The sequence below is a fragment of the Bradysia coprophila genome, unplaced genomic scaffold (genome assembly GCF_014529535.1).
Source record: "Bradysia coprophila strain Holo2 unplaced genomic scaffold, BU_Bcop_v1 contig_93, whole genome shotgun sequence".
Classification (NCBI taxonomy): domain Eukaryota; kingdom Metazoa; phylum Arthropoda; class Insecta; order Diptera; family Sciaridae; genus Bradysia; species Bradysia coprophila.
In genome coordinates this window covers 992,676-1,064,764 of record NW_023504021.1, presented here as the reverse complement: position 1 = coordinate 1,064,764, position 72,089 = coordinate 992,676, and the positions used below count along the sequence as shown (strand labels likewise).

The 72,089-nt window shown below is 38.0% G+C and overlaps 2 protein-coding genes and 1 long non-coding RNA gene across 3 annotated transcripts in view; 2 read left to right on the top strand and 1 right to left on the bottom strand.

The window, feature by feature from the left end:
• Positions 1-38,063: 38,063 nt before the first annotated feature.
• On the bottom strand, positions 38,064-39,723 carry LOC119084734 (membrane-bound alkaline phosphatase-like). The gene is made up of 2 exons (XM_037194806.1): positions 39,325-39,723; positions 38,064-39,257 (listed from the first exon to the last, which is right to left on the bottom strand). Exons 1-2 carry the CDS (start codon positions 39,679-39,681, stop codon positions 38,130-38,132), a joined length of 1,485 nt encoding a protein of 494 aa, XP_037050701.1. The 5' UTR covers positions 39,682-39,723; the 3' UTR covers positions 38,064-38,129.
• A 378-nt stretch (positions 39,724-40,101) lies between these two features.
• LOC119084735 (alkaline phosphatase-like) lies at positions 40,102-42,035 on the top strand. The gene is made up of 4 exons (XM_037194808.1): positions 40,102-40,258; positions 40,326-40,651; positions 40,771-41,616; positions 41,673-42,035. Exons 1-4 carry the CDS (start codon positions 40,183-40,185, stop codon positions 42,030-42,032), a joined length of 1,608 nt encoding a protein of 535 aa, XP_037050703.1. The 5' UTR covers positions 40,102-40,182; the 3' UTR covers positions 42,033-42,035.
• Positions 42,036-71,819: 29,784 nt separating this feature from the next.
• LOC119084754 overlaps positions 71,820-72,089 on the top strand; it is a 1,332-nt gene continuing 1,062 nt past the window's right edge. Inside the window, exons 1-2 of the long non-coding RNA XR_005089135.1 lie at positions 71,820-71,976; positions 72,051-72,089. The exon at positions 72,051-72,089 is cut by the window's right edge and continues 49 nt beyond it. This is a non-coding gene — a long non-coding RNA (uncharacterized LOC119084754). The remainder of the gene's footprint in view (positions 71,977-72,050) is intronic.

Genomic DNA, 72,089 nt, shown 5'->3' with positions numbered 1-72,089 from the left:
CAAATTCAACAAATAAATCGGCAGAGAATATTCACCTTTTACTAAATGAACCGAAAAATCGCTAATAACAAAAACCAAGCAATATTCCCGTTTACAAAATGTAGAAAGAATTTTCAAATTTTTATTTTTAACTAAGCCATCAAATTTTCTTTTTACAAAATAAGCCGGAAATCGCTAATTGAGAATGGAAAAATTGCATTTTCCCTCAATATGTTACTTTCGTCAATGCAAATCTGATAGCCGGAGGCCCGGGGGTGTGGGGTGGAACCCCACTCACTTCGTCACTGAAATTTCTAATTTTTTTTCTATAGAAGAAATTGACAAGATTTTTAATGTAGTGATCACATAGAATTATTGGTTTTACGAAATGATGCGAAAAATCGCTAATTTAGCAAAGGCAAAGAATATTCCATTTTACAAAATATTGTGAGAATTTATAATTTACCAAAATCATGCAATTATTGCTTATACAAAACGTGATGAGAATGTCTAATGGAACGACCACAATGAATTTTCCCTTTTACAAAATGAGCTCAAAAACCGGTAATTCCACAAATTCATTGAATTTTCCCGTCTACAAAATGTTGGTAGAATTTCCAATTTTCCCTTTTACGAAACGAACCGAAAAGTCACTAATTTAGCAAAGCTAAAGAATATTCCATTTTACAGAATGTGGGGAGAATTTCCAATTGTTCCTTTTACGAAATGAACAGGAAAATGATTGAATTTTCCCTTCTACAATATGTGGGGAGAATTTCGAATTTTTCCTTTTACTAAATGAACCGAAAAATCGCTAATTTAACAAATTTATAGAATTCTCCCTTCTACTAAATATTGAGAGAATTTCCAATTTTCCCTTTTACGAATCGAATCAAAAATCGCTAATTCAACAAATTTATTAAATTTTCCCTTATACAAAATGGGGGTAGAATTTCCAATTTTTCCTTTTACAAAAAAAAATGAGCAAAATGTCTAATGTATCGTTCGCATTGAATTTTCCGTTTTACAAAATCAACAAATAAATCGGCAGAAAATATTTTACTAAATGAACCGAAAATTCGCTAATAACCAAAAACCAAGCAATATTCCCTTTTACAAGATGTAGAGATAATTTTCAAATTTTTATTTTTAGAAAATGTGAGCAAAATTTCTAATTGAACGAAGAAATCAAATTTTTCCTTTTACAAAATGAGACCCAGAACCAAGCAATATTCCCTTTTACGAAATGTAGAGAGAATTTTCAAATTTTTATTTTTAGAAAATGTGAGCAAAATTTCTAATTGAACGAAGAAATCAAATTTTTCCTTTTACAAAATGAGCCGGAAATCGCTAATATAAGAAGTTCATTTCATTTTCCCTTTTACAAAATGCGGGGAGAATGTCAAATGGACAGATCACAACAAATTGTTCCTTTTACAAAATTAGCCGAACAAAGAGTTTTTCCGTTTTTATATTGAACTAAAAATAATTAATGAAAGGGCCCGTTAGGATTTTCCTTTATACAACATTTTTTAACTCCTTTTTTCCAAAAAAAAGAACGGAACGCAACACTCAACTATGAAGCCCAACTCCCCCACGGACAGCAACTAGGATCAGTTTTTTAAGGCAGCTTTGCTGCCTTCAGCGCCGTTCCCAACTGTGCTTCGATCATTCTGTTTGCATATTTTACTGTGGATGGATATCGTCTATGTATTGTACTAATCATGAATCGTCTCATTTTCAATCCTATCTCATTATCAATCATATCTCATCATAGCACATATGCCATCATAGCACAGATCCCATCGTAGCACATATCCCATCATAGCACATATCCCATCATAGATCATATCCCATCATAGATCATATCCCATCGTAGATTATATCCCATCATCAATCATATATCATCATATATCATCATCATATATCATCATCATATATCATCATCATATATCATCATCATCATCATCATCATCATCATCATCATCATCATCATCATCATAATCAATCGTATCTGTTCGTCAGCATAAACGCCAAAAGAGAGGCTAGTTATCTTTCTTAATAGGTGTTTGAGGTATCCTCTAATGTGCGATGGCCGAAGGCCAGAGCACATTCCCCGGGGTAACTGTGCACCTGGGGGTGTTTGTTGGGGGGGCGAGATGAGATTTATACTAAATTTGGGTCGATATTTTTTTCGCGAAATTTTTTTCCATTTTTTTAACTATGTCTCATAATGTCGGGCGGGAACCGCCCGACATGATAGTGGCGAAAAAAATTTGAAAAAAATCATTTTTTACGATTTTTGAGGGAAAATGAATGAAATACAGCTTACATTGGGAATTTTGGTAGGGGTATGATGGGTGCGTCGGCACCCGCAGGTGCCATGGATCGACGCAGATTTTCATGACCGACACGTAGATACCAAACATCGACCCATTCGGGTTTGTCTTCGAGGAGATATTACTCAAAAACTGAAAATGGTCATTTTACGTTAGTGAAAAATTTTTTGCTCAAAAATGACTCCATACTTTTTCTTCATATTTTCACCTTAGCCTCGACTGGAACGGCCCGATCGATACATATATGACTCAATAAATCCATAAGGGACATTTTTGAGAAAAGTGAAAAAAATTTTTTTTTGACTTTTGGCGGACTTTTGGTTTTTGACCATTTGCAGCCAGTGCATCGCTCGGTGCACGGTGTGTGTGGGCTCAAAATGACGGCACGTTCAAGACCTATCCAACGATACCAATCACGTTGTGGTACAGTTTGAATTTTGGGAGAAAACACTTTGGAAGTGAGATGGAAACTTAGGGTCGGGAACACTTTCGCACTTGCTGTGCGGATCAGGTGGACTGTGGTAACGGGATTCTTCCTCTATTCGATAGAGCAGGTCCTGAGCTTTCATTAGACACCTCACACGCCGTGGTGGTTATGTTTTCCGCCGCACAAGCACTCTTCAAATGGGTCACTTCGAAGCTACTCCAAAGCACAGTGAAGCAAAAATGTTTTTGATTGCCGTTTGGCCATTTGGGATGGCATTTTTTTGATATATGGCTCATATTGACGGGTGAGTCAAGCCCGTTCAAACGCATATAAATTTTTGGTGGTGGACGCTCCACTGCCGACACAGCGGTCGAAAATGCATATTTTTGCCTTTTTGATATTTTGAGTGCGAGGAATCGATTTTTTCGCTCTGTTTCGATGGAATAACTCTTTTTAAGCTGATTAGCGTTTATTGAGTGCATTTCGCACGAATATCGACTGTGGGAACAATGGAAAATTGTCGGTGTGGTTACATTTAATGAAATTTTTCTGCGCTCATGGACTGTAAAATGGTCGTTTCTTTTTTACTGGGTTGCCACTGTCAACAGCTGTGTAACGGCAGTACGTTTCGCATTTTCCGACAAACATTTATGAAACTGAAAAATATCGCTTATATCCAATAACACATATAGAGTAATGGATCGATCGGATCGAATTTTGCCTATTAGAAAATGTATCGGAAATTCGCTATTGAAAACGATCAATACGTTACTTTTGTCATTTTCTAAGCTGAAATTTCTATTTTTTTTCTCTACAAAAAGTGGACAAGATCTCTAATGTATTGATCACATAGAATTATTGGTTTTACGAAATGAAACGAAAAATCGCTAATTTAGCGAACCCAAAGAATATTCCATTTTACAAAATATTGTGAGAATTGCTATTTCAACAAAATCATTGAATTTTCCCTTTTACAATATGTGGGAAGAATTTCGAATTTTTCCTTTTACGAATTGAACCGAAAAGTCGTTAATTCAACAAATTGATGAAAGTTTCCCTTTTACAAACAGTTGGGAGAATTTCCAATTTTACCTTTTACGAATCGAACCGAAAATCGCTAATTTGGCAAAGCCAAAGAATATTCCATTTTAGAAAATATGGGGAGAATTTCTAATTGACCAAAATCACAACGCGTGATGAGAATTTCTATTGGAACGACCACAACGAATTTTCCCTATTACAAAATGAGCTCAAAAATCGCTAATTCCACAAATTCATTGAATTTTCCCTTCAACAATATGTGGAGAGAATTTCCAATTTTTCCTTTTACAAAAAAATGAGCAAAATGTCCAATGAATCGATCGCATCGATTTTTCCGTTTCACAAATTCAACAAATAAATCGGCAGAGAATATTCACCTTTTACTAAATGAACCGAAAAATCGCTAATAACAAAAACCAAGCAATATTCCCGTTTACAAAATGTAGAAAGAATTTTCAAATTTTTATTTTTAACGAAGCCATCAAATTTTCTTTTTACAAAATAAGCCGGAAATCGCTAATTGAGAATGGAAAAATTGCATTTTCCCTCAATACGTTACTTTCGTCAATGCAAATCTGATAGCCGGAGGCCCGGGGGTGTGGGGGTGGAACCCCCACTCACTTCGTCACTGAAATTTCTAATTTTTTTTCTATAGAAGAAATTGACAAGATTTTTAATGTAGTGATCACATAGAATTATTGGTTTTACGAAGTGAAAAATCGCTAATTTAGCGAAGCCAAAAGATATTCCATTTTACAAAATATTGTGAGAATTTCCAATTTTTTCCGATTTTTGAATTGAACAGGAAAATCGCTAATTCAACAAATTGATGTAAGTTTCCCTTCTACAAAATGTTGGGAGAATTTCCAATTTTCCCTTTTACGAATTGAACCGAAAAGTCGCTAATTTAGTAAAGCCAAAGAATATTCCATTTTAGAAAATATGGAAAAGAATTTCTAATTGACCAAAATCATGGAATAATTCCTTATACAAAACGTGATGAGAATGTTTCTAATGGAACGACCACAACGAATTTTCCCTTTTACAAAATGAACCGAAAAATCGCTAACTCAACAAATTGATGTAAGTTTCCCTTCTACAAAATGTTGGGAGAATTTCGAATTTTTCCTTTTACAAAATGAACCGAAAAAGCGCTAATTGAGCAAAGCCAGAGAATATTACATTTTAGAAAATATGGGGAGAATTTCTAATTGACCAAAACCAAGCAATATTAATTTTTACAAAATGTAGAAAGAATTTTCAAATTTTTATTTTTAACGAAGCCATCCAATTTTTCCTTTTACAAAATGAGCTCAAAAATCGCTAATTCCACAAATTCATTGAATTTTCCCTTCTACAATATGTGGGGAGCAATGACATAAAAGTATAGTAGACCGGTATTTCATAAATCAAAAAGTGAAGCAAAAGTTCTGTGTAAAATTTAAGGTACTTTTAAGGTACTCGGCTGATATCTTCGAAAAAAGAAGGATTTTTTTCGAATTGAATAATGTACATTTCGGGTGTTTGAACCTATTATAGGTGGTTCTATACAATTCATACATCTGATCTCTGCTAAATTACTCAAAGAAGTTGATGTTACTTTAGCTTCAATTTTCGTAAAAAGTGTTCTACGAAGGGCCGGTCTATCCTCTATTATGTCATTGGTGGGGAGAATTTCGAATTTTTCCTTTTACAAAATGAACCGAAAAATCGCTAATTTAGCAAAGCCAGAGAATATTCCATTTTAGAAAGTATGGGGAGAATTTCTAATTGACCAAAATCATGGAATAATTCCTGATACAAAACGTGATGAGAATGTTTCTAATGGAACGACCACAACGAAATTTCCCTTTTACAAAATGAGCTCGAAAATCGCTAATTCAACACATTTATGGAAGTTTCCATTCTACAATATGTGGGGAGAATTTCGAATTTTTGCTTTTACTAAATGAACCGAATAATCGCTAATAACCAAAAACCAAGCAATATTCCCTTTTACGAAATGTAGAGAGAATTTTCAAATTTTTATTTTTAGAAAATGTGAGCAAAATTTCTAATTGAACGAAGAAATCAAATTTTTCCTTTTACAATATGAGCCGGAAATCGCTAATATAACAAATTCATTTAATTTTCCCTTTTACAAAATGCGGGGAGAATGTCAAATGGACAGATCTCAACAAATTGTTCCTTTTACAAAATTAGCCGAACAAAGAGTTTTTCCGTTTTTATATTGAACTAAAAATAATTAATGAAACGGCCCGTTAGGATTTTCCTTTATACAACATTTTTTAACTCCTTTTTTCCAAAAAAAAAGAACGGAACGCAACACTCAACTATTATGAAGCCCAACTCCCCCCCGGACAGCAACTAGGATCAGTTTTTTAAGGCAGCTTTGCTGCCTTCAGCGCCGTCTCCAACTGTGCTTCGATCATTCTGTTTGCATATTTTACTGTGGATGGATATCGTCTATGTATTGTATTAATCATGAATCGTCTCATTTTCAATCCTATCTCATTATCAATCATATCTCATCATAGCACATATGCCATCATAGCACAGATCCCATCGTAGCACATATCCCATCATAGCACATATCCCATCATAGATCATATCCCATCGTACATTATATCCCATCATCAATCATATATCATCATATATCATCATCATATATCATCATCATATATCATCATCATCATCATCATCATCATCATCATCATAATCAATCGTATCTGATCGTCATCATCATCACCCGCATCGCTAATAGAAAAGGCTAGTTATCTTTCTTAATGGGTGTTTGAGGTATCCTCTAATGTGCGATGGCCGAAGGCCAGAGCACATTCCCCGGGGTAGCTGTGCCCCTGGGAGTGTTTGTTGGGGGGGCGAGATGAGATTTATACTAAATTTGGGTCGATATTTTTTTCGCGAAATTTTTTTCCATTTTTTTAACCATGTCTTAAAATGTCGGGCGGGAACCGCCCGATATGATAGTGGCGAAAAAAATTTGAAAAAAATCATTTTTTACGATTTTTGACTGTTTTTTGATAGAATACACTTACATTGCGAATTTTGGTAGGGGTATGATGGGTGCGTCGGCACTTGGAGGTGCCATGGATCGACGCAGATTTTCATGACCGACACGTAGATACCAAACATCGACCCATTTGACTTTGTCTTCGAGGAGATATTACTCAAAAACTGAAAATGGTCATTTTACGTTAGTGAAAAATTTTTTGCTCAAAAATGGCTCCATACTTTTTCTTCATATTTTCACCTTAGCCTCGACTGGAACGGCCCGATCGATACATATATGACTCAATAAATCAACATGTCACATTTTTGAGAAAAGTGAAAAAAATTTTTTTTTTACTTTTGATGGACTTTTGATTTTTGACCATTTGCAGCCAGTGCATCGCTCGGTGTACGGTATGTGTGGGCTCAAAATGACGGAACGTTCAAGACCTATCCAACGATACCAAACACGTTGTGGTACAGTTTGAATTTTGGGAGAAAACACTTTGGAAGTGAGATGGAAACTTAGGGTCGGGAACACTTTCGCACTTGCTGTGCGGATCAGGTGGACTGTGGTATCAATTTTTTTTCTCTATTCGATAGAGCAGGTCCTGAGCTTTCATCAGACACCTCACACGCCGTAGTCGTGATGTTTTCCGCCGCACAAACACTCTTCAAATGGGTCACTTCGAAGCTACTCCAAAGCACAGTGAAGCAAAAATGTTTTTGATTGCCGTTTGGCCATTTGGGATGGCATTTTTTTGATATATGGCTCATATTGACGGGTGAGTCAAGCCCGTTCGAACGCATATAAATTTTTGGTGGTGGACACTCCGCCGCCGGCACAGCGGTCGAAAATGCAATTTTTTGCCTTTTTGATATTTTGAGTGCGGGGAATCGATTTTTTTGGTCAGTTTCGACGGATTAACGCGTTTTAAGCTGATTAGCGTTTATCAAGGGCATTTCGCACGAATATCGACTGTGGGAACGATGGAAAATTGTCGGTGTTGTTACTTTTAATGAAATTTTTGTGCGTTCATGGACTGTGAAATGGGCGTTTCTATTTTATTGTGTTGCCACTGTCAACAGCTATGTAACGGCAGTACGTTTCACATTATCCGGCCAGCATTTATGGAACTGAAAAATATCGCTTATATCCAAGAACACATATAGAGTAATGGATCGAATTTTTCCTATTAGAAAATGAATCGGAAATTCGCTAATTGAAAAGGGAAAAAAAACTTTCCCTCAATACGTTACTTTCGTCAATGCAAATCTGATAGCCGGAGGCCCGGGGGTGTGGGGGTGGAACCCCCACTCACTACGTCATTTTCCACATTGAAATTTCTAAACTTTTTTCGCTACAAAAAGTGGACAACTTTTCTAATGTATTGAATTATTGGTTTTACGAAATGAAGCGAAAAATCGCTAATTTAGCGAAGCCAAAGAATATTCCATTTTACAAAATATTGTGAGATTTTCCAATTTTTTCCGATTTTTGAATTTAACAGGAAAATCAACAAAATCGTTGAATTTTCCCTTTTACAATATGTGGAAAGAATTTCGAATTTTTCCTTTTACGAATTGAACCAAAAAACGCTAATTTAGCAAAGCCAAAGAATATTCCACTTTAGAACATATGGGGAGAATTTCCAATTTTTCCTTTTACAAAAAAATGAACAAAATGTCCAATGAATCGATCGCATCGATTTTTCCGTTTCACAAATTCAACAAATAAATCGGCAGATAATATTCACCTTTTACTAAATGAACCGACAAATCGCTAATAACAAAAACCAAGCAATATTCCTGTTAACAAAATGTAGAAAGAATTTTCAAATTTTTATTTTAAACGAAGCCATTAAATTTTCTTTTTACAAAATGAGCCGGAAATCGCTAATTGAGAATGGAAAAGTTGCATTTTCCCTCAATACGTTACTTTCGTCAATGTAAATCTGATAGCCGGAGGCCCAGGGGTGTGGGGGTGGAACCCCCACTCACTTCGTCACTGAAATTTCTATTTTTTTTTTCTATAGAAAAAATTGACAAGATTTTTAATGTAGTGATCACATAGAATTGTTGGTTTTACGAAATGAAGCGAAAAATCGCTAATTTATCGAAGCCAAAAGATATTCCATTTTACAAAATATTGTGAGAATTTCCAATTTTTCGGATTTTTGAATTGAACAGGAAAATCGCTAATTCAACAAATTGATGTAAGTTTCCCTTCTACAAAATGTTGGGAGAATTTCCAATTTTCCCTTTTACGAATTGAACCGAAAAGTCGCTAATTTAGTAAAGCCAAAGAATATTCCATTTTAGAAAATATGAAGAGAATTTCTAATTGACCAAAATCATGGAATAATTCCTTATACAAAACGTGATGAGAATTTCCAATGGATCCACCTCAACGAATTTTCCCTTTTACAAAATGAGCTCAAAAACCGGTAATTACACAAATTCATTGTATTTTCCCTTCTACAAAATGTTGGTAGAATTTCCAATTTTCCATTTTACGAAACGAACCGAAAAGTCACTAATTTAGCAAAGCTAAAGAATTTTCCCTTCTACAATATGTGTGGAGAATTTCGAATTTTTCCTTTTACTAAATGAACCGAAAAGTCGCTAATAACCCAAAACCAAGCAATATTCACTTTAACAAAATGTAGAGACAATTTTCAAATTTTTACAAAATGTGAGTAAAATTTCTTTCTTTTTACAAAATGAGCACAAAAATCGCAAATCGAACCATTTACACAATGTTGGAAAAATTTCTAATTGAACGAAGAAATCAAATTTTTCCTTTTACAAAATAAACCGGAAATCGCTAATATAACAAATTCATTTAATTTTCCCTTTTACAAAATGCGGGGAGAATGTCAAATGGACAGATCACAACAAATTGTTCCTTTTACAAAATTAGCCGAACAAAGCCAAAGAGTTTTTCCTTTTTTTATATTGAACTAAAAATAATTAATAAAAGGGCCCGTTGGGATTTTCCCTTATACAACATTTTTTAACTCCTTTTTTCCAAAAAAAAGAACGGAACGCAACACTCAACTATGAAGCCCAACTCCCCCCCGGACAGCAACTAGGATCAGTTTTTTAAGGCAGCTTTGCTGCCTTCAGCGCCGTCTCCAACTGTGCTTCGATCATTCTGTTTGCATATTTTACTGTGGACGGATATCGTCTATGTATTGTACTAATCATGAATCCACTCATTTTCAATCCTATCTCATTATCAATCATATCTCATCATAGCACATATGCCATCATAGCACAGATCCCATCGTAGCACATATCCCTTCATAGCACATATCCCATCATAGATCATATCCCATCATAGATCATATCCCATCGTAGATTATATCCCATCATCAATCATATATCATCATATATCATCATCATATATCATCATCATATATCATCATCATATATCATCATCATCATCATCATCATAATCAATCGTATCTGTTCGTCAGCATAAACGCCAAAAGAGAGGCTAGTTTTTCTTATAATTCGCTAATGTGACATGTCCCGTTACTGCATTTAACTATCCATAATCGAGTTCAAAGCCTTCAAGTACGGATAGAGTGGGTCGGTCTTAAACTTTAATCTAATTTACCGTTAGATAAGAAACCAAAACTTTTGGGTGAATTATTTGACCCTCCTTGAAATGAATTAATCTTTTTTTTACCTGTTAGACGTCAATCTGTGCGAGAGTTTAAAACTTAAAAGGATACATCTTGTTATCTTTCTTAATGGGTGTTTGATGGTTCCTCTCTTGCACGACGGCCGCAGGCCGGAGTGCATTCTACACGTTTTCTATATAGCTGGGAGTGATCACTGCCCGCGCGAGATGAGTTTTATACTAAAATTTGGGCGAAATTTTTTCGACCGATTTTTTTTTCATTTTTTTAACCATGTCTTAAAATGTCGGGCGGGAACCGCCCGACATGATTATGGCGAAAAAATTTTGAAAAAAATCATTTTTTACGATTTTTGAGTGAAAATGAATGAAATACAGCTTACATTGCGAATTTTGATAGGGGTATGATAGGTGCGTCGGCACCCGGAGGTGCCATGGATCGACGCAGATTTTCATGAGCGACACGTAGCTACCAAACATCGACCCATTTGGCTTTGTCTTCGAGGAGATATTACTCAAAAACTAAATTTGGTCATTTTACGTTAGTGAAAAATTTTTTGCTCAAAAATGGGTCCATACTTTTTCTTCATATTTTCACTTTAGCCTCGACTGGAACGGCCCGATCGATACATATATGACTCAATAAATCAACATGTCACATTTTTGAGAAAAGTGAAAAAAAAATTTTTTTGACTTTTGATGGGCTTTTGGTTTTTGACCATTTGCAGCCAGTGCATCGCTCGGTGTACGGTGAGTGTGGGCTCAAAATGACGGCACGTTCAAGACCTATCCAACGATACCAAACACGTTGTGGTACAGTTTCAATTTTGGGTGAAAACACTTTCGAAGTGAAATTGAAACTTAGGGTCGGGAACACTTTCGCACTTGCTGTGCGGATCAGGGGGACTGTGGCAACAATTTTTTTTCTCTATTCGATAGAGCAGTTCCTGAGCTTTCATTTGACACCTCACACGCCGTGTTGGTTATGTTTTCCGTCGCACAAACACTCTTCAAATGGGTCACTTCGAAGCTACTCCAAAGCACAGTGAAGCAAAAATGTTTTTGCATGCGGTTTGGCCATTTGGGATGGCATTTTTTTGATATATGGCTCATATTGATGGGTGAGTCAAGCCCGTTCGAACGCATATAAATTTTTGGTGGTGGACGCTCCACTGCCGGCACAGCGGTCGCAAATGCATTTTTTTACCTTTTTGATATTTTGAGTGCGAGGAATGGATTTTTTCGCTCTGTTTCGATGGAATAACGCGTTTTAAGCTGATTAGCGTTTATTAAGTGGATTTCGCACAAATATCGAATGTGGGAACAATGGAAAATTGTCGGTGTGGTTACATTTAATGAAATTTTTGTGCGCTCATGGACTGTAAAATGGTTGTTTCTTTTTTACTGGGTTGCCACTGTCAACAGCTGTGTAACGGCAGTACGTTTCGCATTTTCCGACAAACATTTATGAAACTGAAAAATATCGCTTATATCCAATAACACATATAGAGTAATGGATCGATCGGATCGAATTTTGCCTATTAGAAAATGTATCGGAAATTCGCTAATTGAAAACGATCCATACGTTACTTTCGTCATTTTCTACGCTGAAATTTCTATTTTTTTTCTCTACAAAAAGTGGACAAGATCTCTAATGTATTGATCACATAGAATTATTGGTTTTACGAAATGAAGCGAAAAATCGCTAATTTAGCGAACCCAAAGAATATTCCATTTTAGAAAATATTGTGAGAATTTCCAATTTTTTCCGATTTTTTACTTAAACAGGAAAATCGCTATTTCAACAAAATCATTGAATTTTCCCTTTTACAATATGTGGGAAGAATTTCGAATTTTTCCTTTTACTAATTGAACCGAAAAGTCGTTAATTCAACAAATTGATGAAAGTTTCCCTTTTACAAACAGTTGGGAGAATTTCTAATTTTACCTTTTACAAAAAAATGAGCAAAATGACCAATGAATCGATCGCATCGATTTTTCCGTTTCACAAATTCAACAAATAAATCGGCAGAGAATATTCACCTTTTACTAAATGAACTGAAAAATCGCTAATAATAAAAACCAAGCAATATTCCCGTTTACAAAATGTAGAAAGAATTTCCAAATTTTTATTTCTAACGAAGCCATCAAATTTTCTTTTTACAAAATGAGCCGGAAATCGCTAATTGAGAATCGAAAAATTGCATTTTCCCTCAATACGTTACTTTCGTCAATGCAAATCTGACAGCCGGAGGCCCGGGGGTGTGGGGTGGAACCCCCACTCATTTACTCACTGAAATTTCTATCTTTTTTTCTATGGAAAAAATTGACAAGATTTCTAATGTATTGATCACATAGAATTATTGGTTTTACGAAATGAAGCGAAAAATCGCTAATTTAGCGAAGCCAAAAGATATTCCATTTTACAAAATATTGTGAGAATTTCCAATTTTTCCCGATTTTTGAATTGAACAGGAAAATCGCCAATTCAACAAATTGATGTAAGTTTCCCTTCTACAAAATATTGGGAGAATTTCCAATTTTCCCTTTTACGAATTGAATCGAAAAGTCGCTAATTTAGTAAAGCCAAAGAATATTCCATTTTGGAAAATATGGGGAGAATTTCTAATTGACCAAAATCATGGAATAATTCCTGATACGAAACGTGATGAGAATGTTTCTAATGGAACGACCACAACGAATTTTCCCTTTTACAAAATGAGCTCAAAAACCGATAATTCCACAAATTCATTGAATTTTCCCTTCTACAAAATGTTGGTAGAATTTCCAATTTTCCCTTTTACGAAACGAACCGAAAAGTCACTAATAATAGCAAAGCTAAAGAATATTCCATTTTACAGAATGTGGGGAGAATTTCCAATTGTTCCTTTTACAAGATGAACGGGAAAATCATTGAATTTTCCCTTCTACTAAATGTTGGGAGAATTTCCAATTGTTCCTTTTACAAGATGAACAGGAAAATCATTGAATTTTCCCTTCTACAATATGTGGGGAGAATTTCGAATTTTTCCTTTCACCAAATGAACCGAAAAAAACGATAATTTAGCAAAGCCAAAGAATATTCCATTTTGGAAAATATGGGGAGAATTTCTGATTGACCAAAATCATGGAATAATTTCTTATACAAAACGTAATTGGAATTTCCAATGGATCCACCACAACGAATTTTCCCTTTTACAAAATGAGCTCAAAACGCTAATTCCACAAATTCATTGAATTTTCTCTTCTACAATATGTGGGGAGAATTTCGAATTTTTCCTTTTACAAAATGAGCTAATTGAACCATTTACACAATGTTGGAAAAATTTCTAAATCACCGAAGAAATCAAATTTTCCCTTTTACAAAATGAGCCGGGAATCGCTAATATAACAAATTCATTTAATTTTCCCTTTTACAAAATGCGGGGAGAATGTTAAATGGACATATCACAACAAATTGTTCCTTTTACAAAATTAACCGAACAAAGCCGAAGAGTTTTTCCATTTTTAGATTGTACTGAAAATAACTAATGAAACGGCCTGTTGGGAATTTCGCTTATACAACGTTTTTTAACTTCTTTTTCCCAAAAAAAGGGCGGAACGGAACACTCAACTATCAAGCCCAACGAGCCCAACTCCCCCCGGACAGCAACTAGGATCAGTTTTTTAAGGCAGCTTTGCTGCCTTCAGCGCCGTCTCCCACTGTGCTTCGATCATTCTGTTTGCATATTTTACTGTGGACGGATATCGTCTATGTATTGTACTAATCATGAATCGTATCTCATTATCAATCCTATCTCATCGTAGCACATATCTGATCGTAGCACATATACCAGCATAGCACATATCCCATCATAGCACATATCCCATCGTAGCACATATCCCATCATAGCACATATCCCATCGTAGATTATATCCCATCATAGATCATATCCCATCATAGATCATATCCCATCGTAGATTATATCCCATCATCAATCATATATCATCATATATCATCATCACATATCATCATCATTGATCATATCTTATCATCATTATCATATGCTCACCATCATCACCCGCATCGCTAATAGAAAGCGCTAGTTGCAAGCGCAGCGCGCAGCGCTGCGCCTTAATTCATAACTGTCCCGGCATCTATTACACGATGCCCGCAGGGCATCGTACTTTCTAAAAATCTAAAAAGTAGATAGGAGCGTTTCTTAGGGTGGCGAGATGGGAAAAAGTCGAGTTCGGACCTAGGTTAGGACTGAGGCCGTACCTCGGACCTAATGATTTTACGGTTGATTTCGGTAGAGCTTTTGATGCTGATTCAGGAAATGTGGGTCACAAAATTTTTTTATGCGTCGCTTGGCCGCTAGGTGGCTTCAAAGTCGGAATTTTTGAAACGAAAACTGACTGCCATTTCGCGTAAAATTAATGGATTGGCGTGAAATTTGTGTCTAAAGGGTTTTCGAGGTCGGCGCTTCCGAATAAAAACATTTGAGAGCGGCCACATGCATGTGAGCCACCGCAAATTACCAAAAAGTGGTTTTTTGGGTGGTTTTTCTCAATTTTCTCGAAAACGTGTCCATAGGATTAGATGAAACTGAAATCGTAGATAGCCACTGAAAATACCTATCGATTAAGGTGCATATCAATAGATTCCATGGTTTAGTTTCCGAGAAAAGTGAAAGAAAGTGCCAAAAAAGGGGACCAACTTTGATGTAGGTACGCCCACAAGATGGCGTCGTAGAGCTTTGGTCTCTTCGGAACAAATGTTCAAAAATGAAAGTTGAGGGGTGTCCTAGAACAAAATTTTTATGCATGAGGTCAGCAAACCGATTTAAGATTTTGAGTCACACGATGTTCCAAGAGCCTTGAGGGGCGGAGTTGAGATCTTTGTGTCGCTTAAATTTCGTGTTTACGCAGACAATATCATCATCGGCCTCATCATCAGCATCGATTCAAAGAAAAAGAATCTGTTTTCTAAAGTTCCAAGTTCGGACCGGCAATAATCTAATCTAATGTAAGCAGTTGCTGCTGGATCATTTTCCTAAAACAATTTTTCGAAAATAAAAATTTGAATCAGTGCATGTTTATGAATTAAATTACCTGCGAAAAGATAAGGCCTATCGATTGTACAACATTTGGTCATCAAACACTAAACATTTATATTAAAATATTCGAGTTTCGTTTCAAACTTTACAAAATTCCAATTGCATCAAAGAACCATTTTATAGTTTGTAAACATCAACAATGTTTCTGATTGATATACGTCAAAATGGTAGTGCTAAACGTACTAGATCAAAAGGTGTCAAAAATGGTACGCTTTTTGTGAGCGCTAAAATTTTTAAAAGTTCATGTTCGTAATTTCACGTGCAAAGGGAAACTAATTGTTATATTGTCATTGAACCAATAAATTTAAGTTGCAGTAACAACTGTTGTACGCACTATTTGGATTTTTCGAACGTTGCAAACTTTGATATGTAAAAAATATAATTTTTTTCGCTAATTTGCTGAACATCGATGTCGTGGGATTATTGTCACGTGACGATTGTGATTGTTTTTTTCTTTGGGAAAAGTGAGTTCATCCTTTTACAAATTGTTTCACCGAATTTGTTTAATTTACGCCTTTAAAAATCTTTTGCTACTTTCGAACGGATCTTAAATAAATGATTACCAAATAAACGTTTCCCGTTATTCATTGAAAATTTAAATAGGCTAATAGTGTAAAACTTCTTCCGAAGAAAGAGCTATGATCTTTGTAATTCTTTGTCCATTTTCGTTAGAGGTGTAAATTATGGAGAGGTTATCCAATGAAAGATACGCGAGTGACACACAACATCTGATGATAATTATTGCTTATTCTAATACAAATAATTCACCTACCGAGATGATCGTCGTCGGGATGAATTTTGTTATTATGTAGAATCATTAAAGGTCCTATACAAAAATTAGATTATATAGGAGGATTAATTTTGAATAAATGTTCAAAGTCAATCTTTGATTCCAACAGATTATACAGACTGCAGTTTTTGCACTGAGTGAGTAAGAGTAATACAAGAATATCTGTAGTCCGAATAAAGTTTTCACAAGCCATTTATCTGTCCCATAAAGAAAACCTAGGAGGGTGGTTAAGCAGCTTTAGCTGCTTCGGATGTATCTCCTTTTGAGTTTACCACAGTGTTTTGATCATGAGCAGCGAGTAAGATATATAAGAGACTAGTTTCTCTTTAGTTGAACTTAATTATTCATTTAGTCGGAAAGGCCCATAACCTTTTAGCAGAGGAAATAAATTAATTAAACGATGACCGACTCGGTTTTATAGAACAATTTATTTAAGTAGATCTGCTTATCACTAGACACCGAACAGAACTGAATACAATTTTCTATGTGCAAAATCAAGTTTAATTGTTTAATCAATGTCTCCAATGGGAAGAAGTACCAGAAGCCTGGGAAAATGCGGTAATTACATTGCTGCATAAAAAAGGAGACATAACAAAGCTGGAAAATTACCGACCCATAAGCCTATTGTCAACACTCTACAAGTTGTTTATGAAAATCATTACGAAGAGGAACACTAACAAGTTCGACTTCTACCAACCTGTTGAACAAGCTGCTTTCAGATCTGGTTTCAGCACAAACGACCATTTGCAGGTGATGAGAACGCTTATTGAGAAGTGTCGTGAATACAACATCGACATAGTCTTGCTATTCATAGACTTCGAAAAAGCTTTCGATTCAGTGGAAACATGGTCGATATTGGACGCATTAGACGAATGTAGAGTAGACTCAAGGTACTCCAACACAATTCGATATGTGTACAAAAATGCTACTTCATGTATAAAACTTCATAAGAGCACGGAGAAATTCAGAATTGGCCGAGGTGTAAGGCAGGGTGACACCATTTCACCGAAATTATTCACGGCGATTCTGCAGAGTATTTTTAGGAAGTTAAACTGGAGTAAAATGGGAATAAATATAAATGGAGAGTACCTGAGCAATCTCCGCTTCGCTGATGACATTGTACCGATAGCAGCGAATCTAGGTCAGGCTCAGCTTATGCTACAACAGTTAAGTGAAGAGGCGAGCAAAGTTGGCCTCAAGATGAACTTATCGAAAACAAAAGTCATGACCAACATCGGGGACGATAGAGAAATCAAAATTGGTGACACTGTCATTGAACGAGTCGACAGCTATGTATATGTAGGACATAAACTGAAGTTAGGTCTGGACAACCAAACTGCAGAAATAAGACGTAGGATTGGTCTTGCATGGGCAGCGTTCGGAAAACTCAGACTAATTTTCAAAAGCAAAATGAATAATAGTCTGAAACGCAAAGTTTTCGACACTTGTGTCCTTCCAGTGCTCACTTATGGAGCGGAAACGTTAACTTTAACAAAAGCATCCGAAGATAAATTGAGAGTGACACAAAGAGCCATGGAACGGAGTATGCTTGGAATAACAATCAGAGACAGAATGACGAATCAATGGATTCGACAACAAACCAGGATCGTTGATGTCATGGAAAGAATAGCATCTCTGAAATGGAGCTGGGCGGGACATATTGCAAGAAGGACAGACGAACGTTGGACCAAAAAGATCATGAACTGGCGACCATATAAAAGACGAGCTATAGGTAGACCACCAGAGAGATGGACAAACGGAATTAAGAATATTGCAGGTACAAACTGGCAGCAAATGGCAATGGATCGTACGAAATGGAAAGAAGTTGGAGAGGCCTACATCCAGCAGTGGATAGAAACAGGCTGAAAAAGAAGAGAAGAAGAAGAGAAGAAAATCAAGTGATGGTACAGTAAAAGCAAAAGAACTATCGGTTGTGTATGTGTGAATAAATGACTGTAGGGCAGGCGTCCCGCTTGTCCGAAATGTCCGAAATTTTACACATTTGTCCGAAATTGTCCGAAATTTTCTCTGACCGGATTTAAATATTGAAACTTATAAAAGACTCTACAAAAAAAAAAATCGCCTGCGGCGCGCTTAATACATTTTTAGACCCGTACGAAGTACTGGGGTCTTATAGGTTTACGCATACGTTGGTAACACGTCGAATTGGACTCCCTGAGTAAGGGGAAACCTATTGTGGTTGTGTCTGTCCGTCTGTCCGTCCGTCTGTCCGTCTGTCCGTCCGTCTGTCCGTCCGTCTGTCCGTCTGTCCGTCTGTCCGTCCGTCTGTCCGTCTGTCTGTGGGTTCTCTAACTTGAGTAAAACGCATCCGATTTTAAAAATTCTTTTTTTCCTCGTTTGGTAATGTCAAAAGACAGGCTAAGTTCGAAGATGGGTGATTTCGGATCGACCTCTCCGGAGCTGGGGCCCAATAAGTGCCTACAATACCGATCGACAAAAAAAAAGTTTATGGAAATCGGATGACCGACTCATGAGTTAGACCCCTTGGTGTGAAACAAGCACAGGGGAAGCAGTTTTTGCTTGTAGGTTGGCCAAATTTGAACATATTTCGTCCGTTTTAGCTTTATTAGATAGGTATTGACTGTACCAATCAGGGAAAAAAAGTTCATGAAATTATGTTCTCCGGAGCGTGAGCTAGGTCTCTTGAAGTGAGCTCTTATCTGGCTACTCGGAAGTACAGTGAACGTGGTGTATTTTGACAATATCTCGAGTAAATTTTGACCGAATTTCATGAATTTTTTTTTGTTTGAAAGGTATTAACGAATGTAAAGCGTCGGTACTATTTCCGGTTTCCTAACAAAATGGCTGTCGGCGGCCATATTGGATTTTATTAAAAGTGATATATCTTGGGAAAAATGGTACTTAGAGAGTTTCTGTTAACATGGAAATAACTTGTTATGTGTGTGGGGTTTCAGGGATTCCATATATGGAAATCTATATATACCTATATACAGCTATATTAAGCTATATACAGGCATATAGAGCTATATAATAGCATATATTTATCTGTGAAATGTTTATTTTAGTGAAATATAGTTAAATATAGCGGTATACAGCTGTTTAAATAGGAATTTATGAAATTTGACTTCGTACGGGGCTGTCTATATTGCCTCCGGCAATTTAGTTGTATATGATAACAAGGCAAAGAGTGGATAATGTAAGTGATTTTATAGGGAGAATAGTTTTTCAGCAGAGAAGGAAATGAAGTAAGAGAACTGAAGAGTTTCACATTAAAGGCTTTTGATACGAATAGGTGTTTCGTACGGGTCGGCGTTAGCTATGTTTCAATTATAGTTTCCATGTACCAATTCTTTGTCTTAAAATTTATGAGGGAGTAAATTAATTTTACGTACATATGTACATATGTACAACCCTTTGAATTATTTGAATTAAGATTCGTCCATCAGTCAACAACAGTCATTCGCTAAATAAATAAGTGTTTTACTAAACGATTTTAATTTGATTAAATCGTTACTGAATTTGTTAAGGGCAGATTCCGCCAATAACGATCTGTTGCGTTACAATTTTTAAGACTGAAAACTCTAGTTTCAGGAAAAAATCGTAGTTTTAGGCATTAGACTGATCCTTTCTCTATTGCCTCAAGGTGTTAAAAATTTGATCTGAGGTAACTGGTCATACAAAACTATTGCAATTGGCGGAGGTCTGCATTTTCAAACCCTTATTCTACGGCGATCTCCGCTATCAAAATTTTTTTCCCGCCAACAACGGATTTGTTCCATAGTTTTTCACGCTCTATCGTCTAAAGCAAGTTTTTTTTCGTTCACCATAGAAACTCAGGCGTCCGCTGATAGACGATTTTACAGATTTTAAAATTTATCATCAGCGAACCGGCGAGCCGCCATTAACTTAAACTACTTTCATTTCACTCGTCACAATCCGAGCCTCCACATAGAAATTTTAATAATCGATGAGATAGACACGCTCTCCTGGTTTCTTCAGGATAACTTTAACTTCTGAAGGCAGTCAAATTCAAAAAACTCTGCATCCCATATTGACAAATTTTTAAAGATTTTTTATTCAGTAAGGGAACTATCGATATTGTCGAATTTTTTAAGTTACTTGGATCTAAATAGAAAATTTGCCTGCCTGTGGCGTATCGAGCTTCAAAAAGTAAAAATACGACTGATGTTTTGAAGGTCGACGTATTAGTAGGCATCTAGCACAAATTTGAAGTGCGAACAATAGTACATTACTAAACCAGTGTATAGTATGGCGTTTTACTTTACGAGCGAGGGAAAGGATTTTAACTAGTGAGAGAAAGGCTACATTCCCTCACTAGTAAAATAAAATACATTTCTAAGCATTAGTACAAAATTTTTGGAATTGAAGTCGTCTGCGGTAAAAAAGTATGTTGCCCGGAAGTTCAACTAGTTTTATTTGAAGAAAGCCGTTCTAACACTTTTTCTTTCTTTTTTAAATATTTTCAGCCAGGTTTCAGTTAACCCTCAAATTTAACAATACTTTTAGTAAAACATTTTTCAAGTCCTATATACCACTTAATGATCAATTCATGTCACGTCAAAATATACTCCAAACAAATTTTTGAGTTTAGAATTTGTCACCAAATTCTGCTGATATAAAACGTTGAAATTTGGTGAGGGAATGATTTTAAATGTCTCACAGACTATTCCTATTGCGATTCTTTAATGAAAACTGGAAAACATTTGTCCGAAATTTTTTCTGGAAATGTCCGAAATTTTATACAAATTGTCCGAAATGTCCGAATTTCGGACAGGGCAAAATTTAGTGGGAGGCCTGCTGTAGGGTTGTTTACAAATTCAAATCAACAGAATACATTGCAGCAACCGTAATTTAAAAGAAAAATTAAATGATTCATGGAAATCGAGAAATCCACCAAAGTGAGTATGCAATAATAATAATACGCACAATCTTCTTTCGAAAGAGTGTACAATCTTCGTCGAACATTTTCCAGTCTTTCCAAAGGGTACACCGTCGTCTTCGATGATTGGGTAGTGTTCCTGTATATATCATCTCTTTCTTTCTCCGCTTAGGGAGAACTGAATTTTCTACAAAGTACCATTATTCAGCTAACTGGCGAAAATGAATCACTCAAGTCTCACCTAAAGGAGTCGGAAAAAATTCGATTTGATCAACAACTTTTAAATGAGATCAAAAGTGAGAAAGAAGAGCTACTTGCTAAGTTGAAGGCGTCTGATGAACGAGAAACAGAAACCAAGGTAATTGAGAGATCATTGAAAGTTATTTTATGTACAAGCTTTATCGACATATGTGATTGTGAAATCCACGTTGCTCATTGTGCAAGCTTTTTAACGAAAGCACAATCATCTTTGATGTTTGTGCAAGCTCTCAAAAGCATCAAAAATCCCCTTTGAGGTTTCCACTGTCTTTTTTTAATGGTTATCTAACCTCTCCTTCTCTATCGTAGAAAAACGTAGATGAGCTTCATTCGAATGAGAACGTGAAGAGTCAAATCAGCGAATTAATTGACGAAAAAAAGAAAGCCACTGGGGAAAATGAAACATTAATTTCCCGCCTAAGAGAGTCAGAAAAGATCCGAAAGGAAACTGAAGAAGAACGTCAATTGCTAAATGTAAGTAGTTCACCTAGAGGATTTTACTTTCATCTCCAGGGTGGGTGCGATTATATTTGCTTTCTCTCTGCTCTTAGGATAACATACGTCCGCGTCGGAGTGAGATCACTGATTTGATTGATGACAAGAACAATGAAAGTGACAGAGGAACAGGAGGAAATCATCAGAACATTGGTGAAAATGTTCAAAAGACCAAGAACCCATTTTTGATAATGAGACATTTCATTATTTGTAATGCGACAGAAAACACTTCTCAAAATTATGGCCAGCAAAAAAATCAATCTTTTCAAAAAAATAAAGCTTTCATTTTGATTTTTTTTAAACATTGAAAATTATCTTATTTATTATGAAAAATTCTAAGAAATCCACTTAATTGATTGTGCAGACTTCTAGTTGAGTGCACAATACACTTAGTTGATTGTGCAAATTTCTAGCTGAGTCCACAATCCACTTAGTTCATTGTGTAAGCTTCTAGTTGAGTGCACAATTCACTTAGTTGATTGTGAAAATTCTAGTTGAGTGCACAATACACTTAGTTGATTGTGCAGACTTCTAGTTGAGTGCACAATACACTTAGTTGATTGTGCAGACTTCTAGTTGAGTGCACAATACACTTAGTTGATTGTGCAGACTTCTAGTTGAGTGCACAATACACTCAGTTGAATGTGCAGACTTCTAGTTGAGTGCACATTACACTTAGTTGATTGTGCAGACTTCTAGTACACAATACACTTAGTTGATTGTGCAATCGCCTATTATATAAGCAAGCCCCTTCCAGTTGATTATAAATGCCCGTCGATGAACACATTTTGGGTTACATTTTCTGGCTGGTTTGAAAATACGAGCCTGCCTATGCACATCCATCTACTTGAATACTCGCAAACCCAATATATGCATTTCTACAATCGGAAGCTATTCCATAGATCGCACAGTAGTGTTATAGTTTGCACACTATTTCGTAAAATTTGTGCGAAATTCCCTAACGGGAAGAATTTAGCACTGTGCGAAATTCCTTCCTAAGAAGAGAATTTCGCTCTGTGCCAAATTCTCCTGACGAGAGAATTTTGCACACATCAAAAATACTTGGTGTGCGAAATTCCACCCACTCAAACTTTTCCGGCTTCCCCTTTACAAATTTTCAAAATTTCAAAATTTCAGAATGATGACGAGCGAGTGATTGCGGTCATTAAGACAAAATTGAAGCCATCGAAAGCCCGACTTGACAAAAAATTGACAGTTACACGAACGAAGGAAGGATTCTACGTAATTTGTCCGTGTCCTCAACCAATGAAAGTAATGTGCCAAGCCATACCAAACACAATAACCAAAGTATCAATTCAACCGTTTGTTTCGAATAAGACGAATTCTAACATTTTTCTATTTGCTTTCAACGTCAAATTTTAATATTGCTGCAGTCCCACCGATTTTTATGTGTAATTGTTTGTTTAATTTGTTCGAAAAAGTCAATTACCTGAAATTATCCAAAGATTCTACTTACCTGAAGAATAAGATTTTGTACGTAAAATATATGTTTAAATAAACGACTTCTATTATTGACATGTTAAATTTCGAAAGATCGTTGCAGTAAAACATTGGCCAGGCTGATGTGTTATACATCTTAAGCTGGCCTTAACCAAATTTAAAGAGAATTTAACATGTGGGGATTTAAGTGAAACATAATGATGTTTCACTGTTCCACAAGTGAGAATGCTGCTGAAGAGAAAGATGTGTTCTCGTTGAGAGCAGAAAATATTCTGTTTTATTTGACGTATAACAATCTCTTATAGGAATACAAAATGATATAAGCACAAAATGGTTGACGAAGTGTCAAATATAAAATGTCGGAAACATGATAAAATAAGTCTGATTCTACAGTGAGTGGGTTTCATGCACGCGTAATGTATTTGATGCAATGACGATGAATGATGTGGAGTGATGCCACAAACATTTGAAAGTCGATGGGGTAATTACTGCAAAAAGAATCACAAAAACATCACGCACAATGATCATTTAAAAAAAAAATATAGAAAAAACGAAAAAATCGTAAAAATATGTTCAGAACAATCTGAATAATTGCGTTTCATGATAGTTGGCATAGTCAATGGCGTTTCTAAGTTCTTGTAATCAATGCATTGTACTGCGCTATATTTTCTAGTTCATATTATAACGTTGAATAATATTATTCTCGATTATGAAATTTGGAGTTTCGTCGATTTTATTTCTCTGCGGAATAATTACGAAAAGAATTGCGCCAGCTCTCTTCTCTCTCAATAATACTATTGCGCTCTATATATCGTCACCATTTTGTTGTGATTGACAGATGCTAAACCACAACCATTTTGATTTTCGCTTTCAAGTAATCTGATCGAGTCGCTAAACAAATCCGTTCGTTTGCAAGAAACTGAAAAATTTTATTAGTTCCAAACACAAAGGTTAGTGCGGTAATCTAATTTAATTTGAAACTAGCATCTGTGCAGTTTGTACCTTTTCCAGTTGAAACAAAACTGAAGTCAAACAATGGATGCTGATTTCGACATGCGGGATTCTGTTGATAATACGGGCGCGCTATTCCGATTTCTTGCAAATTATCAACAAAAGGAGTTGAGCTGTTGAATGAAATCTGGACGAAAGTGCATCCATGGTTAAAGAGAGAAATTCTTGTCAATGGCGACAGCTTTGCATTTGCGGAAAGCGAGAATCCTGCTAGAGCAGAAATCGGGAATTTCCTGATCTTCCAAGACAAAAGTGCCAGAAAGAATTACACCGTCAGCCAGTTGACCACCGACGTTCTACGGAAACTGCGCGATAAACACGTAAATGTAATGGTCCACATTTACGGCAAGGCCATCGCGTCAAAAACGATTCACCAGAAGGTTACTGCATCAATTTTGCAGCCATCCGTCCGCGATAGAGCCGGTGCACACAGCACGTCGACCTTAGTCGAACTGGCGCAAAAGCTGAAAGCCAAACATGGCAGCTATCTGTTCGGGAATATGTCATCATGGTGTATGTGGGCCAACTCGATTCATGCCTCACCGGCTCACCTACAAGAAGGTCTTATCGAAGAGCTACCACCAGCACATCTGGTACATTTATTCCGGTCAGTACCAACTGCACTTTGATAGGCACGGTGGTCCCGGAACGTGCAGAAATGTGCGGGTCAGAGCTCGAGGATTACCGGGGGCGAGCAAAGTAAAGCTTTCATACTCACCAACCCGCAGTAGCAAGCGTGGTGTTTTAATGCTAAAAACCTTCAAACGAAGCCATAACGAATTATACATTGCCACATATAATGCCAGAACATTGTCGTCAAGACAAAAAATGCAAGAAATGGAAGAAGAGCTAGAAAAGATAAAATGGGATGTTGTGGGAGTGAGCGAAGTGAGAAAACCTGGAGAGGAATGCCTGAAATTACAATCAGGGCATACATTCTTCTACCGAGGAAGTGACAGTCAGATGCTGATGCACGGTGTCGGATTGTTCATAAACAAGCGGTGGTCGGATCGCATAATTCACACGAAAAGCATATCCCATCGAGTGATATACGTAAGCCTGAAGATAAATAACAGATACAGTGTCAAATTAATTCAGGTTTACGCACCCACGTCCAAGTAAGTCAAAGCGAGATGAAAAACAAAAAGTCTCCCGGAGAAGATGGTGTTCCAGTGGAAGCCATTAAACTAGGTGGAGACTCATTATTAAAGGCAATCACGGCTTTGTTTAATCAATGTCTCCAATGGGAAGAAGTACCAGAAGCCTGGGAAAATGCGGTAATTACATTGGTGCATAAAAAAGGAGACATAACAAAGCTGGAAAATTACCGACCCATAAGCCTATTGTCAACACTCTACAAGTTGTTTATGAAAATCATTACGAAGAGGAACACTAACAAGTTCAACTTCTACCAACCTGTTGAACAAGCTGGTTTCAGCACAAACGACCATTTGCAGGTGATGAGAACGCTTATTGAGAAGTGTCGTGAATACAACATCGACATAGTCTTGCTATTCATAGACTTCGAAAAAGCTTTCGATTCAGTGGAAACATGGTCGATTTTGGACGCATTAGACGAATGTAGAGTAGACTCAAGGTACTCCAACACAATTCGATATGTGTACAAAAATGCTACTTCATGTATAAAACTTCATAAGAGCACGGAGAAATTCAAAATTGGCCGAGGTGTAAGGCAGGGTAAGGTGCAATTCTGAGAACGGTCGTATCTGGACCACCACCAAATTTAATCAGAGCCACGGTCGTCATGCAGTTGCCTGCACCTGAACCAAACGACTTCTTTAACATCATAGCTACGCAAAATCCATCGTTGGACACCAGCAACTGGAAAATGTTCAGTCGTTCCAAGGCCCAAAATGGCCGTCAACAATGGATCATCGGCGTTGTCGACAGCACAGTCCCAGCGCTCCAGGCTATTGGCTTCCGGCCATACTGCGGTATGACCCGTATCAGAATTATTCTAAACAACAATGCCAACCAAAACCCTTAAAGCAACGCATTATATCAGATCAATTCCGGAAATAAATCGTTCATTTTCACCGCAACACCCTTGGGACTTTTTTCTATCAATCCATTCACCGTCCAACCTGCGTAATGAAGTCTACACAAACCCGAAGGGTAAGTCAGCACAGTTCATAAAATGCTTTGAAGGTAAAGTAAGCGATCTACCTATTCAGCAAAGAAGAGATCGCACTCGAAGTCCAGTAGCTTTTTCACATCAAGTGTTTTCGCATTTTTCATGACCAGTCTAACTGCGATTAATCTCGTGAAGACCGCTCCGTTCATTAAAACAGATAAATTCTCTGCTTTTGCACAATCAATCGTATCACTACCGCCTTTCTGCATTCTCTTAAATGGCCAGTAACAAGCTGTGTTTCGCACAAGTAAACACCCAGCATTGTAAAGCAGCAACTGCAGAAGTTAACAGTATTATGCTGGACTCAAACAACTTTATAATCATGATACAGGAACCGTACACTAGGAAAAACGTAATAAAAGACTTTGATCCGCGTAGATTTAATATAATAAGCCATATGGGCCCAGACAAAATCCGAACGTGCATTTTAGCTTCGAAAAATTGTGATTTTTTGCCATTAAGGCAACTCTGCAAAGGGGACCTAACAGCAGCGATACTGAAATTCAAAATCAATAGGAAAGAACTCACCTTAATTGTAGCATCAGTGTATATGCCGTACGGTAGAAACTTGTTACCTCCCAGTCAGGAATTCATAGACTTAGTAAATTACAGCAAATCACGCAACATTTCACTTTTAACCGGTTGTGATGCAAACTCGCATCACATAGTCTGGGGCAGCTCAGACTGTAATTCACAAGGTGAGGCCCTCCTGGACTTTATTTTAACCTCAAACCTAGAAATAGCAAATGTGGGTAACGAACCTACCTTCATGACGTCGTCAAGACAAGAGGTAATTGATATCACTCTATGCTTAATTCATATCAGCCATCTCATTAACAATTGGAAAGTTACTGACAAGGTGCTCACATCTGACCATAGATGCATCACATTCCATATCAAAACAGACCACATAGAATTAGCTAAATTTCGGAACCCTAACAGTACGGATTGGAATAAATCGTAGCTCTTTCGAATTGACTTCGTCACACTAGAGCTACGCAGATGTTTTTTGTATTTATAATCGAATTTAAACTGAAATAAATGAAATGAAATGAAATGAAATTCAGTGAACATCTGTCGAACTCCGTACCCATTATTTCAAATATTAATTCTAAATCGGAACTGGACAATGCTGCCACCACTCTTAGCAAAGCTATTATAAATAGCTTTAAAGCCTCTTGTCCTGAAAAAGTTATCAAGGCAGGCAGATCAGCCAACTTCTTTACAACTGAGTTAAAAAAACTCAGGAAAGAGCTCAGGAAAGCTTTCAACAAAGCCAAGCGTAACAATGAAGCTAAAAAGCTGAAGCGTACAGCACAAAGAGTTTACAATAAGGCAATTAGGCAAAATCAAAGATCTGTACTCAAGCAGGCATATTCGTCTATAAACACATCCTCAGCAGCTACTCTCTTAGTCAAATCTCTGGCCAAAGATCCCCACTGCGCAATTGGCACCCTGAAACTACCATCTGGGGAGTATACCGAAGATGAGGCTTCTACCCTCAAACATCTGCTAGAGGTCGAGGGGTGACGCACTTCCATTTAATCCATTTAATCCATTTAATCCAAAAAAAAATTTGTAGTTTTACTGAAATAATTAGGCTACCCACCTGAAAAATTTGTAAAGTAATTGCGAAAAATAGATTTGCACGATCACCAGCTCGTTTAAGTACTCGTGAGGTAAAGGAATTTTTTTTTTGTTAAAAATGGTATTAAATTTATTTAATCCATTTAATCCATTTAATCCATTTAATCCACTTTACACCAAAAACTCCTAAAAGTGGATTTTTTTCGCTTTTTAACATTGTAGTATGAGTTGTAGTACGTGGTTCGATCAAAATCAACAATTTTTAAGACTTTTACAGTATTTTGTAAAATGAAGTTTTTTCGTATTTAATCCATTTAATCCAATTTTTATTCCATTTAATCCATTAAATCCATTTAATCCATTTAATCCATTTAATCCATTAAATCCATTTAATACCATTTAATCCATTTAATCCATTTAATCCATTTAATCTAGAAGTGAGTTACCCCTCGCTAGAGGTGCATTTCCCAGATTCGTCGCCCACGAACCACCCGGCAGTATCTCTTCCCATTCCCCATAATATCCTTTCAGTCGGTGACAGAGAGATCGCTAAGGAAATCGTTACCAAAGATAGAATCAAGTGGGCAATTGAGTCATTCATCCCTCTCAAAGCGGCAGGTGAAGATGAAATTATACCACTAATGTTACAGAAAACTTGGCCAGCTAGTCTGCACTCTAGCTAAATCGTTCCGACCAATTAGTCTTACTTCATTCATGCTTAAAACTCTAGAAAAACTTATAGATAGATACCTTAGAGATGGAGCCTTGCAACGATTCACAATCCACCCGAATCAACACGCATACCAACCTCTAAAATCAGCAGAAAGTGCACTACATCAGTTCGTCAGCAGAGCTGAAAATGCAATCAACCACAACCAATTCGCTCTAGGAGGACTCATTGATCTATCAAACGCTTTCAGTAATATGACATACTTATCCATTATCAACTCATGTTACGAGCACGGCGCAGATAGAACCACAACTAGCTGGATTTATGCCATGTTAAGCAGTAGAGTTGTATCAGCGCGTCTAGGCCCAGTCACCATGAGTATCGTTGCCTACAAAGGCTGTCCACAAGGAGGGGTGCTGCCACCACTTCTCTACATTTTAGTAAAAGATAGCTTACTTAAACTACTGAACGATTCAGGTTACTTCTCTCAAAGTTTTGCCGATGATCTATCTATTCTGCTAGTAGGTTTATTCGTAAGCACCTTATGTGACCTAATGCAGTCGGCCTTCAGATTAATTGAAAGTTGGTGTAATCAACAGGGCCAGGAGGTGAATGCTGAGAAAACCCAGCTCATACTATTTACTAAGAAAAGAAAAATTGAAGGTTTTAAAGCTCCAATTATCTTCGGCAAAGCGATTACGCTCTCCCATATGGTTAAAATTCTGGGCATCATACTTGATCCCAAACTAAACTGGATTCCTCACCTTAAATACCGCTTGCACAAAGCATTAGCAACCTTATGGAGATGCCGAAGTGCGATTGGCAAAAATTGGGGACTCAGCCCGAAATCTATGCTATGGATCTATATTGCTATAGTAAGACCCATGATCACTTACGCAGCATTTATTTGGTGGCCTAGATGTCACATAGCTATCGTTAAGAACCAGCTTGCAAAGATTCAAAGACTTGCACTGCTAAGCATCACAGGGGCAATGAAGTCAGCTCCCACAATCGCTCTTGAAGCCTTACTTAATATCGCGCCTTTGCACATTCACGTAGAAGCAATAGCCAGAAATACGTGTATTAGACTTAACCAATCCTCACTACTAACAAAAAGTAATATGGGTCACGCTAGCTTGTGGAAAACAATGCTAAATGAAACACCTAGCTTCACCCTGCCTCATGACAAAATCGTTCCTACTTTTCGATTTGATAATAAATTTAGTATAGAAATCCCATCTCGCGACGATTGGCTAAACTACGAATCATTTACAAATGAAAACTTTGTAACGTGGTTCTCTGACGGCTCTAAGTTCAACAACCATGCAGGTGCGGGAACATTCTGTCATCAAACCCAATTTGAAAAATCCTACTCGCTAGGCTTCTACGCCACAGTCTATCAAGCGGAAACATATGGCATCTCACAATGCAGCCGGGAAATGATAACCGAAAACATCAGAGGAAAGTCGGTAATGATCTGTTCTGACAGCCAAAGCGCATTGAAGGCTATAAGCGCATACAAGATTTGCTCGTCTACCGTCCTTAAGTGTAGGGACAAGCTTCAGGAACTCGCCGAACACAATTCGGTCAAACTGGTTTGGGTCCCAGGCCACAGTAATATTCAAGGCAACGAAATCGCCGACACTCTAGCGAAAGCGGGTGCATCAAAACTAATATGCGGACCAGAACCATTCCTAAAAGGACCACCGTCATTCTATACAAATCTAATCTCTAAATGGAAAAGCAAACAGTTCAAACAACACTGGGACCCAACGAACCACGCCAGACAATCAAAAAACTGCATTAAGATCAACGCCAAAAATGCTAAATATCTCCTCTCACTTAGCAGAAAAAACATAAGGAGATTAACATCCATTCTCACTGGCCACTGCTTCCTAAATAAGCACTTGCACACTATGGGCCTATCCCCAAGTAGCTTGTGCAACAACTGCGGAGACATAGAATCAGCCGAACACTTTTTATGTAAGTACCCCGCTTACATCTCAGCTAGAGCTAAAAGCTTTGGAGCCTACATTCTCCCATACAACATAATCTGGAGCCTTCCGCCCAGCAATATTTTGGATTATCTAAATCGTACAGCTAGGATTTAGGTAACCCTGTGGGTATGCACAACAGGCCCATTAGAGGCTTAGGTGCTGAAGTTTTGCTTCACCCACTCTAACTAACTAACTAACTAAGGCAGGGTGACACCATTTCACCGAAATTATTCACGGCGATTCTGCAGAGTATTTTTAGGAAGTTAAACTGGAGTAAAATGGGAATAAAGATAAATGGAGAGTACCTGAGCAATCTCCGCTTCGCTGATGACATTGTACCGATAGCAGCGAATCTAGGTCAGGCTCAGATTATGCTACAACAGTTAAGTGAAGAGGCGAGCAAAGTTGGCCTCAAGACGAACTTATCGAAAACAAAAGTCATGACCAACATCGGGGACGATAGAGAAATCAAAATTGGTGACACTGTCATTGAACGAGTCGACAGCTATGTATATCTAGGACATAAACTGAAGTTAGGTCTGGACAACCAAACTGCAGAAATAAGACGTAGGATTGGTCTTGCATGGGCAGCGTTCGGAAAACTCAGACTAATTTTCAAAAGCAAAATGAATAATAGTCTGAAACGCAAAGTTTTCGACACTTGTGTCCTTCCAGTGCTCACTTATGGAGCGGAAACGTTAACTTTAACAAAAGCATCCGAAGATAAATTGAGAGTGACACAAAGAGCCATGGAACGGAGTATGCTTGGAATAACACTCAGAGACAGAATGACGAATCAATGGATTCGACAACAAACCAGGGTCGTTGATGTCATGGAAAGAATAGCATCTCTGAAATGGAGCTGGGCGGGACATATTGCAAGAAGGACAGACGAACGTTGGACCAAAAAGATCATGAACTGGCGACCATATAAAAGACGAGCTATAGGTAGACCACCAGAGAGATGGACAAACGGAATTCAGAATATTGCAGGTACAAACTGGCAGCAAATGGCAATGGATCGTGCGAAATGGAAAGAAGTTGGAGAGGCCTACATCCAGCAGTGGATAGAAACAGGCTGAAAAAGAAGAAGAAGAGAAGTACCAACTGCTGCAGGTGAAGTTGTCCGGTCTGCAAGAAATGGGCTGCAAGTAGCGAATAATCTCACGGACTTGACGTCGAGAACGTCAAAATCATGCGCACAGAATTCACAAAATTCAAGGTGGCCACTGTACGTGCGTTCGATATGTTTGAGGTGCGCCTCAGTGCCACTGAGGAAATGTTGATGGCACACGGTCGGTTGGTTTGTTCAATGGACGGTGCTTTGAAGTCAATGCTGTAAGCGCACACGAGGAACAAGAAATACCAGATATGGTTGATTGTGATCACTAATTTATTGCATTGCTTCGTGAGTGGAGAAAGTATGCGAAGGAGTTGTGAGAGATCAACTAACAACCCACCTGAATGAAAACGCAATCACTATCGACGAACAATCGGGATTCAGAGAAAAACACTCGTCCGAAACAGCAATTAACGTGATAATAGCTGAATGGAAGATAAAGTTAGACAAAGAAAGTTATTGCGGTATTTTTAGATCTCAAGCATGCATTTGAGACAGTGAACCGAAGTAGATTACTTCGTAAAATGGCAGCTTATGGCATTAAAGGCAAAGAAAACCGGTGGTTCCGGATTTTTTTAACAGGAAGGACCCAATCGACCAAATATGTTGAAGCATTGTCATCACCTATTCCGATAGATGTAGGAGTGCCACAAGGTTTGAAACTAGCATCGCACTTATTCCTGATCTACATAAACGATATTAAAAGATGCCTTAACCACTGCCAAATCAAACTGTTTGCGGACGACAAACTTTTGTTCGTAGCCGAGAAGGACATCGAAACTGCAATGGATAAAATCAATCGGGACCTAGCAAATGTAAACAACTGGCTGTGTGCAAATAATCTGAAACTCAACATTGAGAAAACAAAATGCATGGTGATCAACAACTACTGCAACAACACCAACTTCGAAGTAAGGATCGGGAACGATAACATCGAAATCGTCAAATCAATCAAATATCTTGGAATAATGATCGACAGCAACCTCTAACCTCAAACAGCAACGTCGATTACCTAAGTAAAAAAGCGGCCAAGAAGATTGGCTTTCTCGCCAGGATCAGCAAAAATCTGAATTTCGAGGACAAAATCACGATCTACAAAACAATAATTGCTTCGCACTTCGACTACCGTACTGCTCAACGTTGTTGTCATCATGTAACCAAAACGAAGTGAGTCGAATGCAGAAGCTGCAGTACCGGGCAATGAGAATCATACTACGAGTCAAGAAAAGAACAAAAATAATCGATATGCTAGCGGCACTCAACTGGAACAGCAAAGAATATGGTACCAAACCCTCTTCTTCATCTTCAAACTAAAACACGGAATGTTGCCTAAGTACCTCGAGAAATATATGACGTTTACATCAGATCAACATCATTACCAGCTTCGAAACGTGAACGATTTCAACATTGGACGAACGAAAAAAAAAACTCAACACAAAAATCGATTTTCTACAAAGGATTTATGCAGTTATGCAGTTTAACACCGCCAAAGACTGTCCCAAGCCAGTTTGAAAAAGAGTGGAGGGAATGAAGTTTAACGAGGACGTAGCAGTAGATAAGATAGGATTAGATAGATCAATCTTAAGGCTGAATGAATCGTGAGCTGGAAGCCGAAAGAATTGGGGTTAAGGAACCAACGTTGAGGCGAAACAACACGATCAGGAAGCCCAAGGATAGAACGATCCCAGAATTCTTATTAGCTACTAGGTTAAGCTTTAGAAGGACGTCCTTTAAAAGACACCAATAACCTTTTGCTCAGATAGGTTCAAAAGAATGGGCAAAGCTTTATGGAAAAGAATGTTCAAAAGGAGTAACACTACCCCGTCGGACACTGTGCACTTTGATAGGCACTGTGGTCCCGGAACGTGCAGAAATGTGCGGGTCAGAGCTCGGGGATTACCGGGGCCGAGCAAAGTAAAGCTTTCATACTCACCAACCCGCAGTAGCAAGCGTGGTGTTTTAATGCTAAAAACCTTCAAACGAAGCCACAACGAACTATACATTGCCACATATAATGCCAGAACATTGTCGTCAAGACAAAAAATGTAAGAAATGGAAGGAGAACTAGAAAAGATAAAATGGGATGTGGTGGGAGTGAGCGAAGTGAGAAAACCTGGAGAGGAATGCCTGAAATTACAATCAGGGCATACATTCTTCTATCGAGGAAGTGACAGTCAGATGCTGATGCACGGTGTCGGATTGTTCATACATAAACGTTGGTCGGATCGCATAACTCACACGAAAAACATTTCCGATCGAGTGATATACGTAAGCCTGAAGATAAATAACAGATACAGTGTCAAATTAATTCAGGTTTACGCACCCACGTCCACCCATGATGACGAAGAAGTAGAAAGATTCTATGAAGATGTCGAGAAAGCTCTGGACGAAAACCCATCACATTACCAATATCTAATCGGTGATTTCAATGCGAAGCTGGGAAAACGAGAAGAAGACTCCGAAGTTTCTATTGGTAGTTTTAACAACGACCAAAGAAATGAGCGTGGAAATACTCTACTCAACTTCCTACAGCAACACAATTTGTACGCAATGAATTCATTTTTTGCCGGAAAGCCTCAACGGAAATGGGCTTGGGCTAGTGCAGATGGTGTAACGAAAAATGAGATCGATTACATCATAACTGGCTGTAAGTCAACCGTTAAGAACGTTACGGTCCTAAACAATTTTTCAACTGGTAGTGATCACCGAATGGTTCGTGCAAGAGTCACGTTAAATACCAGATTTCAAAGATCACAACTAGTTCAAAAAAGTGAAAAGATTGACGTACAACGGCTTTACACACAAAATGAAGAATTTGCTACGAAAATGACTGCCGAATTAGATAACGTCAACAATCAATGTGAAACATTGGACGAATTGAATACCAAAATCGTCGATACAATAATGGGTTTCATGAAATCCAAATGCAAATCCGTCCAAGGGAAAGAATCAAAACTCAGCAGAGAAACATTAGACCTGATTGCAAGCAGAGCAGAGTTGGTAAAAAACGGAGGGCGAGATTCGGTGGAAGACCGGAACTTGTCTAAAAGTATCAACAAAGCAAGGAGATCAGATGAAAGAAAATATAATGTCCAATTGGCTCAAAACATAATTGAAGCTAACTGCAATATGAAAGTCCTACGGAGAAAAATGACAAACGCCAAAAAAGAAATCTTCAAATTACGAGACAAAACAGGAACGATCCAAACGGATCGAAATGCGATATTAAACATTGTAACAGAATTTTATGAGAATTTGTTTTCTTCAGCAAGACAGAGTCCAACAGAAGAAACCGAAGATAGACCATTAATAAGAAACGTGGGATCGGAGGATATGCCCGACATAACGTTGATGAAGTCAAGGCCGCAGTAGCCGAGATGAAAAACAAAAAGTCTCCCGGAGAAGATGGTGTTCCAGTGGAAGCCATTAAACTGGGTGGAGACTCCTTATTAAAGGCAATCACGGCTTTGTTTAATCAATGTCTCCAATGGGAAGAAGTACCAGAAGCCTGGGAAAATGCGGTAAATACATTGCTGCATAAAAAAGGAGACATAACAAAGCTGGAAAATTACCGGCCCATAAGCCTATTGTCAACACTCTACAAGTTGTTTATGAAAATCATTACGAAGAGGAACACTAACAAGTTCGACTTCTACCAACCTGTTGAACAAGCTGCTTTCAGATCTGGTTTCAGCACAAACGACCATTTGCAGGTGATGAGAACGCTTATTGAGAAGTGTCGTGAATACAACATCGACATAGTCTTGCTATTCATAGACTTCGAAAAAGCTTTCGATTCAGTGGAAACATGGTCGATATTGGACGCATTAGACGAATGTAGAGTAGACTCAAGGTACTCCAACACAATTCGATATGTGTACAAAAATGCTACTTCATGTATAAAACTTCATAAGAGCACGGAGAAATTCAGAATTGGCCGAGGTGTAAGGCAGGGTGACACTATTTCACCGAAATTATTCACGGCGATTCTGCAGAGTATTTTTAAGAAGTTAAACTGGAGTAAAATGGGAATAAAGGTAAATGGAGAGTACCTGAGCAGTCTCCGCTTCGCTGATGACATTGTACCGATAGCAGCGAATCTAGGTCAGGCTCAGCTTATGCTACAACAGTTAAGTGAAGAGGCAAGCAAAGTTGGCCTCAAGATGAACTTATCGAAAACAAAAGTCATGACCAACATCGGGGACGATAGAGAAATCAAAATTGGTGACACTGTCATTGAACGAGTCGACAGCTATGTATATCTAGGACATAAAGTGAAGTTAGGTCTGGACAACCAAACTGCACAAATAAGACGTAGGATTGGTCTTGCATGGGCAGCGTTCGGAAAACAGACTAATTTTCAAAAGCAAAATGAATAATAGTCTGAAACGCAAAGTTTTCGACACTTGTGTCCTTCCAGTGCTCACTTATGGAGCGGAAGCGTTAACTTTAACGAAAGCATCCGAAGATAAATTGAGAGTGACACTTCATGGAACGGAGTATGCTTGGAATAACACTCAGAGACAGAATGACGAATCAATGGATTCGACAACAAACCAGGGTCGTTGATGTCATGGAAAGAATAGCATCTCTGAAATGGAGCTGGGCGGGACATATTTCAAGAAGGACAGACGAACGTTGGACCAAAAAGATCATGAACTGGCGACCATATAAAAGACGAGCTATAGGTAGACCACCAGAGAGATGGACAAACGGAATTAAGAATATTGCAGGTACAAACTGGCAGCAAATGGCAATGGATCGTAAGAAATGGAAAGAAGTTGGAGAGGCCTACATCCAGCAGTGGATAGAAACAGGCTGAAAAAGAAGAAGAAGATTTATGCAGTTCAACTCGCTCCCGGACGAAATTAAAAATGAAGGAAGGACGAAATCATTTAAACGCATGTTAGCAGTTCACATTAAAAATAATTTCTAAACTCAGTGTGGAAACAAGTAAATAAAAGGAAAGTAAACTGAAAACGAAAAGAAAGAAACAGAAAAAGAAAACGAAAAAACTAAAAACAAGTGAGACGAAAACTGAACTGATTAATGTTAATAGCAGAGAGTGTTAAAAGATGAGAAATGTAAAATTAGAGATAATAACCAAATTATTTGTAACTGTGATGTATATATCATTTTATGATCGTAAATAAATTAAACTCGAAATTAAACCTAAAACTAACTTAATTAGGCTAGTTTCGAGAGAAGAAAACATTTATTCAAAATAAAGGTACTGCCCTCGTAACGAAGGTTGCCAAATCACACAGTGTATCAATCTATCACTAAAGGCAATCTTAATACTAACAGCAAGCGGAATTCGATTTTCTTTGTCACATTTTAAGTTAACTATAAACGTGCTGATTAATAATGTGGACGGTCTTGACTAGAACCAGTTCGGTTAATATGGTGAATTTGTTCATGATGTGTCTGAAATATTCTTTTAACTTTTTCATTCTAACAAAAAATTGCCAACTTTTGGCTTCAAAAACAAAGCTCCTATGCGTTTTTTCAACTTGTAACCATAAAACTTCTCTGCAATGGATTCTCTATGAGATTACCTGTTCAGACATACCTCCCACGATGCATTATGTCGTCATTTGCCGATTTTGTTTGCAAATACAGTTGAAATTTTTGGTTGAAAAGTCTTAGTTGGGAACACTGACATAGTTACCCTGCCCGAGTGAAGGCGAAGAACAACAACGTTCTTATGGTATTTCATAGCTACGCTCGTCAGCTATTCACTACAGTTAGCAGCAATGTCTTCTGTTCCCAACTGCCCGAGATATCTGTCAACATTGTGAGCAATTTCATGCTACTACCCCAAAAATCAAAAATCAACCTAGAGGCAAGGGAAAAATGAATTTAAATTTTTTTTTTTTGCTGTTTCGGATTCCTTGGTCAATTTTGAGTACAGCCTGGGGCCAGGCCTTTTAAAATAAAACAAAATGAAAATACGACCCACCCTACTGTATATATGATACAAGTTGGTCATGTAGTAGACATAGCAAACAGAGAGACTTCCGGCTTCATTCACGAACGTTGTCAACTAACGTGCCGTAGCCGGAACTGAGTCTAAATACATCAATGAAGCTATGCTGTACCCTTTATTTTGCATCACAAGAATCAATCATAACATTTTTGGAAGCGCCAATTCCTCCGTTTATTTTTTTGCAAAAGGTCCAATCTGAGCTGCATAGGCCATCAACATGGGAATGTTATTCTGCTCATAGCTTCCAGCGAACAAATGTTCGAATGGGCCAGATGCAAAAATTCCAACGTCATCTCCTGCGTGAGTCTCAGCGCTGAGCGGCACTGTCGCCGATTGCAGGAAAGCGTGGTTGTGAATGTCAACATTTGTCAAATCGACACGTTCTGCCGTGTTTTTGATGTACGTCGTATCATAGGCGGGACCATTGGCGTAACTTAACTTCAAGTATGGCTTTTGATCCATGTCAGAGATTCCTCCGAAACCCAAGATGTCCGACTTCCTTGAGCCATACCCACTGTACGTGAACGTATGAGAATGATCAGACGTGATGACAATTAGAGTGTCATCGTCCTTTGTCATCGCACGAGCTGCTTCGATAGCTCGAATGAATTCTGCTGTCTCCACCATAGCTCGGTTAGCTTGGTTGTAGTGATGTGCGTGATCGATTTTGCCGCTCTCAACGAACAAGAAATATCCGTTCGGGTCTTTTTCCAGCAATCTAATGGCAGCTACTGTCATATCTGTGAGAGTTGGCTCTTGATTATGCAAGTTGCCATCATTGATATCCATTTGATACAAACAATCCAAGCTCTCAAACAGACCCAACAAATAGTCGACGGTGGTATAGTTGACTTCATGTAGCTGTTGCTTGTGCCAAACGAATTGTCCAACATTTTGTTGATTTTTAGCAGTCAACCATTCATTGATAAGATTTCTACCGTCTGTTCGTTGACCGAACTGACCTTCTTCATCCATCATCGTCGAGTTGATCATGTGAGCGCGGCCTCCACCCAAGATAACTTTGAATTTCTTACCGACTTCTCCATTTATCAATTGGTGTGCAATATCTCTGACGTTGGTAGTAGAGCCACACATTTGGTCCAGTACCTTGTTTCCTTCCCAAAAGCGACTCGGAGTATTCGCATAGGCACCAGACGGGCTAGCGTGCGTAACTGTTGTTGTTGTTACTAAGCCTGTGGCTTTTCCCGCTTTTTGGGCCCACGAAGCAATTGACTCTGTTTTGTCTTTTTCCGTTATTACGCATTGTTCTGCCTGAACGTTGGCCGTCACTCCGGTTGTCTGTTAAAAGTTAAAATTTATTTGTCTGTACAAATTCTAAGGCAAAGAATAATTTTCAATAACCTACCAACATGTTCCCTTTGACACCATTGAGGTACGCTGTGGCGGTGCAAGAACTGTCTGCTGTTTGACCATTCACGCAGTACGTTTTCGAGAAGCCAAAATAAGGAAATCGATCGAAAACCGTACTGATTCCTTCATTGCCAAGGTATGCTCTAACCGCTGACACCGTTGACAGGCTCATCCCATCCCCAAGGAACATGATAATGTTTTTCGCCTTCTTGGTCTTGTACTTTTCATTTAGCTTGGAACGGAGAAAAGCTTGGGCATTTTGTCTCCAATACTCAGCAGTGTTTTCTGACTGAGCCGATACTGCCGTGGCAAGTACCAAAATTTGAAGAAGAAGAACAATGAATACTTTCATTACTACGCCAGTACCTTATCGCAACTGAACTCTCTGCATGGCAAAAAGAATTATTTAAGGATGTTTCAAAAGACAATTATTGTTTCAAGTGTAAATGAACCATCATCAAGAGCAAACATGATCAATAACCATATTTTTTTTGTCAAGATACATTCGTGTGTATCTTCTTAAATTCCATGCAATTTCGCTAGGAGCTTCCAAGACTCACTGTCTCCGAAGATAAGATCCATAAATTTTTAGTGCAGATGAAAGCTCTACGTATTTGTACTCTCGTTGAGATAATCAGTTGATACGCGTGTAAAAGGTCGCATGATTGAAAAGCAAACAACCGAAAAGCATGGTACCGTTTGCAAAATGTTTGATGCTTTAAATAATCCCGGACACTATCTTATCTACCGAAAAATGTCAAAGACATGCTGCTCCAAATTTTGAATTTAAGTATCGCTGTTCCGCAATGATTCTGACATTCTGCCTGTATTCTTTGGCGGACGGACCAGAATAATGAAGATTGTTGCATTATTATTTTTGGTGACGTTTGTTGCCTTTGCGACAGCTAGCCCTCGTCAGTACTCGTATGGTGAGTTTTCGATGATGAAAAATCCCATTTGACTCAACTGAGTGGCATATCTTTCGCATGATCTAAGTGTCTACTGAAACATTTCGGACACCTGACGGAGTTCACAAGCATTCAGCTGGAAAAAGTGGTCGCAAAAAGCCCATTGACACAGTAGCAGGCGATCAAACAACAAGCGAGTACTGGATCAACAAAGCGAAGGCATTTGTCGACCAGAAAGTGAAGAGCTCAAACAACAAGAAAAAGGCGAAGAATATTGTGTTGTTCCTGGGAGATGGCATGTCAAATCCAACAGTTGCGGCAACCAGAGTTTACATGGGCGGTGAAGAAAAACAGCTTGAGTTCGAAAAGTTCCCGAACACAGCCAGCTCGAAGACCTATTGTGTCGATTATCAGGTAGTTATTGAGATAGTAAAACAGAGCTGCATGTTTGGGCCTCATTCTTTTGCAATTGACAATAAGAAATCGATTATTTGAATGATAGTGGCCTTACAAATTTCTTTTCCAATTTTCAGGTAGGTGACGCGGCATGCACTGCCACAGCATTTTTGCATGGTGTGAAGGCGAACAAAATGACTATCGGAGTCAGTTCAGCTGCCCAGCCACTGAATTGCCGAGACAGCAGCGATTTGAGGAAACATACTCAATCTATTGCTGCATGGGCTCAGCGCGCAGGAATGGCAACTGGCATCGTCACAAACACCCGAGTCACTCATGCTACGCCGGCATCAGTTTATGGACATGCGACGTCCCGCGATTGGGAGACCGATTCTGCTGTCAAACAGAGTGGATGCAATGCGAATTCGGTTGATGATATTGCTGAACAGCTGGTGAACGGACAAGTTGGAAAGAACTTAAATGTGATCTTGGGAGGTGGATCTCGAGCATTTCTAGATAGGAGTTTGAGTGAACATGGAGCTAGCGGTTCGAGAAGTGATGGTAAGAATTTGATAGCTCAATGGAAGTCAATGGATACTAGACGCGTTTACGTGAACAACACAAACGATCTTTTGAACTTACCACCAAGTACCAAGCAGCTGCTTGGCCTTTTCAGCAGCTCACATTTTGGTTACAATCTCGACATTAAACGTGATGGTCTTCAAGGATTCATGCCCACACTTACTCAAATGACTTTGAAGGCGATTGACATCCTTAGTAAAGATAAGCAAGGCTTCTTCCTTCTTGTAGAAGGTGGACTGATTGATATGGGTCATCATGAAACGAGAGCCAAGTATGCAATCGACGAAGCAGCTGAATTTTCCAAAGCCATTGCAGCTGCTTTGACGAAGCTAGACCTTGAAGAAACCTTGGTCGTTACAACGTCTGATCATGGGCATACTCTTTCGATTTCTGGATACGCAGTAAGTTGTATTGATCTAACTGGAATCTCATCCAATCTCACTTTCATTATTGATAGCCTCGTGGATATGATATTTTCGGATACCAAACTGGAATATTCGGACCAGCAAGCGACAATCTTCCATACATGACGCTGAGCTACGCCAATGGAATGGGTTTCTATGATCACACCAGTGTTAAAGGTGGTCGTGTTGATCCAAGTACTTTCGATCGATCGCCGAACGACTTTAGATTTCCAGCCACTGTTCCGTTGAGCTCTGAAACGCACGGAGGAGAAGACGTCGGGATCTGGGCGGCAGGACCATGGTCTCATCTCATCAGAGGCACAATGGAACAACACGTCATCCCTCACATCATGGCTTATGCCAGCTGCATCGGAGACGGATTGACAATGTGCAAAACAAATTCCAAATTTTGAAAAGATTACTTTTACTATCTAAACCCATAAAATCTCCAATTTTAAAAGTAAATGAAATTTTTCCTGTTCATTAAAAATAAGCCAATCGCAAAGTAGGCGATAGTTCAGTTAATAGTAGAATTCTGAAATTTTGACCAATGGATAATGTTGGAAGATGCGGGATATCGTAATAAAAGATCAATTAGGCCACTGAAAATAGAGGCTCCTCATATTTTATTACGAGTTGAGTTAAATTCACAAATATGGCGGAATGGTGTGGACAATACATTAAACTGTTAACCTCTTATTTACAGTGTCTTGTCGACTCATCATTGTCTTGTGGCGATTTGAAATGTCTTCCGTTGGAAGTAAAAAGTATCTTAGATCACTGTAGCCTTTATCGGCTAATGTCTTTTCCAGCGGATCCAAAAAGTCTACGAATAGTTCTCTTGCAATGTTCAGATCCGGCCAGTCTCCACAGGGATATCCTCCATTTACCCAGACAATATGGCCTGTTCGAACGCATAAACCAATCTCATAACGCAGACCGGCTGCTTTAAATTTATGCGAAAACCATTTCGCACTGAATGGACTGGGTTCGTTAATTTTGCAGTCTAGTAGGGTGGGTCGATTTTAACAACTTGAAAATCCACAGCCAGCGGCAGGTGTAGCTTGCCAAAACTAATCAATCTGCATCATTAGTTTTTCTTTTCCGAATACTTTTGAGTACCGCACAATTGATTGAATGGGTTTGTCAGGCTACTCGTATTTACTTTCAAAATTTCATAGACAATTTTCTTAGAAAAGCTTTTATAAGCCTTGCAGAGGCTGTCTCTTCTTCTTTTTCAGCCTGTTTCTATCCACTGCTGGATGTAGGCCTCTCCAACTTCTTTCCATTTTGTACGATCCATTGCCATTTGCTGCCAGTTTGTACCTGCAATATTCTTAATTCCGTTTGTCCATCTCTCTGGTGGTCTACCTATAGCTCGTCTTTTATATGGTCGCCAGTTCATGATATTTTTGGTCCTTCGTCTGTCCTTCTTGCAATATGTCCCGCCCAGCTCCATTTCAGAGATGCTATTCTTTCCATGACATCAACGACCCTGGTTTGTTGTCGAATCCATTGATTCGTCATTCTGTCTCTGAGTGTTATTCCAAGCATATTCCGTTCCATGGCTCTTTGTGTCACTCTCAATTTATCTTCGGATGCTTTCGTTAAAGTTAACGTTTCCGCTCCATAAGTGAGCACTGGAAGGACACAAGTGTCGAAAACTTTGCGTTTCAGACTATTATTCATTTTGCTTTTGAAAATTAGTCTGAGTTTTCCGAACGCTGCCCATGCAAGACCAATCCTACGTCTTATTTCTGCAGTCTGGTTGTCGAGACCTAACTTCAGTTTAACACCGCCAAAGACTGTCCCAAGCCAGTTTGAAAAAGAGTGGAGGGAATGAAGTTTAACGAGGACGTAGCAGTAGATAAGATAGGATTAGATAGATCAATCTTAAGGCTGAATGAATCGTGAGTTGGAAGCCGAAAGAATTGGGGTTAAGGGACCAACGTTGAGGCGAAACAACACGATCAGGAAGCCCAAGGATAGAACGATCCCAGAATTCTTATTAGCTACTAGGTTAAGCTTTTCAACGACGTCCTTTAAAAGACGTCAATAACCTTTTGCTCAGATAGGTTCAAAAGAATGGGCAAAGCTTTATGGAAAAGAATGTTCAAAAAGAGTAACACTACCCCGTCGGGCACTGTGCACTTTGATAGGCACTGTGGTCCCGGTACGTGCAGAAATGCGCGGGTCAGAGCTCGGGGATTACCGGGGGCGAGCAAAGTAAAGCTTTCATACTCACCAACCCGCAGTAGCAAGCGTGGTGTTTTAATGCTAAAAACCTTCAAACGAAGCCACAACGAATTATACATTGCCACATATAATGCCAGAACATTGTCGTCAAGACAAAAAATGCAAGAAATGGAAGAAGAGCTAGAAAAGATAAAATGGGATGTTGTGGGAGTGAGCGAAGTGAGAAAACCTGGAGAGGAATGCCTGAAATTACAATCAGGGCATACATTCTTCTACCGAGGAAGTGACAGTCAGATGCTGATGCACGGTGTCGGATTGTTCATAAACAAGCGGTGGTCGGATCGCATAACTCACACGAAAAGCATATCCGATCGAGTGATATACGTAAGCCTGAAGATAAATAACAGATACAGTGTCAAATTAATTCAGGTTTACGCACCCACGTCCACCCATGATGACGAAGAAGTAGAAAGATTCTATGAAGATGTCGAGAAAGCTCTGGACGAAAACCCATCACATTACCAATATCTCATCGGTGATTTCAATGCGAAGCTGGGAAAACGAGAAGAAGACTCCGAAGTTTCTATTGGCAGTTTTAGCAACGACCAAAGAAATGAGCGTGGAAATGTTTTACTCAACTTCCTACAGCAACACAATTTGTACGCAATGAATTCATTTTTTGCAGGAAAGCCTCAACGTAAATGGACTTGGGCTAGTGCAGATGGTGTAACGAAAAATGAGATCGATTACATCATAACTGGCTGTAAGTCAACCGTTAAGAACGTTACGGTCCTAAACAATTTTTCAACAGGTAGTGATCACCGAATGGTTCGTGCAAGAGTCACGTTAAATACCAGATTTCAAAGATCACAACTAGTTCAGAAAAGTGAAAGGATTGACGTACAACGGCTTTACACACAAAATGAAGAATTTGCTACGAAAATGACTGCCGAATTAGATAACGTCAACAATCAATGTGAAACATTGGACGAATTGAATACCAAAATCGTCGATACAATAATGGGTTTCATGAAATCCAAATGCAAATCCGTCCAAGGGAAAGAATCAAAACTCAGCAGAGAAACATTAGACCTGATCGCAAGCAGAGCAGAGTTGGTAAAAAACGGAGGACGAGATTCGGTGGAATACCGGAACTTGTCTAAAAGTATCAACAAAGCAAGGAGATCAGATGAAAGAAAATATAATGTCCAATTGGCTCAAAACATAATTGAAGCTAACTGCAATATGAAAGTCCTACGGAGAAAAATGACAAACGCCAAAAAAGAAATCTTCAAATTACGAGACAAAACAGGAACGATCCAAACGGATCGAAATGCGATATTAAATATTGCAACAGAATTTTATGAGAATTTGTTTTCTTCAGCAAGACAGAGTCCAACGGAAGAAACCGAAGATAGACCAATAATAAGAAACGTGGGATCGGATGATATGCCCGACATAACTGTTGATGAAGTCAAGGCCGCAGTAGCCGAGATGAAAAACAAAAAGTCTCCAGGAGAAGATGGTGTTCCAGTGGAAGCCATTAAACTAGGTGGAGACTCCTTATTAAAGGCAATCACGGCTTTGTTTAATCAATGTCTCCAATGGGAAGAAGTACCAGAAGCTTGGGAAAATGCGGTAATTACATTGCTGCATAAAAAAGGAGACATAACAAAGCTGGAAAATTACCGACCCATAAGCCTATTGTCAACACTCTACAAGTTGTTTATGAAAATCATTACGAAGAGGAACACTAACAAGTTCGACTTCTACCAACCTGTTGAACAAGCTGCTTTCAGATCTGGTTTCAGCACAAACGACCATTTGCAAGTGATGAGAACGCTTATTGAGAAGTGTCGTGAATACAACATCGACATAGTCTTGCTATTCATAGACTTCGAAAAAGCTTTCGATTCAGTGGAAACATGGTCGATATTGGACGCATTAGACGAATGTAGAGTAGACTCAAGGTACTCCAACACAATTCGATATGTGTACAAAAATGCTACTTCATGTATAAAACTTCATAAGAGCACGGAGAAATTCAGAATTGGCCGAGGTGTAAGGCAGGGTGACACCATTTCACCGAAATTATTCACGGCGATTCTGCAGAGTGTTTTTAGGAAGTTAAACTGGAGTAAAATGGGAATAAAGATAAATGGAGAGTACCTGAGCAATCTCCGCTTCGCTGATGACATTGTACCGATAGCAGCGAATCTAGGTCAGGCTCAGCTTATGCTACAACAGTTAAGTGAAGAGGCAAACAAAGTTGGCCTCAAGATGAACTTATCGAAAACAAAAGTCATGACCAACATCGGGGACGATAGAGAAATCAAAATTGGTGACACTGTCATTGAACGAGTCGACAGCTACGTATATCTAGGACATAAGCTGAAGTTAGGTCTGGACAACCAAACTGCAGAAATAAGACGTAGGATTGGTCTTGCATGGGCAGCGTTCGGAAAACTCAGACTAATTTTCAAAAGCAAAATTAATAATAGTCTGAAACGCAAAGTTTTCGACACTTGTGTCCTTCCAGTGCTCACTTATGGAGCGGAAACGTTAACTTTAACGAAAGCATCCGAAGAAAAATTGAGAGTGACACAAAGAGCCATGGAACGGAGTATGCTTGGAATAACACTCAGAGACAGAATGACGAATCAATGGATTCGACAACAAACCAGGGTCGTTGATGTCATGGAAAGAATAGCATCTCTGAAATGGAGCTGGGCGGGACATATTGCAAGAAGGACAGACGAACGTTGGACCAAAAAGATCATGAACTGGCGACCATATAAAAGACGAGCTATAGGTAGACCACCAGAGAGATGGACAAACGGAATTAAGAATATTGCAGGTACAAACTGGCAGCAAATGGCAATGGATCGTACGAAATGGAAAGAAGTTGGAGAGGCCTACATCCAGCAGTGGATAGAAACAGGCTGAAAAAGAAGAAGAAGAAGAAGAACTTCAGTTTATGTCCTAGATATACATAGCTGTCGACTCGTTCAATGACGGTGTCACCAATTTTGATTTCTCTATTGTCCCTGATGTTGGTCATGACTTTTGTTTTCGATAAGTTCATCTTGAGGCCAACTTTGCTCGCCTCTTCACTTAACTGTTGTAGCATAAGCTGAGCCTGACCTAGATTCGCTGCTATCGGTACAATGTCATCAGCGAAGCGGAGATTGCTCAGGTACTCTCCATTTATCTTTATTCCCATTTTACTCCAGTTTAACTTCCTAAAAATACTCTGCAGAATCGCCGTGAATAATTTCGGTGAAATGGTGTCACCCTGCCTTACACCTCGGCCAATTCTGAATTTCTCCGTGCTCTTATGAAGTTTTATACATGAAGTAGCATTTTTGTACACATATCGAATTGTGTTGGAGTACCTTGAGTCTACTCTACATTCGTCTAATGCGTCCAATATCGACCATGTTTCCACTGAATCGAAAGCTTTTTCGAAGTCTATGAATAGCAAGACTATGTCGATGTTGTATTCACGACACTTCTCAATAAGCGTTCTCATCACCTGCAAATGGTCGTTTGTGCTGAAACCAGATCTGAAAGCAGCTTGTTCAACAGGTTGGTAGAAGTCGAACTTGTTAGTGTTCCTCTTCGTAATGATTTTCATAAACAACTTGTAGAGTGTTGACAATAGGCTTATGGGTCGGTAATTTTCCAGCTTTGTTATGTCTCCTTTTTTATGCAGCAATGTAATTACCGCATTTTCCCAGGCTTCTGGTACTTCTTCCCATTGGAGACATTGATTAAACAAAGCCGTGATTGCCTTTAATAATGAGTCTCCACCTAGTTTAATGGCTTCCACTGGAACACCATCTTCTCCGGGAGACTTTTTGTTTTTCATCTCGGCTACTGCAGCTTTGACTTCATCAACAGTTATGTCGGGCATATCCTCCGATCCCACGTTTCTTATTATTGGTCTATCTTCGGTTTCTTCCGTTGGGCTCTGTCTTGCTGAAGAAAACAAATTCTCATAAAATTCTGTTGCAATGTTTAATATCGCATTTCGATCCGTTTGGATCGTTCCTGTTTTGTCTCGTAATTTGAAGATTTCTTTTTTGGCGTTTGTCATTTTTCTCCGTAGGACTTTCATATTGCAGTTAGCTTCAATTATGTTTTGAGCCAATTGGACATTATATTTTCTTTCATCTGATCTCCTTGCTCTGTTGATACTTTTAGACAGGTTCCGGTATTCCACCGAATCTCGTCCTCCGTTTTTTACCAACTCTGCTCTGCTTGCGATCAGGTCTAATGTTTCTCTGCTGAGTTTTGATTCTTTCCCTTGGACGGATTTGCATTTGGATTTCATGAAACCCATTATTGTATCGACGATTTTGGTATTCAATTCGTCCAATGTTTCACATTGATTGTTGACGTTATCTAATTCGGCAGTCATTTTCGTAGCAAATTCTTCATTTTGTGTGTAAAGCCGTTGTACGTCAATCCTTTCACTTTTCTGAACTAGTTGTGATCTTTGAAATCTGGTATTTAACGTGACTCTTGCACGAACCATTCGGTGATCACTACCGGTTGAAAAATTGTTTAGGACCGTAACGTTCTTAACGGTTGACTTACAGCCAGTTATGATGTAATCGATCTCATTTTTCGTTACACCATCTGCACTAGCCCAAGTCCATTTCCTTTGAGGCTTTCCGGCAAAAAATGAATTCATTGCGTACAAATTGTGTTGCTGTAAGAAGTTGAGTAAAGTATTTCCACGCTCATTTCTTTGGTCGTTGCTAAAACTACCAACAGAAACTTCGGAGTCTTCTTCTCGTTTTCCCAGCTTCGCATTGAAATCACCGATTAGATATTGGTAATGTGAAGGGTTTTCGTCCAGAGCTTTCTCGACATCTTCATAGAATCTTTCTACTTCTTCGTCATCATGAGTGGACGTGGGTGCGTAAACCTGAATTAATTTGACACTGTATCTGTTATTTATCTTCAGGCTTACGTATATCACTCGATCGGATATGCTTTTCGTGTGAATTATGCGATCCGACCACCGCTTGTTTATGAACAATCCGACACCGTGCATCAGCATCTGACTGTCACTTCCTCGGTAGAAGAATGTATGCCCTGATTGTAATTTCAGGCATTCCTCTCCAGGTTTTCTCACTTCGCTCACTCCCACAACATCCCATTTTATCTTTTCTAGCTCTTCTTCCATTTCTTGCATTTTTTGTCTTGACGACAATGTTCTGGCATTATATGTGGCAATGTATAATTCGTTATGGCTTCGTTTGAAGGTTTTTAGCATTAAAACACCACGCTTGCTACTGCGGGTTGGTGAGTATGAAAGCTTTACTTTGCTCGCCCCCGGTAATCCTCGAGCTCTGACCCGCACATTTCTGCACGTTCCGGGACCACCGTCCCTATCAAAGTGCACAGTGCCCGACGGGGTAGTGTTACTCTTTTTGAACATTCTTTTCCATAAAGCTTTGCCCATTCTTTTGAACCTATCTGAGCAAAAGGTTATTCGTCCTTTAAAAGCTTAACCTAGTAGCTAATAAGAATTCTGGGATCGTTCTATCCTTTGGCTTCCTGATCGTGTTGTTCCACCTCAACGTTGGTCCCTTAACCCCAATTCTTTCGGCTTCCAGCTCACGATTCATTCAACCTTAAGATTGATCTATCTAATCCTATCTTATTTACTGCTACGTCCTCGTTAAACTTCATTCCCTCCACTCTTTTTCAAACTGGCTTGGGACAGTCTTTGGCGGTGTTGCAGAGGCTGTAATAGACTGAAACAAACATAATACAACTTAATTTGGAAAAATCGGTGCATTCGACTTGAAAATATTTACATTTTCAATGTAATATTGGGGGTCTGTGAACTTTGAACCACCAAATGAGCGATAAACTTCTTCAAATTTGGTTAGTCCTTTATGTTAGGGTTAGAATAGGTAAAAACGACAAAGATGTCGAATTGTCGGAATTTCTCGTATTCAATCCGAGATTGATTATTGCAGATGTTGTTAAAAACGTCATTTTTTCGAAGTAGTAGATTCTGATGGAACGAAATACGTTCCTTTTACCGTAGAATTATGAATCTCCTACTATTCAGATGCTACAGTCGAAGAAATTTAGTTTTCGGGTTTTCCAAAGGTAATTATCTTATTTAGCCCACACTTTATCCCACAACAATGGAATCCACAAATTTAAATTTAGTTAACACAACATAACGCTGCAGTCACGATTTCAAAATGTGATATAGGGTGGCTAATTAAATTTTGGTTTTAGCTACATTTTCTCTTGCTTTTTAATTATTACATCAGGCTTCTAAATTAAGAGTACCTTTATGCAATATAAACCGTTTGAGTTTGAAAAAAGATGTTTTGTATCAGTGAACGATATAGGAAAGCGTTCAGTACGTCTCAACAAACAAAAGAACGTAAAACATATTTGTATATTTAGCCACCCTACGTCCGTCATCGCTTCTATTGTCTTCAAAAACATATTGTGTGCTTGTCATGATATGTATCAGAAGTTTGTTTATTTATGTGTCTCATCTAAAATGCTGGCCAGCAAAATTTTGATCATTAATTTCAACGGCAAAATTGATCTAAATGTTAAAATAATTGTGAATAATAGTGAAGTTAATGTGGTTTTGTTTTCTCTTCATAAAGTAATTTGCATCAGTTCGACGTAAAGTGCGGAGCACCATTAGAAAAAAAAACTCGTCGCTGAAGAATGATCAAAAAGTTGCTGGACGCATAGCTACAACTAATGCTTTGCAGGATATAGAATAAAAATTAGAGAAACACCAAGAGCCGTCCATTTGAAATCTTCACAATCATCATTTCAACTAAAGGCTTTTTTTAAACGAAACGCAGATTCGGAACATTCTTTTTCGCCAAATTACAATTTGGCATAGGAAATAAATTCAACTCTTTGTATAAGTGAAGCTCATGATTGAGCTCAATCATGAAAACAGAATCTGGTCAGGAATAAGATAAGAATATGAATATGACGAACTTCAAAGTTCCTGATTTATAATCCTGAGATGCCTGCTCATGCAGTTATGCTTGATGTTACGATTTCCAAAGAATTTTAATATCACCTTTTAGACAAAATAACAATTTCCAAGTCTGTTTTCTATTTGATTTATTTGACGTATTTCCGACCTCGTTCTAGGGTACACGGAAAATCCGTGAATTTCGATAAAGGCTGTGTAACTTATAATATAGCTGTAGTTTTTATAATATAGCTACTAAACGCATATTCTGTTAATGTTGGTTATTTACAAGCAATATGAGTTACACAACTATATGATGGATTACAGAGCTACATTATGCACCGTGGACACATTTTATAGCTAGGATTTGCATATTGTAGCTGTGTACTCTATATCATAGCTGTGTAACGCATATTTGACGCATCAAAAATATATCTGTGTGCTGCATATGAGAAAATGTATGGGACCATGCATTCAAGTCGGACTAAATGTTAATATACAAACAAAAACTGTTCTAAAATATCTTGGCTGATTGTAATGAAGCTTGATGATCAGAATACCTTTTTAATATAGTCAGAATCCGTAGAAACACAGACGAATGAGAATATCAGAAATTTCACTGCATTAGAAACGAATTAGTTAATTAGCAAAATCGTAAAAACCAAACTCGTCATTTCACAGAAAATAATTGAATTCGTGATTCTTCGCGCGGTTTCAATTCACTTTCTTTCAGAACCTAGAACAATCCTTGTAGTGACATTCACAAAAGTTAAATATAAAAACTACACACTTGAATTAGGCTGCGTGCCGCATAATATAGCTGCAGGATTTATATTGCCGTAGCAACGCTTCGAAATAAGAACGTGTTAAAGCACAAGCAAAATTAGTACATCAGCAGCATAGATGACGGTCGGATTCTCAGGTTAAGCATCAATCGGCGCGGTAAGTACTTGATGGGTGACCGCAAAATTCATGAACGTTTCGGAAATTTTTTTTATTTCTCGTGATAGATTTGAAATGTGGCTCACAGCTATAATATAAATTACACAGCTATTTTAACTGTAGTCTTCGCAATATACATTACACAGCTATATGCCAAAAAAAGGGGGGTGCTAAGTCCACTTATAGCCCTCACACGCATATCAGGATTTTATTATAATAAAATTTTCTGTGGATTATTTGTAACTTCATGAAAATATTAAGATGAAAAACCTCAGGAACATTCACATAAAAATTATGCTTTCCTAACTAATGTTGAAATAGCCTCCTTTTTGCACTCATTAGGAACTTAGGAAAATAACTACTGGGCAGTCGAGACGGTTTACTTGTAGTCCGAAATTATATTTTGGCTTCGTAGAACACAGATAAACACAAGAGAGAGGAATTATATGATATGCAGTACATACTGTCCCGTACAATCTTTTTCTAAATTAAAAGTTATAGTCAAATCGACAATATTGTATTATTTGGCGATTTGTCATATTTTGGAGTTTCTTCACACTTTCGCGATTTTTCTTGACAATTCATCATATTTAGTTGATTTGTTAAATCATCAAGAAAAGTCTCAGAAGTGTGAAGAAACGCCAAAACAAAGCACCTAGCAGGGTAATAGAAAAAAATAGAGTACTACTTTAATCGAAGTATGCGAATATTTCCATACCTTTTTTTTCTTAATGTCATTGCAAAATTACCATTAGGGCTGCTAATGGTATTATTGGTATCAAAATACTACTCTATTTGACGTGTAAAAACCTCTATTACCCTGCTAGGTGCTTTGGCCATAAAGACAAATTTTCAATTCTCTATGATCCTTGGAGTTTCTTTACTCTTTGGCGATATTTCTTGGTTTTTCTTCACATTATGGCAATATTTCTTGTTGATTTAACAAATCAACCATAATGATGAATTGCCAAGAAAAATCGATAGAGTGTGAAGAGAAGAAGAGAAAAATCACCAGAGTGTGAGGAAACGCCAAAGTGTAAAAATACGTTTTTGAAATGTCTCTACATTATCTTTCGTAAAATGATAGTGTCCTCGGGATCTTTCGTTAAAGTATGGATTCCCTAGGATCGAACAAGATGCCGTTACCTGACGTAAAATAAGAGTTTCCTTAGGATCGAACCAGGCAGCATTTCGTAACTTTTATAAAAGGATAGATTCACTAGCTTCGAACAAATAACGCCTTTTAGATAAATTTCGTAAAAGGATAAATTTCCAAGGATTTGTTTAATCACCACGAAGAATCGCCAAAGTGTGAAGAAACGCAACAAAGACAAATTTATCATTCTTTGTTTTTGCCGGCGTTTCTTCATCACTTGCCGATTTTTTATTTTTGGCGATTCTTCATGGGAATCTTGATTCATGACGGCTACGAGCTTTAGCGAAAACGAATGAGATGTTCCGATCCGAGTCTGCGGGCGAACTTCCGTTTCGTTAAAAAAAGCCTTTAGTTGAAATGATGATTGTGAAGATTTCAAATGTACGGCTCTTGGTGTTTCTCTAATTTGTATTCTATATCCTGCAAAGCATTAGTTGTAGCTATGCGTCCAGCAACTTTTTGATCATTCTTCAGCGACGAGTTTTTTTTTCTAATGGTGCTCCGCACTTTACGTCGAACTGATGCAAATTACTTTATGAAGAGAAAACAAAACCACATTAACTTCACTATTATTCACAATTATTTTAACATTTAGATCAATTTTGCCGTTGAAATTAATGATCAAAATTTTGCTGGCCAGCATTTTAGATGAGACACATAAATAAACAAACTTCTGATACATATCATGACAAGCACACAATATGTTTTTGAAGACAATAGAAGCGATGACGGACGTAGGGTGGCTAAATATACAAATATGTTTTACGTTCTTTTGTTTGTTGAGACGTACTGAACGCTTTCCTATATCGTTCACTGATACAAAACATCTTTTTTCAAACTCAAACGGTTTATATTGCATAAAGGTACTCTTAATTTAGAAGCCTGATGTAATAATTAAAAAGCAAGAGAAAATGTAGCTAAAACCAAAATTTAATTAGCCACCCTATATCACATTTTGACATCGTGACTGCAGCGCCGTCATTGTGACCGTTAACTAAATTTAAATTTGTGGATTCCATTGTTGTGGGATAAAGTGTGGGTTAAATAAGATTAATACCTTTGGAAAACCCGAAAACTAAATTTCCTCGACTGTACATAAATGCATTTCAGTATTGTTTGAAATTTGCCAAGGCCGCTTTGACTTTATCTAGCCAAGTGTTTTAAGTGAGGAACGCCCGCTAACAAAACTTGACATCATAAGGAGAGTATGTCTGGGCTGCGACGACAAACTTGCAGATGAAAGCAAAAGCAAACTGTTGGAGTTACTTGTTCTTGATGTTGTACATGAGAATTTGAAATTTGGAAAAAGACACGAATTGAGGATCACAAGAAAAATAAAAGATGCAAGAATCGACACCGCTTTAAAGTATTCTATGACGATGGCGAAAAACTATTTGATATCGTTCGCTGTAAATGTGTCAGAAATTGTTGCAAATGCGCTGATGGCGAACTATTTGAGCCAAAAACGGAAATTTCTACAGATTTACAGAAGATTGACAGATTTCTACGGGAATAGAATCTGTAGAATGTTTTACATTTGAACACGCTCTTTTTCTAATAGAGTAGCTCGCCCTCTGAAACTATTCATCGGTAATAACACAGCACTGCTTATAGCATGAACATAGAAAATATTTGTAGGCTGTTGAAATCATAGTACGCATCGCGTTACTTTTGTGAAGATAGACGACTTGTTTCGTTGTTTGCCTATAAAGCCAATAAATAATAATAAAGAAAGTAATTATCACCTACGAAGCATTAAAGAAGGTTTGACAATTCAACTATACAACGGTAATTTAATGAACGTGGACAAATGTTTAGTTTTAAGTCGAGCAAGGGCTCCAATAATTCCAAAAATATCAGACTTCACTGATTACACTTAGCAAGCTTTTCATTCATATTTCATTCCCTCGACGAAAACTGTTTGCTTTGCGAGAGCTCGGAAAAAATAAAAAATATTTCTAATAATAACCATGCATCCAATTATTAACAATGAAAATGACTAAAAACTCCAAATTTGACACTTGTCAATTCATTGTTCATGCTAGTAGCATTTCAATGGTAATAATCAATCTGAGAAATTCCGACAATTCGACATCTTTGTCGTTTTTACCTATTCTAACCCTAACAGAAAGGACTAACCAAATTTGAGGAAGTTTATCGCTCATTTGGTGGTTCAAAGTTCACAGACCCCCAATATTACATAGAAAATGTAAATATTTTCACGTCGAATGCACCGATTTTTCCAAATTAAGTTGTATTATGTTTGTTTCAGTCTATTACAGCCTCTGCAAGGCTTATAAAAGCTTTTTTAAGAAAATTTTCTATGAAATTTTGAAAGGAAATACGAGTAGCCTGACAAACCCATTCAATCAATTGTGCGGTACTCAAAAGTATTCGGAAAAGAAAAACTAATGATGCAGATTGATTAGTTTTGGCAAGCTACACATGCCACTGGCTGTGGATTTTCAAGTTGTTAAAATCGACCCACCCTAGTCTACACCATCCAATGTTGTGAAACAAGTCTGTCCTGCTTGTGTTTTTCTATTTTCCCATATAAACTTGAAAAAAATAATTTACTGCGGGTATGAATAGATTCTAAAACAATTCAATTCATAAAGGCCAATATGTCAACGATTGTCCACACTTTTAAACAAAATGTTTTCTCGTCGCACTTGACGAGTGTGTTATCGTGTTAATCACTGATTTGTCATGTTAATCATTGATTTGTCATGTTAATCATGTTAATCACTGATTTGTCATGTTAATCACATTTATCTGAAATAGAGTATTTTTTTATAAATTCGAAAAAAATGCGCTGAAATCTTCGTCAGTTGAAAGCTAATAAACTCGACAGCTATGATACAATAAAAGCTTTTATGTGAAAGCTCTTTGGATGTCAAAAGACAAAACAAGTCACAATATAACAACAATTTTATTCCCTTGACTGAAAGTCATGGGTCTTACGGATGATAAACACTCTAAAATGTTGTCACACAATGTTCACTACTATGATTGAAAATACATGAATGTATGACCAAAAACCTTAAATACAGAAAATGTTTGTCACACTTTGTTGATTCCTTGATAACACGATAACTCGAGTAATTTTCAATGGATTTTTTATTCGACGGGTAATTAAATTCCTGAGGTTAAGTTCGAAGATGGGTTATAACGGACGAGTGATCTCTGAGATATTCCTAAAAGAATTTTTGTCTTGTCGCTTGATAACACGATAACTCGAGTAATTTTCAATGGATTTCCAAAAACTTTTTTTGTTCGACGGGGAATTACATTCCTGAGGTTAAGTTCGAAAATGGGTTATAACGGACGGGTGATCTCTGAGATATTCCTAAAAGAATTTTTGTCTTGTCGCTTGATGACACGATAACTTTAGTAATTTTCAATGGGTTTCCAAAAACTTTTTTTTGTTCGACGGGGAATTACATTCCTGAGGTTAAGTTCGAAGATGGGTTATAACGGACGGGTGATCTCTGAGATATTCCCAAAAGAATTTTTGTCTTGTCGCTTGATGACACGATAACTTTAGTAATTTTCAATGGATTTCCAAAAACTTTTTTTTTTTCGACGGGGAATTATATTCCTGAGGTTAAGTTCGAAGATGGGTTATAACGGACGGGTGATCTCTGAGATATTCCCAAAAGAATTTTTGTCTTGTCGCTTGATAACACGATAACTTGAGTAAATAATAGTCTTCTTATCATACGGAGTAATTTTCGACTTTCCAAGAAAATTTTGTTTGATAAGTACTGAAATAACTCGGGTTAAGTTCGTTAATGGAAAATACTGAAGTAATAATCTGTTATTTATTCCGAAGAGACTTTTATGTGTCATTTATTGTTGTCTATGCTAGAAAACACCGCCAAAGACTGTCCCAAGCCAGTTTGAAAAAGAGTGGAGGGAATGAAGTTTAACGAGGACGTAGCAGTAGATAAGATAGGATTAGATAGATCAATCTTAAGGTTGAATGAATCGTGAGCTGGAAGCCGAAAGAATTGGGGTTAAGGGACCAACGTTGAGGTGAAACAACACGATCAGGAAGCCAAAGGATAGATCGATCCCAGAATTCTTATTAGCTACTAGGTTAAGCTTTTAAAGGACGAATAACCTTTTGCTCAGATAGGTTCAAAAGAATGGGCAAAGCTTTATGGAAAAGAATGTTCAAAAAGAGTAACACTACCCCGTCGGGCACTGTGCACTTTGATAGGCACGGTGGTCCCGGAACGTGCAGAAATGTGCGGGTCAGAGCTCGAGGATTACCGGGGGCGAGCAAAGTAAAGCTTTCATACTCACCAACCCGCAGTAGCAAGCGTGGTGTTTTAATGCTAAAAACCTTCAAACGAAGCCATAACGAATTATACATTGCCACATATAATGCCAGAACATTGTCGTCAAGACAAAAAATGCAAGAAATGGAAGAAGAGCTAGAAAAGATAAAATGGGATGTTGTGGGAGTGAGCGAAGTGAGAAAACCTGGAGAGGAATGCCTGAAATTACAATCAGGGCATACATTCTTCTACCGAGGAAGTGACAGTCAGATGCTGATGCACGGTGTCGGATTGTTCATAAACAAGCGGTGGTCGGATCGCATAATTCACACGAAAAGCATATCCGATCGAGTGATATACGTAAGCCTGAAGATAAATAACAGATACAGTGTCAAATTAATTCAGGTTTACGCACCCACGTCCACCCATGATGACGAAGAAGTAGAAAGATTCTATGAAGATGTCGAGAAAGCTCTGGACGAAAACCCTTCACATTACCAATATCTAGTCGGTGATTTCAATGCGAAGCTGGGAAAACGAGAAGAAGACTCCGAAGTTTCTGTTGGTAGTTTTAGCAACGACCAAAGAAATGAGCGTGGAAATACTTTACTCAACTTCTTACAGCAACACAATTTGTACGCAATGAATTCATTTTTTGCAGGAAAGCCTCAACGGAAATGGACTTGGGCTAGTGCAGATGGTGTAACGAAAAATGAGATCGATTACATCATAACTGGCTGTAAGTCAACCGTTAAGAACGTTACGGTCCTAAACAATTTTTCAACCGGTAGTGATCACCGAATGGTTCGTGCAAGAGTCACGTTAAATACCAGATTTCAAAGATCACAACTAGTTCAGAAAAGTGAAAGGATTGACGTACAACGGCTTTACACACAAAATGAAGAATTTGCTACGAAAATGACTGCCGAATTAGATAACGTCAACAATCAATGTGAAACATTGGACGAATTGAATACCAAAATCGTCGATACAATAATGGGTTTCATGAAATCCAAATGCAAATCCGTCCAAGGGAAAGAATCAAAACTCAGCAGAGAAACATTAGACCTGATCGCAAGCAGAGCAGAGTTGGTAAAAAACGGAGGACGAGATTCGGTGGAATACCGGAACCTGTCTAAAAGTATCAACAAATCAAGGAGATCAGATGAAAGAAAATATAATGTCCAATTGGCTCAAAACATAATTGAAGCTAACTGCAATATGAAAGTCCTACGAAGAAAAATGACAAACGCCAAAAAAGAAATCTTCAAATTACGAGACAAAACAGGAACGATCCAAACGGATCGAAATGCGATATTAAACATTGCAACAGAATTTTATGAGAATTTGTTTTCTTCAGCAAGACAGAGCCCAACGGAAGAAACCGAAGATAGACCAATAATAAGAAACGTGGGATCGGAGGATATGCCCGACATAACTGTTGATGAAGTCAAGGCCGCAGTAGCCGAGATGAAAAACAAAAAGTCTCCCGGAGAAGATGGTGTTCCAGTGGAAGCCATTAAACTGGGTGGAGACTCCTTATTAAAGGCAATCACGGCTTTGTTTAATCAATGTCTCCAATGGGAAGAAGTACCAGAAGCCTGGGAAAATGCGGTAATTACATTGCTGCATAAAAAAGGAGACATAACAAAGCTGGAAAATTACCGACCCATAAGCCTATTGTCAACACTCTACAAGTTGTTTATGAAAATCATTACGAAGAGGAACACTAACAAGTTCGACTTCTACCAACCTGTTGAACAAGCTGCTTTCAGATCTGGTTTCAGCACAAACGACCATTTGCAGGTGATGAGAACGCTTATTGAGAAGTGTCGTGAATACAACATCGACATAGTCTTGCTATTCATAGACTTCGAAAAAGCTTTCGATTCAGTGGAAACATGGTCGATATTGGACGCATTAGACGAATGTAGAGTAGACTCAAGGTACTCCAACACAATTCGATATGTGTACAAAAATGCTACTTCATGTATAAAACTTCATAAGAGCACGGAGAAATTCAGAATTGGCCGAGGTGTAAGGCAGGGTGACACCATTTCACCGAAATTATTCACGGCGATTCTGCAGAGTATTTTTAGGAAGTTAAACTGGAGTAAAATGGGAATAAAGATAAATGGAGAGTACCTGAGCAATCTCCGCTTCGCTGATGACATTGTACCGATAGCAGCGAATCTAGGTCAGGCTCAGCTTATGCTACAACAGTTAAGTGAAGAGGCGAGCAAAGTTGGCCTCAAGATGAACTTATCGAAAACAAAAGTCATGACCAACATCGGGGACGATAGAGAAATCAAAATTGGTGACACTGTCATTGAACGAGTCGACAGCTATGTATATCTAGGACATAAACTGAAGTTAGGTCTGGACAACCAAACTGCAGAAATAAGACGTAGGATTGGTCTTGCATGGGCAGCGTTCGGAAAACTCAGACTAATTTTCAAAAGCAAAATGAATAATAGTCTGAAACGCAAAGTTTTCGACACTTGTGTCCTTCCAGTGCTTACTTATGGAGCGGAAACGTTAACTTTAACGAAAGCATCCGAAGATAAATTGAGAGTGACACAAAGAGCCATGGAACGGAGTATGCTTGGAATAACACTCAGAGACAGAATGACGAATCAATGGATTCGACAACAAACCAGGGTCGTTGATGTCATGGAAAGAATAGCATCTCTGAAATGGAGCTGGGCGGGACATATTGCAAGAAGGACAGACGAACGTTGGACCAAAAAGATCATGAACTGGCGACCATATAAAAGACGAGCTATAGGTAGACCACCAGAGAGATGGACAAACGGAATTAAGAATATTGCAGGTACAAACTGGCAGCAAATGGCAATGGATCGTACGAAATGGAAAGAAGTTGGAGAGGCCTACATCCAGCAGTGGATAGAAACAGGCTGAAAAAGAAGAAGAAGAGATGCTAGAAAAAAAATCAACGAGTGTGAACTTTGCGGCCAGAGTGAAGCGAGGGCCGTAATCACACGAGTTTCATACTTTATTCATGATCAAACAAGGCCGAGTTTCAGTAGATTTAATTGCTAAAAAAATTCTCATAATTTAGAAAATTTAAACGAACGTGATCTTTACAGCCAGAGCAAAGCGAGGCCTTCCATAATGTTTTTTTAATCGACTAGGTCTGAAATTCATGAGGCTTAGGTTAGTAAATGGAAAGTATTGGAGTAACAATCTAGACTTTATTTCGAAAAGATTTTTTTATAAACCACCGTTTATAGCAGACAATGGGACTTTCTGAAAAAAAAATTGGAATATAATAAAGCGAATGCGCAATTTATAAGAAAATAAGAAGCGCGCAGATTCTCGTGAATTTAAGATTTCGTAACTTGACAGTTGTCATCTTAAAAGTTACGAATCGTGTGGACATTCGCATTAAGGTGACAACTGGAATTCTTAAATTCACGAGAATCGGCGCTCAGAGTGCAGATTGTCGTATGTTCGTAACTTTAAAGAATAAGTAACTTGACAGTTCTTGTAGGATTTTATACACGCAACTGTCAAGTTACGAATATTTATTCAGTCAGTCAAGGGACCTGACCCACCCATAAGGTGGGGCCTAGTTAAATATATTCGAAGGATTTTGTAAGGGAAGCTGCGCGAATTTGCTCATAGATAGGCCTCACAACCAGGCGCGGATCCACCTATGTGCGGTCGAGGCGGTCGCCGGGAGTCAGAAGACGATTTTTATATGAAAAAAAAAATTCAAAACGAAAATCGCCCAGGCAAAAATTTATTGTCTTCCAACCGCCCGAGTCAGAATAAAAGCTGGATCCGCCCCTGCTCACAACCAAACATAAATGGAATTTTTGGCTAATACTTAAAACATCTAATTCCAGTCATTGAAAGTGTATCTAAAATTCCACTTTTTGCATTGTTGTTCTTTGAAGAACGAATTAAGTACAATGACGCTGTTAACGATAACTCGAGTTCTGTGAGATATGAAATCTCAATATTTCCATCTGCGTAACAAGCGCTTTTTGCAATTAAACCAAAAAATCCATTTTATTATACGAGCCTATCACGCATTTAGCTTCGTTTTAATCATTTAACCTGTTACAGACGGCTGTCATCTGTTATCGACAACGACAGCAAGAATAAACGACAAGCTCTGACTGATGAGGTCTTATATAGCAAAAATCATGTTCAAAACAAATGAAGTAAAAGATTTCTGAAGTCAATCTTCGAAAATTTTCGATAAAACGAAGTAATAGTATGAATAGTACAACTGTTAATATGCTTGCCGTCTGTGACCGTCCGTTCTAATTTTTCGAGTTATCGTTAACAGCGTCATTGTAAGGTAAAAGCAAAATAAAATGATCGAGTCTGGTTTTTGACAATTGAAATTCGTTCTTCAAAGAAAGTTAGCATTGATTTCGTGGAATTTTAGATACACTTTCAATGACTGGAATTAGATGTTTTAAGTATTAGCCAAAAATTCCATTTATGTTTGGTTGTGAGGCCTATCTATGAGCAAATTCTCGCAGCTTCAGGTATTTAAATCAACACAAAATAAAAACATTTTATGTGATACAGCTGTCAAAAACTAGGTATTATCACATTTTTGTTTTATGTAGGATCTGATATTTCTTGTACCAAACATTCTGACAACTGTTATATTGAATGAAATATTTGATTTTTTTCCCAGTCGAAATTTTTGTCGCACACATGTAACGACCAGTTTACTGTGATACAAACCAAAAAACCATTCAATATCAAGACTGTCAAATCTGTGGATCTAGAAATTATGTAGAATCTGTTGAAAACGAAAATGTGTAGTGGCCCGTAAACGAGGCACACACATACAAGTAAAGTCACGTCTCATATCAAACATATTAACGTAATTGTAATGAGCAGTTTGAATCAGTCTACCACCAGCACTCGATCAAACAACATAAGAATAAATAAACGTAACCTAAAGTGCACCGACTCGTCTTATTATTTATAATATCTAATGGTATTATATTGGTGACCCCGATTGTATTTAATTTTGGACACGAAAGTTGAAAGCAGACATTTGTTTAAAGTTTAATCGTCAATCGTTCGCCTAAAAAGAGTGAAGAAATTTCAAGCCAAATAAACGAACATAACGGGTCCAGTACACAAAGAAAATTTTCGCTTTTGTTGAGAGCAACGTGTTCCAGCTGAAACAGTACGAAATCGGCACAGCGTATTTTAGGCAGAAATAAGAGCGAGTTATCAGTTGCTAGAATTTTGGTTCGACTTGGTCCGAAGGACGTTCAATTCATACAGAAATTCCCATCCGATTTTGGCGCTAAAAGACAATGAGTTAACTGTTGGTACGAAAAAGAAATTGATCGAGAGTAAAGAGTCGAGTGGTAGATTCAGCATACGGTTGGCGTACACCCATAGCGAATCAACGTTTCTTTTACGAACAAATTTCCTAGATGGAAGTTAAAGAGAACACGAAAATCATCATGTGGTACAGTGGAATATCGAGGTCATCAGAGGTCGATTTGCTTCATCAGTTGATAGCCGACACGGCGTCAGACAAAGGTCGAAAAATGAATTTTGGAAACCAGGCGACCGAAGTACTAATAATTACCGACACATCGTTGCACGAGTTTTCCACGAATATTGTGAACAAATTGACACAAAGGATTGGCTTGAGCATCTGGAATGTAGTCGAAGATAAAGAAAGAATGAATCGAGAGCCAGTAACTGTAATTTTAATAACCGTAAGCATAAGCATGCATCATCACATTGTTAGCAATCATCAGCAGAGGTGTTTAGTTCATCAATTACCTACGGAAATATGTAATCGTACTAGGCATAAAGGTGAAAGTGATTAGAATTTTTGCGCTATTTGCTATATAAAATCGAGGATAGAACCCAACAATGTAAAGTAAATGACGTGGTGCAACAGTAGAATTAATTTTTATCGTTTAAGATTCTAATTGAGTGCTCGGCGGATACAATTGTTTTGTATAAGTTTTACTAGCTTAAAACGAATTGGTTTGTCAGAATGTTTTTTATTAGTCGCTTTGCGATGTAATGGGGAGTAATGTAGTGGCCCGTAACGAGGAGCACACATACAAGTAAAGTCACGTCTCATATCAAACATATCAACGTAATTGTAATCAGCAGTTTTAGATTAGTCTACCACCAGCACTCGATCAAACAACATAAAACAGAATAAAGAAACGTAACCTAAAGTGCAGCGACTCGTCTTATTATTTATAATATCTAAGGATATTATAATGTGATAATAAATAAATTTTTTTTAAGTGTAGCCTTATGTCGCAGTTTACATCATACTTCCTTTTCCTAGGAGACTTTAGTAATGGACAGCAAATATGAATAAATTCTGGGATGACATTAATATGAAATGTGGATGTACCATATCGAAATATTTGCTCAATATCTTAACCTTTATGGGATACGACAACCTATTGAGCATCAAGTCGATCACCGAACAAGATATTAGTGACATCAAAAATATATAAAGAGTCAGGAGTATGCCGAACGCCTTCCTGTAGTTTCTAATAAAAGCGATTATTATGGTGCGTTTCTCGAACGAGAAAAGGCGTACAATTTACCAGGACACGTCAAGCTGTTAGAAGAACTAGTTTCAATAACGAAAATAAGCGTTTTAACAAGACGACCCGAATGTGTTAAATTGAAAGCTGTAGCTCAAGGCAGGATACAGACTGAAAATTGTTTTCCTTTATAAACAAAACATTCTCATTCAGTGAAGAGCGATCCGAATATCAGCAAGCTGTCAACGGTAGTGTCAGCAACTGAGGGGACATCGAATCTCGATAAAGATAAACTGAGTGACGTCGAAGCTTATCTGAGACGGTCACCTACGATCCTGTCACGAATCAAATGCGGTCGTACAAATGGCTCAGCCAATGTCGAGAATGAGGAGAAATTTTTCGATAAAAATCGAAATTATTCTAAAATACAGCAATTAACATCGGAAGTCCGCCTCAACTTTAAAATAAAACGCATGTTATTTTGACGTATCGTTCTTGTAAAGTTGTATCGTAAAATTCACTTTTATCACGATGAAAATTTGAAGATTTTGGTCGCGTTTAAGGCTTGAATTAGATTCTTAGCAAAGCTTAGCTTTACCAATTATCACTGTAAGTGCGCTTCAAAATTCGAAATAAACCGCATTACTGTTTATTTGGACATACCTATCGTTTTTGTAGTGTGGCAGTTGTCAATCAGTTTTCGATGTGACAAAATTTTTGAAATTTAAGACGTACTTACGGCGTGAATTCTTACTTGACCCCACCCTCAAGCTTAAAAAAAACTTGCTGGATTAGATTTTGATCTCGTTAACTGCTAAAGCTGTTGTTTGTTATCCCGTTCGTATTTCGAAAAAATATTAATTTGGTGAAAGTATAAAAGTATAAATTTGAAAGAAGTACAGTGGAAGGCATTCATATTTGTGCTTAAATTTGATTCAGCTGTTCGACCAGCTGGTCCATGTAAACAAACAAACTTTGCCAGTTTTAAAATCGAGAGTAGGTAAAAATGGCAACGGTGGTTTGTTTTATATCATTGACAAAGAAATGAGAAGAGTCGCATGCAATTCGAATGTATTAGTAACAACGGGCTAACATTTGTTTCGACCCGACTTCAATTCATTTTATGTTAAATTAAAATCTTTAGCCGATTTAGGAAAATAGTAAATTATTGTCGACGTACAGGAAAGTCTGATGGAACAATTCATTCACTAAAAATTAACAATATCGCATAAACACGTAAACGAATAAATTCAAATAAATTGATTGGCCGAAGTTTGATATCTCGTTCGTTGCCAAGTTTTCAGCACGTCCTCTGGCAATGCTGACTCAACCAGTGGATAGAGCATCGCAGCATATTTATCACTGATGACGCCAAGAGACTCTAAACCGCGCAACTGTGTCTCTAGCTTGTCGTAAAGACCACTCACTGAATTACTCTTACTATAAACCGTATTGTTTAGGACCAACTTTAGCAATTCGCGTACATACACCTCAATGAGAAGAATATCATTTCCGAAACGTGATTTCAGACATTCGATTGCCTTCGAATAGTTCGCCGCTGTTGGTGGAAAGCTTGTCACTAAATCATGAGCACAAGACTTCTCGACCATCGCCTGGATTAAGTATTGAAATTTATTTTCATGTGACATTGACGTGTCCTGTCCTCGTCGATTCCTTTAAATTGACTCCAAAACGACAACCAATTTTTCGGATCTCCATTGAATTTTCTCAACTCTCGGGGTTTTTCTTTGTTGTTCATATTCAAAATAAAAAGTTCTCGTTGAATACACGCAAAAATGGGGCACGAAATACAGCACAATTATTAAACATCCGTTACTTTTTGGAATACTTGATATCCGCGAGTCAATAAAACCACTTTTCTTGAAATTGTACTAATCTTTATTTTTATTTAACCGACCACGGTTTGAGGAAATGCGAAGAAATGGGCTCATATGACGTCACGTCCCTTTATCCAAGCGTACCAGTACTACATGCTTTAGATATGATAATGGAATGGCTGATAGCTAATGACATTCCAAGAGCATTAGCACAAGCATACGTAGAAATGGCGAAAACTTGTATGGACCAAAACATTTTTCAATTCAGAGGTGTGTGGTACATCCAGACAGAAGGAACAACCATTGGGAGCTCTTTGTCAAGTTTTGTAGCTGAAGTATTTATGTGCCGGTTCGAGACAAAGATGAAAAGCCACCCGAAGTTTCCGAGATTCTATAGGAGATACATCGATGATATTTTCGCTATTCAAAACGCAAGATTTTTCGAATCGGTAGAAGAAATTTTCGAGAAATACATGGACTCGATCAAGAAAGGTGGATGTTTACAGGAAACCGTCCAGCACAATGAGATCGATAACGAGCGATTCTTTCCACGACTACAAACATAAGATGGCAGCGTATCATTCTATGGCACATTTCATGGTCAGCATACCGCTATCAGAAGAGAAAATCGAGAAAGAAACCCAAAAAATCATTGAGATAGGCAGAGTGAATGGTTATGCAGAAACAACGATCCGCGATATCATTAAAAAACATATCAGGAAGAAAGAAATGGCCAATCTATCGACATTGATTGACTGCCAGGCAGAGGAGAAAAAGAGAGTGAGCGTAAGATAGTTTCCGTTGATAACGAATGAAATGAAAACAGTGTACCGGCAAAATGATCTCGAATCGGTTTTCCGCAATGACGGCTCATTGAAACAACATCTTGGTACAACCAAAGACAGACCACTGGACCTACATAAGTCAGGTGTGTACAGCATACAGTGTGGGTCATGTGGAAGATTTTATTACGGTCTCACTGTGAGAAAATTATTCGAACGTCTCAACGAACATGTAAGGTCAGCAAGGTGGAAGAGGAAAACAGCAGTGGGGAAACATATTTTTGCCACACAACACGAAATCAACATAAGTGAATTGAGACTCAATGGAAAATAGAATACTATGAAGCGATCCTCATACACAAACACAAACATGGAAATTTGCTGAACGTTGACGATGGGAACATAACATCACCGCTATTGCATCTCACAATCTCATCTTCACAATCAATGGAGAGAAAAACGAACGAACACATCATTGATTTGACCGAAGACATGCCTGATACGAGTATTGACGAGTTTTATGAATGCGAGTAGAGAGACAGGGCAACCGTGTGTTCATGTGATATGGTTTTGAGAGGAGAAAAGAATTTTACGTTTGTGATGAGACGAGTAACGTAAATCAGATGACCAAAATTTGTTTTTGTTTTTTATATGATGTGATAAGGTGATTAGCACCCAGAGAATTTTTAGACCCGTACGAAGTACTGGGGTCTTATAGGTTTACGCATACGTTTGTAACACGTCGAATTGGACTCCCTGAGTAAGGGGAAACCTATTGTGGTTGTCTAGAGATGCCAAATCCGCGAAAAAAAAATGTCTGTCCGTCTGTCCGTCTGTCTGTCCGTCTGTCTGTCTGCACGATAACTTGAGTAAAACGCATCCGATTTTGAAAATTCTTTTTTTTCCCGTTTGGTAATGTCAAAAGACAGGCTAAGTTCGAAGATGAGTGATTTTGGATCGACCCCTCCCGAGCTGTGGCCCAATAAGTGCTTTACGGTTTTTCGAAGATATCTCCGGACATTTAAACGTTAAACTTGTAAGTGATACGTCAAATAAAAGGTATTTACAATACCGATCGACAAAAAAAAAGTTTATGGAAATCGGATGACCGACTCGTGAGTTAGACCCCTTGGTGTGGAACAGGCACAGGGCGGCAAGCAGTTTTTGCTTGTAGGTCGGCCACATTTAAACATATTTCGTCTGTTTTAGCTTTATTAGATAGGTATTGACCGTACCAATCAGGGAAAAAAAGTTTTATGAAATTATGTTCTCCGGAGCGTGAGCTAGGTCTCTTGGAGTGAGCTCTTATCTGGCTACTCGGAAGTACAGTGAACGTGGTGTATTTTGACAATATCTCGAGTAAATTTTGACCGAATTTCATGAATTTTTTTTTGTTTGAAAGGTATTAACGAATGTAAAGCGTCGGTACTATTTCCGGTCTCCTAACAAAATGGCTGCCGGCGGCCATATTGGATTTTATTAAAAGTGATATATCTTGGGAAAAATGATACTTAGAGAGTTTCTGTTAACATGGAAATAATTTGTTATGTGTGTGGGGTGCTTCAGGCATTCCATATATGGACATCTATGTATACCTATACACAGCTATATTGAGCTATATACAGGCAGATAGAGTTACATAATAGCATATTCATCTGTGAAATGTTTATTTATAGTGAAATATAGTTGTGAATATAGAATATAGAATGGTTGTGTTCGAGAGTGTTACGCTCCAAACTATTCACAGTGTAAATAATGTCGTTGAACTTATCACGATATTCGATTACTGATACGTATTCCGCATTGAAGTCCTCTTCAGATGCTTGACTTTCCTGCATGATGACATCGATTTCTTCGTCAACTTTCTCCAACGACATAAAACGATCTTCAAGCTGTTTCTTCAGTCGAAATATTTGATCCAGATTACCATCAGGCTTACTGACTTCATTGTTCAATTCGTTCCATGTTCGAGTGAAAGCAGCCCTTATTGGTCCACGCTTAGACTTTAATGTTGCCATCTCTAGTTTTATTGCTTGATTAGCTTTATACTACTTCCAACAATTTCACCAACGCAAAAATGTATCGTTTCTCCGTACGTTGATTTTCAATCCAATTTTTCTGATTTTCCTATATTCACCAGTAACGTTTATCAGATAATTATTCTTCTAATAACTGGGCCGATAACCTGTTGGAAGTTGCAGGAACTAGCGTTTTGAAGAATAAATTATTGAATGATGAACAAGAAGAATTTAGTTGTTTATTATAGAAGTACTGAAATCATTTTCGTACACATATCGAATGGTATTGGAGTACCTTGAGTCTACTCTACATTCGTCTAATGCGTCCAATATCGACCATGTTTCCACTGAATCGAAAGCTTTTTCGAAGTCTATGAATAGCAAAACTATGTCGATGTTGTATTCACGACACTTCTCAATAAGCGTTCTCATCACCTGCAAATGGTCGTTTGTGCTGAAACCAGATCTGAAAGCAGCTTGTTCAACAGGTTGGTAGAAGTCGAACTTGTTAGTGTTCCTCTTCGTAATGATTTTCATAAACGAAGTGACTATTGGCAGGCGCCTGCCAATAGTGAAAATATTATTAATATGACTATTGGCAGGCGCCTGCCAATAGCCAAAATATTATTAAAATGACTATTGGCAGGCGCCTGCCAATAGCCAAAATATTATTAAAATGACTATTGGCAGGCGCCTGCCAATAGTGAAAATTTTATTAAAATGACTATTGGCAGGCGCCTATCAATAGTTTTTCTTATACAATTTTGACTATTGGCACAGACGATAATTTAAAAAGGAAAATGCTATTCGCATTACGTATTCTAGAGCTTTCGAAACCAAATATTATTAACGACTTTATAACAGAATATTAATTAGATCAAATAGTCAGTTATATTAACCTTTTATGAATCATATGGTTCAGGCATGTGTTTTGTTCCTACTTAATCCTTCTACAGATTGTGTGAGGGAGAAGTTTAGTCTGATACAACTAAATTCATTTCTACAATTTGTAGGAGTAAAGATTTTGGTTTGTTCCTACAGAATTCATCGTTCTACAAACTTTACAATGAAAGAGTTTTGTTTGTTCCTACCGAATTCATTTCTCTACATACTGAGTAAAGGTGTTGTTCGGTTTGTTCCAACTTCCAACTGAATTCATCCTTCTACAAACTGTGTAAGGAAGGACTTTGGTTTGTTCCTACCGAATTCATCCTTCTACAATTTGTGTGAGGAAGGAGTTTGCTTTGTTCCTACTAAATTCGTCCCTCTACAATTTGTGCGAGGAAGGAGTTCGGTTTGTTCCTACTGAATTCATCCTTCTACAAACAGTGTAAATAAAGAGTTTGGTTTTTTTCATTCTCCTACAAACTGTGTAAGGAACGAGTTTGATTTGTTCCAACTGAATCCATCCTTCTACAATTTGTGTGAGGAAGGAGTTTGGTTTCCTCCTACTGAATTCATCCTTCTACAATTTGTGTGAGGAAGGAGTTTGGTTTCCTACTACTGAATTCATCCTTCTACAATTTGTGTGAGGAAGGAGTTTGGCTTGTTTCTACTGAATCCATCCTTCTACACACAGTGTCAATAAAGAGTTTGGTTTTTAATTCTCCTACAAACTGTGTAAGGAAAGAGTTTGATTTGTTTCAACTGAATTCATCCTTCTACTAACTGTAAAAGGTAAGAGTTTGGTTTGTTCCAAATTTACTCATCCGTTTACAAACTGTGTACAGAATGAGTTTGGTACTGAATTCATACTTTTTCAACTTGAATAAGGAAGGTTTCTGTATTCTGATTGATCAACTGAATTCATCCTCCTACAAATTGAATGATGAAGGTGTTCGTTTTTTTTACTGAATTTATCCTTTGACGAAATACGCCTCATTTCGTCATTTTGTTGGACCTTGACCAAAGGTCACTTCCTCAGAATGTGCGAATAGCGAAGAAGAGGCTATTCGTATGTACATACATTGTGCGAATAGTCACTTCATAATATGATGAGATGACGAATAACGCACATAGACAAAAAGTACTAGCAGAAAAATTCAAGGTGCCAATGGGTCATCTCTAAACTGATCACAGCATATGCTGTGTCGTCTTCATTAATCTAGTACAAATAGTATATTACATTGGGTGCTGCGAAAGTCATACACTACATAAGAGACAACATAACCTCAACTTATACCAACAAAGCATATTTCCATCTGTGAGCTTAATTCAAGGAAGTTGGCAACCAATCATATTCGCTTTACTCCATTGGTTCTTGAAGATTACGCAATCGCATGTCAACAAAACGACGACGGAACACTTCATTCCAACATTGAAATCTCCCAGTCAAGTAACGCAAAGCGAACATCAATTCAATTTAACGGCGCTGCAATCAGATCTGGTGTGGTTACCTTTCGTCTTGTATTTCACTCATCATGGCTGAACATTTCATCGAAATCTCCCAGTCAACGAAAAACAGGAGTAATTGTACACATTCAGCACACCGGAACGAACAGATCTGGACCAGTTTTCAAATGTATATCTTCTTCTTTCTTCTTTTTCAGCCTGTTTCTATCCACTGCTGGATGTAGGCCTCTCCAACTTCTTTCCATTTCGTACGATCCATTGCCATTTGCTGCCAGTTTGTACCTGCAATATTCTTAATTCCGTTTGTCCATCTCTCTGGTGGTCTACCTATAGCTCGTCTTTTATATGGTCGAAAGTTCATGATCTTTTTGGTCCAACGTTCGTCTGTCCTTCTTGCAATATGTCCCGCCCAGCTCCATTTCAGAGATGCTATTCTTTCCATGACATCAACGACCCTGGTTTGTTGTCGAATCCATTGATTCGTCATTCTGTCTCTGAGTGTTATTCCAAGCATACTCCGTTCCATGGCTCTTTGTGTCACTCTCAATTTATCTTCGGATGCTTTCGTTAAAGTTAACGTTTCCGCTCCATAAGTGAGCACTGGAAGGACACAAGTGTCGAAAACTTTGCGTTTTGTATATCTACATAGAGTCAATTGATTGTTTGGCCATTCCATTAACATCGTATTTCAATTCGCGTGACTGAACATCTCTCGAAGATGGAAATCGGGAAATTCGTAATCAATGGCTAGTGGTCACTCATCATTATGAACGGAAGTTACTGGTTGGGATTAAAACTTGAATTTTCTTTCGCAATACATCTAGTATGTATATTTTGTTCGATTGTGTTATCCTATACGTCATTTTAAAATAAATAAAAGAACCAGAAAATGTCTGACTTTAAATTTGGTCATCTCTTGAAATGCTGCGTTAAGTCAAAGTATACAAAGACACTGAAAATAATGCGAACCCTCAGCTGACTACGAAAAAGTTCTCTTGACGCATTTTCAACACTACATCAAAATTATGTGCACTGAAAGCTTACTTTCAGCCGGCCTAGGTCATCTCTATTGGGCCCAGCGACAGTCATGTCTGACCAGGTCAGCGCGCGGGTCTATCGTTTGTCGAACTTGAAAATAGTAAACTTTATCAGCGAATTCGATGTGGTTAACATAAATTCGAAACACTTAATGTGTGCACCTGCATCTAAGCCGCACATTCATGCTGGAATCTGAACTTAATACACATTCCGTTAGCGATGAAATGTTTGGTGAGTTAAGATTCTTCAAATAAAATCTAAAAAATATTTTTGTCACAAAAAGTCAAAAACGAAAAATTTCGAAGATTTTTCTCTTTGCATTTTGCTGTGCAGTTTGTGCTTGT

Bases quoted from the DNA above. Each gene is read 5' to 3' on its own strand.
- LOC119084735 (XM_037194808.1), top strand. From the start codon at position 40,183: ATGAAGATTGTTGCATTATTATTTTTGGTGACGTTTGTTGCCTTTGCG. The intron at 40,259-40,325 runs GTGAGTTTTCGA...GCATGATCTAAG, and splicing joins CCCTCGTCAGTACTCGTATG to TGTCTACTGAAACATTTCGG. The intron at 41,617-41,672 runs GTAAGTTGTATT...CATTATTGATAG, and splicing joins TTTCGATTTCTGGATACGCA to CCTCGTGGATATGATATTTT.
- LOC119084734 (XM_037194806.1), bottom strand. From the start codon at position 39,681: ATGAAAGTATTCATTGTTCTTCTTCTTCAAATTTTGGTACTTGCCACG. The intron at 39,258-39,324 runs GTAGGTTATTGA...AACTTTTAACAG, and splicing joins GTGTCAAAGGGAACATGTTG to ACAACCGGAGTGACGGCCAA.